General features: G+C 41.4%; 2 protein-coding genes across 3 annotated transcripts; both read right to left on the bottom strand.

The window, feature by feature from the left end:
* Positions 1-6646: 6646 nt before the first annotated feature.
* On the bottom strand, positions 6647-17693 carry LOC124255541 (early growth response protein 2-like). Its single transcript, XM_046689475.1, has 2 exons — positions 16704-17693; positions 6647-7370 (listed from the first exon to the last, which is right to left on the bottom strand). The coding sequence occupies exons 1-2, from the start codon at positions 17254-17256 to the stop codon at positions 7171-7173; spliced, it is 753 nt and encodes a 250-aa protein (XP_046545431.1). The 5' UTR covers positions 17257-17693; the 3' UTR covers positions 6647-7170.
* Positions 17694-20394: 2701 nt separating this feature from the next.
* Positions 20395-65992, bottom strand: LOC124255550. Of its 2 annotated transcripts, none has more exons than XM_046689492.1 (5): positions 65904-65992; positions 26922-27034; positions 25792-25937; positions 23326-23456; positions 20395-21313 (listed from the first exon to the last, which is right to left on the bottom strand). In XM_046689492.1, the coding sequence occupies exons 1-5, from the start codon at positions 65915-65917 to the stop codon at positions 21175-21177; spliced, it is 543 nt and encodes a 180-aa protein (XP_046545448.1). In that variant the 5' UTR covers positions 65918-65992; the 3' UTR covers positions 20395-21174. The 2 variants fall into 2 exon arrangements, with proteins under 2 accessions (XP_046545448.1, XP_046545449.1); XM_046689493.1 differs by lacking the exon at positions 65904-65992 and adding an exon at positions 29205-29332.
* Between the last annotated feature and the right edge of the window lie 6097 nt (positions 65993-72089).

The raw sequence follows: 72089 nt of genomic DNA, 5'->3' as shown, positions 1-72089 counted from the left end.
CAACAACATGAGCATGAGCACTCGATCCCGTTGGTCGCCTTTTACGACATGGCATGGGTTACTGAAGACCAATTCTAATCCGGATCTTCACGAGACACGAAAAGATCAAGAGTTACAAGGGGCGAAATCTGGGATTTGATTCCATCACGGATCACCACTGTGCCACTGTATGACCGTAACACTCAAACTATAAGACCCGTGAAGATCCGGGTTAGAATTGATCTTCAGTAACCCATGCTTGTCGTAAGAGGCGACTAACGGAATCCGGTGGTCAGGCTCGCTGACTTGGTTGACACATATCATCGTATCCCAGTTGCGTAGATCCATGCCCATATCTGTTGATCACTGGATTGTCTGGTCCAGGCTCGGTTATTTACAGACCGCCGCCATACAGCTGGACTATTGCTGAGTGCGGCGTAAAACTAAACTCACTCACTCAAACTATTAACACTCAAGTCAAAACACTGATTACACAACAGTCTCGTTTCCTGTTGACTGGGTTCCGTCCTATTGCGCACCTTAGTACAATAACAAGTCCAGAATTTTTAGACCAATTCATATAACTGAATGCATAAATATTAATCAGTATTATTTGATACATCTAAGCACTTGTATATTGCAACACAACGCTCCTTATCATCCTTGCAAACATGTTGTGCGGCGTGCTCTGTCGTACAGCGAGCTCTGACAAAAAGAAACCTTGAAATCGTGGAAATCTCAAAACGAGGCTCTGCCGCTAGAAACGTTTGGCGGTCTTGTACGGACTTGATATTATATCAACCACATTGTGCGTTACAAAACTACACTGAATAAGCGCAAAAAACCCATAACAGGTGTAACCAGTGAGCCAGATGCATTGTGAATCATTTTACGACCTCATCAAGCTGGGGCAGCCTGTGACGTCTTAGTTAAGGTCATGCTGCCTACACCTCGCCATAAAATATAGACATACGATGTTATTAAGGTTTAAAATTAAAATACATTTGTAAATACCATTTTCTTATGAAACAAGGAATTGGAATTCAGTGTAACCATAGTTGTTTGTGATGTCTATTTTCACTTTCACACGAGAAAATTTGGATCGGCTGAAAAGTAGGTCATTGTCTAAATAGGTTAATGAGACTCATGTTTCGGTTTGAATTACATTTACCAAGGCTGCACTGAATCCAGTTGAGGGACATAGTATTTCCTAGACATAGACTTACTTCACTACACGTGCTGCCACTGTAAGTGCCACCACAGACCATATAATGGTCTCTGGTGCCACCTATAGACCCTCTGTCAGCTATTCCCTGCACTTGCAGTACAGGGCAAGGCGACATGTTGACAATATCGCTTTGTTGTTCACGGTAAGGCATTTTTACTAGGGGTGGGTATTGCAGAGAATATTCATATTGCGATATATTGCGATGCGAAAGCATGTATTGCGAAATGCATTGCAATATATTGCATGAAGTATTTTTAAACAAAAAAACTACTTATAATCGAGTTTCTGCTTGATTTATAGAGCAAAAACACAACAAAATCACTAGGCTTGATTAAGCTTTAATAACAAATTTTAATCATGATAAAATAAAAATGTGAATAATATTTGGCACAAATGAAACAAGGAAATATCCGAAGATTTCAGAGTGTTACGAAGTTTTCCGAATGCATGTCAAAATACCGCTTTTCGATCAGCGTATCGCAATACGTATCGTTTTCATATCTGAACCGGTAAGTACCGGTAAACCGTTTATATTGCGCAGCCCTAATTTTTACACATTGAAAACTGTCGCGTTGTCGCATTGTAGCCCTTTTTGAAGGATAAACGATATTGTTCAAAGAGCGACAATTGAACATAGCGCGAATGCAACAAATGGCCATGATGTCGCGTTGTCACTTTGTCGTGTTGTCGCGCTTTGGTACATTTGGACACCTTTGTTTTTGTGACACTGTCCCTTCTAGGATTCCATGACATGAGTGAGTGAGTTAGTTTTACGCTGCACTCAGTAATATTCCAGCCATGTGGCGGCGGTCTGTCAATAATCGTGTCTGGACCAGACAATCCAGTGATCAACAGCATGAGCATCGATCTACGCAATTGGGATACGATGACATGTGTCAACCAAGTCAGCGAGCCTGACCACCCGATCTTGTTAGTCGCCTCTTACGACAAGCATGGGTTGTTGAAGATCAATTCTAACCTGATCTTCACGGACATGCCATGACATGAACAAAACCTTTACTAGCAAGGGAAACATTGCTGACCTAAGATCCCAAGTCAAACGTGATACCAGTACCAAGTACCCGTTTAATTTTAGGCACAACAAACATGGACGTGTGCTTTCATTTGCCCGACACTATATTTACGAGCGCAGTCTAACATGGACATTTTCAGCATGTTTGAATAACAGTTTCTGTGTCTTTTGTCATTAATGACATGTTGTGCATCTGTGTAACATTGGTATTGCATGTAATGCCTGTGACACCTGCATCAATCGATTGCACCATCGATTGGTTGATTGATTTGTTGTTGAATGCCGCACTTCCAGCTATATGGCGGTGGTCTGTTTATAATCGAGTCTCGACCAGACAATCAAGTGATCAATATCATGAGCATCGAGCTACAAAATTGGGGATCGATAACATGTGTCAACCAAGTCAGCGAGCCTGACCACCCCATCCCGTTAGTCGCCTCTTACGACAGGCATGGGTTACTGAAGATCAGTTGTCACGATGGTTTTCACAGGTTTCATCACCATCGAATAACATGGGTGAATACTTTCTCTTACCCAGCTGTGTATTTAAACACCAACAAACGCTGACGTGCGCGCACTCACCCAATAACACACTCAAGTATACACATCAACCTCAAAGTGGCAATGTCACATTCGCAGATAACAAAATGCAGATAAAAAGCATACTCAATAAAAAACCCGAAAAATGTGTGTAATAAAAATCAGGTTTTTATTCCCATACTTTGTCCCCAAACGTATCACAATTCAATGGAAGCATTAAATGTACTAAAAATATATGAGGCTAACAAACACAAAAGTCCAGTAGGTAGAACAGGGCCCCGTTTCACAAGGCGATGGTAACGCTGCAATTGACGTAAGCCAGCGTTATGGTTTATGACTTACGTCAGTCGTAGCGTTACGTTCGCTTCGTAAAATGGGACCCAGACCTGCACACGGAGAACAATGTGACGTGCAGCCCGACCACGGCAATCTGTTGAGCAAAGACTAGTGGTAAACATGCATAAATAGTGGCAAATAAATAACTAGTGTATACTATTGAAAACAATTAACGTTGCCTCCCGTTGCCTCGAACTGGGGATGCGGGTGTATACGAACTGGATTGGTTGGTTGGTTGTTGTTTAACGCCGCACTCAGCAGTGTTCCATCTATATGGCGGCGGTCTGTAAATAATCGAGTCTGGACCAGATAATCAAGGGCCCTAGGCCTAGATTTTCGAAGCTCTCTTAGCGCTATGATAGTCGTAAGTTAATGTTAATGTATGGCACCGACAATCTTAGCGCAGTTTCGAAAATCTACCCGACTGTTCCTCAAAGCGATCGTAGTGCTACGACTGTCCAAGTCTATGTTAAAGTATGGGAGTTACGATCATCTTAGGGTTACGATCGCTTTGAGGAACGAACCCTGTTCTACAAACCGATCGTAGCGCTACGACTGTCGTAAGTCTATGCTAAAGTATTGGAGTTACGGAGCGCTACGATTATCGTAAGTCTATGTAAAGTATTGGAGTCCATCATTATTAGTACTGTCGTAAGTCCATTATGACGGCCATCTTAGCACTACGATCACATCGTGGAACGGGACCCTGTGTTCAACATCATGAGCATCTGTCTACGCAACTGGGATACGATGACACGTGTCAACCGAGCCGAGTCAGCGAGCCTGACCACCCGATCCCGTTAGTCGTCTCTTACGACAAGCATGGGTTACTAAAGACCAATTCTAATCCAAATCTTCACGGGTCTTAGAAACCGGTAGTATTTGGGGGTCGGGATGAGGGTGGGAGGACGTGTGTTGGGGGATTGTGGTGGTAGGCTGGGTGTGGGCGACAAGATGTTCGGGAGGTGTGTAGCATGGGACTGGTGGGTAGTGGTTTGCAAGTGGACTGACGGTGGGTGTGGGTGATGATTAGGGTGTGCTGGAGGTGTGTGGAACCTTATGGGGATGACTGGGTGTCGGGGATCGGAATTAGGGTTCATGAGTGTTAGGGGCTCCCGACGGATGGGGGTGTGTGGGGTGTGGCAGCAACATTTGTGTTAGGTTATGAGGGTGAAGTTGCAGCTGAGTGCTTGAGTAGCATGAGTAGGGGGCAGCTAGGTAGGTGTTGTTGTTTTGTAAGGGGGTGACAATGTCTGGGAGCTTGAGTGACGCGGGTAGGTATATGTACTAGTGGGTTCTTGTTTCGTGAGGTGGTGACAATGTCTGGGAGCTTGAGTGACGCGGGTAGGTATATGTACTAGTGGGTTCTTGTTTCGTGATGGTTGAGGTTGCGAGTGGGAGATGGGAGTTGGGATGGCGAAGTCAGAGATAGGGGTCGCGGCTGGGGTAGCGATAGTTTGGACTTAGTTGGAGATGTAATTTACAAGGAGAGCACAACAGTTCAGACGTGCGCATATGTACACGTTATAAGGTATTCGAGACAACGAGAGTCAACCAACCCTTGAGCATTGCTGAACAGGTCCTGAAAACACGTGAGACGGTGGAGGCTTCGTGTCCTGGATGAATTAACCCTGACTCATATACCACCCGAATCTTCCTCCAAATGTATTTTCAGTATTTGTTAAAATATATATAAAATCGCCATAACAATCTATACACAAATGTAAAAATAAATAAATGGATTTCAATAGTCAACTTTTCACATACATGCATGTTATGTTTGGATAAAGCGCCAAGAAGATTTGACGCGGAAACTGATGAGGGGATTCAAACCCGGTCTTCGGCGTGGCGAACGAAGCTAGGGCGATCTCTATCCTACACAGTGCGCCTTGATCCCTATTCCACATACCGGATCGGTGGGGTAGCCTAGTGGTTAAAGCGTTCGCTCGTCACGCCGAAGACCCGGGTTCGATTCCCCACATGGGTACAATGTATGAAGCCTATTTCTGGTTTCCCCGCCGTGATATTGCTGGAATATTGCTAAAAGCGGCGTAAACTAAACTCACTCACTGATCCACATGCCAATTAGGACTCAGCAGTGCGGAAACAGCACTAACTATCATTAAGCGCAACTGTGTATTCATATTACAAACTCATACGCTATGTCCCATGTACCTGGTGAGGCGTCAATAAAGACACAATACATAACTGTTATGTATCATAAATGACATAAATTATTTCATAAATACTATGCTATAAATAATGTACGAGTATATATATGCCTTCTATGTACATGATATCATTATGCAGTCAGGCCTTTCATTCAAATACAATGCACCTCATCCCAAGAGAAGTTTTGTATTGCTGAGAAAAAAGTGATTTAATGAGGTTGCACAATGGAGGTAATTTCTGTTTACTGCAGTGAAATTTACCGTTTCAAGTGCGATCATTGGGGCGATAATTGTTTTCCAAAACAAAACTCAGATGCTTTGTGTCTTGTGACTCGGCAAGAGATGTTTCATTCTATGGGACAAGACTCTCAAGGACGGTCTGTTATTTGTTCGAAATTGGCCGGTTTACATATCTTTAAGAAATGTACCTCGATGAAAAAGTTTTCAAACACCTTAATATCACATTTGGTGTCGCGTTATGGGTGCGGAACATTTTGGATGGGATCTTCTTGACCTTTTCTGTACGAACGGAGAGACAGGTTAATCTTTCGTGATCATCACTGAACATGCCCAGCTCTGAGATGTGTTTGTATGTCTGAATTATGGGCTTAATTTTGCAAGAAGTAAGATATTTACTTGAGTTTGACATGTGAACAACTGATCATAGTGAACAAGTCATGTTGGTGTTAGTGACATACTCTCGTCAAAAGCATCACGTTGGAACTAACACACACATGCTGTAAAACCTCTGAAATACCCACACGGCGAGGAAGGTTAAGATGAAAGATGCTTTTTGATTAATTTCAGGGACATTTTGGGCAAAATAGCCATTAAAGCGCGTGAAATCTGAATGAGTGAGTGAGTTTATATATATATTACAAACTGATGCTATTCGTTAGACGGGTGCCTTTTACCGTAGGTGTAGTGGTTGAATATAGGGATGCAAACGGATTATGGCAAGAAAGCTCTACACAGTGAGATGTTCCTTAGACCACTTGCACACCGGGGGTACCCGTATCGATGTAAGCATATCGCATTATGTTACCAGTACTATGCCATGCACCAATACCCGGATAACATGTCTCCCAGTGTTACTCCTCTACCCGGATCTCCCAGTGTTACTCGTCTACCCTGATAACATGTCTCCCCGCGTTACTCCTCTTCACTGATAACATGTTTACCCGTGTTATTCGTCTTCCTGGATAACATATCTCCCCTTGTTACTCGTCTACCGTGATAACATGTCTCCCCTTGTTACTCGTCTTCCTGGATAACATGTCTCCCAGTGTAACTCGTCTACCCGGATAACATGTTTACCCACGTTACTTGTCTACCTGGATAACATGTCTCCCCTTGTTACTCGTCTACCCTGATAACATGTCTCCCCTTGTTACTCGTCTTCCTGGATAACATGTCTCCCCGTGTTACTCGTCTACCCGGATAACATGTTTACCCACGTTACTTGTCTACCTGGATAACATGTCTCCCCGCATTACTCGTCTACCCAGATAACAAGAATATCAAGATTACACGTCTCCCAGGAGAACAGGCCAACCTGGATAACACGTCACAAAAACGCCAACGAGGATGCTTCTTCACAGTCAGCGACTACCTGACTATCTGTTTACCTAACCAGCGTATTATGCACACTTTCACGTGCCAGCTAATTATAGTTTCTCACTCATGACGTCATCATCCACCAGCAACTGATAGGTTAATGGCTAACCCGATGGCAACGGTTTTCATGTACGCGTTGAGTTTCTACCATAAGATTATCTTCAATATTTTGATCACTGGCCAACCTCTGAGTTGTTCAGTTTGATATAAGCGTCTGTGAGCAACCACGACCAGACAGAGTATTCTCTCACGCCCTTGAAGTACAATCACACTGTGAATATGGCGTTCGTCGTGGAGTGTATCTTCACGTGTTTGTTCAGGTGGTCTTTTCTTGTGAAGGCTTTTTTGCACGAATCGCATACGTACGGACGTTCTCCAGTGTGGATACGTCGATGACGGGTCAGCTCTTCGTTACGGATGAACGATTTCTTACATCCGGGTTCTTGACATACGAATGGCCTCTCACCTGGAATTAAAGGAAACATTTAAGGTTGAGCTGAATGAATTAGAGTGATGGGTGAGTGAGTTAATGAGTGAGGTGTGTGAGTGAGTTAATGGGAATGATGGGTGAGTGAGTCTAACCTCTGACATGTGGGAGACGTATGGGGTAGTCCCGTAAGTTCGACCTTTGGGTCGAGGTAAAAATCCTTTGATGTTTCTGTTGTGACAACAGTGTTGCTTTAAGGGATTAAGACACTGGCATTCTACAAAATGTGAAATGTGTTCATTCAGGAAACGAAATATGGCATGTGTACCAAAGAGTGAATGACTGTCACTCAATGACTGTGATTATGGTGATTACTGGTGAGTTATTCTCTTTCTTACATAAAATTACTTGCTATAAGAATGTTGGAAATGACAGTTTTCATCGTCACCTCCACAGCATCACTTATGGCAAATGTACAAATAGACTTGTTAGGAAGTTTCTTCCTACGTCTCGTAGTGGAAGATATCTCTGTGTATTTATGAACAGAGTCAAAAATAGGCTGATTAATTCTGTTGCTTGAAGTTTGATTACCACATTTCAGATCTCTTATTGGCCCAGGGTCTGGGTGGATATCTCCGCAGCATAAAAGTAAAATGATTATGTAAATTGAAAAGGACGGATTGTACAAGCTGAGAGATGAAAATAGCATTTTCAAATGGCAGAATTTTCCTAAAGCATCAGCATGTAATTTCAAATCGAAAACACCAACCGCCCGTCTGTAAGTTACAAGATCAACTGGCATCGAACATTGTTGGAGAAGTAAGAACTACGATGGTACAGAGGGCGGTTAAAAGGTAAAATACATCACATAATCCTGTAAAAGGCTGCATGCCATTTGTGGAAAGAAAAGGGACGTGCTATGACAAGGGTATACGCATCTTCTTAAAATATTACTGAACAACAAAATAAAAATAAAAATTATAACATCTATCCACTTTATTTATATGTATTATTTATCATGTAGAGAATAGAAATTACTGCCCCAATGAATGGTCAAATAAAAATGACATTTTACAGCGTCCTTGTTCAGATTTTTTCCGGTGAACATTTTAGCATTAACTGTGCCGTTGTAACACATTGACTGCCCATTGAGTGGAACAAGTCGACCTAAACGACATACCACTCCAAACCGACCAGTTTGTTTTTACACCCATCCAAAGGTCGAACTTACGGGACCTAACCAGACGTATTACGGTGTGAAAAACAACAGCCCGGAATAGGTTTACCATTGCATGGGCGTTGCGGACAAGTGAAGATCCGGGTTAGAATTGGTCTTCAGTAACCTATCCTTGTCTTAAGAGGCGACTAACGGGAGAGGTTCATGTATATCCTCGTATCCCAAATATGCAAATCGATGTTCATGATGGCAGTCGAGGTACGACACACACACACACACCCGCACACGCGCGCGCCAATCAAATCAATTTCGTAGACTCTTTGGGTCATTGGGGTCTGCAGGAACAGAGATAAAATCACATGTATCTGGAATTCACTCATAGGGTGGCCTACGTTCTACATTCGAATTCGATACACTTTACTAATAGCTGAAGGTGTGATAAACTGTGAAGTATGACATGACTCAAACAGAGAATTCGACGTACTTTAGAGGCAAGTCTGAAAAAGATGTTGACAATTGCATATGTCAAGAAATCTATAAACGGGCATACAAGTGTTAGTATGAACCGTCACTCCAAATGGTTAGTTAAAGGATCCATTCAACCATGACGACAAGCACACTACTGCAATATATGTGTACATATATAATGTAAATGGATCGAATTTTGAGCCGGGGCTTTTGTAAAGTACAAACCCATAGTTTATTCACGATTTCATACAAAAGCCGCATTTTATGGGTCTAGTGAATTCTATGCATACACGCATAAAAGACAACGACTAAAAACACAACCCTGTCTAACCCCTGAATCATATTTACAAAACATCGGGACGAAGGCGTGGTTTTGTGTGTGTATTACATCTACTTTAAAGCAAGTTTAGCAGAGAGTGACCCTTAACTACAAAAAGCTTTGGACTCCAAAGCTACTTTGGCGGATATATATTGCGATTTTACAGCATAAATCAGTGAGGGGCATGTGTATCTCCCGGGAAGAAAACGACTTTAGGGTTTTCCTAACGCTACCAACAGTGAGCGCAGCATGACCCGGGGGCCAGTATGATCTGAACTAACCACACCCTCAATAAGACAACCTGCTTCTAATATATTTGCTATTCGTCACGTGTGGTTGATTCACTGAGAAGGGCGTGAACGGGTACACTGTATAAAGGCTTACTGTGAATACAGGTTCTTAGCTTATCGTATGTTGTATACGCGATCATAAAGGGAGTGAATACTGTAATAGTGTTTTTGTAGTTGACAAATATCATGTCTATCATGACATGTTAACTTGTACTGGGTCACGCTGATTATGACGTAATTTTGAATGAGAGCCTGGGTGAGGTTTCATGCACTATTGCAACACAAATCGGCGGTTCGTGAGACACCATCTTAGCTGCTTTCATGGCAAAATACTGGGGGCGTAATTCTTTCATCGGATCAAAATGACATATTGGTTATAAGTACAGGTAAAACTCTAGTTGTTCTGCAACAGGGGTTCAATCTGTTATGCCCAAACAGATGGTTGTACTAAAGTGAGGATGAGAGAGCGACTTTGAATAACTGATTTTAAGAAACGTTAAGGAATATTCCAACAATATTCAAATTTCACCAAAGGAGGGAACATATAATAGACAAATTCAAATGTAACAAACAAATGAAGACAAAACTGAATGAATGAATCTACGCAATTGGGATACGATGACATGTGTCAACTCAAGTCAGCAAGCCTGACCACCCGATCCCGTTAGTCTCCTCTTACGACAAGCATCGGTTACTGAAGACAATCACAGAAGAAGAGGGGCAGTAACATTCTCAGTTTCAATAAACATGTGCGACAGACTCACCACATAAGCATTCCATTTATCAACGAATGGGCTGCCCTGACATGACCAGCATACTTGTAATGAGAGTAAAGTTTACAATATATTGAAATTTACAGATATTTCCAGTAATAGAATGGCAAGTATATTTTCCTAACACAATACAAAGCAAGCAAATAATTAACCTTCTGTTGTAGAAGAATATATAGTTTTACATCATTCAATGCTATACTACCTATTAAAAGTTGAGACTCACTTAAAATACTCACTACATATGTATATGTTATGCATATATGTATGGTTACATCGAAGATAAATTTCTCCACTAACTTAAGGAAACCAACTGCAAACCTTAAGCAGATGAATTGCACGAGGATCATGCATGAAAATGCTGAAAGCAAGTACAAATATCGTGCATGTGAACAGCTGCGTTTTGGTGTAAAGGTTTGTTAAGAATTCGCCAATTTTTACTGAGTTTCATCATTTCTTGAACTCACGACAATAATCTTTTCAACGTTACGAATTTGTTTTACAATACATCAGTTCATGTGTTAACAGTACCTTTCAACAGTATGGAATATTTTGTAAAATCTAGATTAGGAAACTTGACTGAAGTTAGTGCCTACATTTACACTAGTGTGTGTAAACTTTTGATGGGTAGTAAGTTTGCAACTTCTTAAAGGCGGACTCTGGTGTCTCGGCTCATACTCATTTCCATTGTATGTCCAGACCTCCTACCAGAGACATGCGGGAAAACATTATCTGACAGAATGATATACATAAGTCATGTCGAAGTGAAGCCAATTTAACCAAAACCTAGTACACCTTTAAATAAAGGAAGATTTTCACTTATAAACATAAAAGAAACTTTTCTAAAATGTATTTTTCATGATATGTTATAGGTCGTGAGATTCTTTTTTCGCTTTTTCTCATCTTGACTTTCATTTGCATATACATAGTAAACAGAACTCTCGTGAAATATTATCAACAAAACATCCCATGGAGTGTCGATAACACGTCGAGTTATCCCTAATTCGAGACAAGCGGGAGCTTTCATTACACTGTGAGGTTAATATATATGTGGGTTCGGTCTTATGTAGCTGTGGGTGTCTATAAAATAGGGAAGCGCAATCACACCATGGTACGGATGTGGATTCTGTCACGATCGGCGAGTTTCATTGTATTACGTAATAGGTAGTTCTAGTTAAAAAAGGTTTCACTTTAATTCGCTTATGATAGTTTGTTAATTCAAAAACCATGATTCAAAATATCCATTTATTTATTTTTATTGATGAGAGAATGATGTTGATGAGTGTAAGCGAGAGTCTACTGCTACCAACATATGATGAGAGGAGATAACAACCAGATCATCCACGGGATAGCTATATAGAAGCTGGGAATATTCAAAACAATTACAGCTTCGTGCCTAAATACAAGTTGTTTCTCTCTTCTCTCTCGCGCGCGCGTGCGTGCGTGTGTGTGTGTGTGTGTGTGTGTGTGTGTGTGTGTGTGTTAGAGGGGGAGAGGCAGAGGGAAAAAAAGTCATGTTACAATCTCTGTACACAGTATTACAGGGTTCCAAGTTGTATTGTGTGTATTAGAGGTAGCGAGGCAAAAGAAAATAGAAGTCTATGTACAAATACTAATTGCATACAATTTGTACGAGGTACGGAATAACGAGAGAAAATGGTAATGACGAGATATTGCACCTGGCATCATCTCACATCCGTACCAATATATTTACGACAAATGGTTCGGGGTCTCGTAATTGTTTCTATTTGTGCCACAAGACAAAGGAAAAACGTTACTTAGACCTGTGAAAACCTGTTCTCGTTACATTTAGATGTGACTCAGGCTGTCACAGATTTTAGCATGAAAGGACAAAGATGTCTATCCCCAAGTCCTTATGTGGCGACGATCGACGCCAACAGCATCTCACAAACCAAGGACATAAAGAGTATAATGGTGATAACATTTGGCTATTGTGGCCCCCTGCGTACAATATACAGTAGGAGAACAGTTAACGTTAAGGAGCTTTGTCAACACGATCGTTTCATGCTAACTGTGTCACATGAAAATAACATTTCACCCATATGTACGAACATTACACTTAATAGGAAAATACATATATCAGTATATTATTCCTCAAACACATTATGCATTTCCTGTCAAAAGAGAATGGTGATAATATCGTTGTATTTACATCTAGACATATAGAATATATCCCTATGTGTTTATCTATGTGTATTTTACCGTGGGAACAATTCCTTGTTGAGAATGTGTGTTTATGGAAGGAAGTGCGGAGGGAAGTTTTTGTGTTTATATGAATATAAATATGGTAAAATACATATTGTATGTGAATTAATATTCATAGAATATGATAAGCCCCGACACGTCTTTAACAAAGTTATCGTGAGGATCTTGCACATGCACGAGCTTAAAATACACTTTTCATTATTTTATATTTATTTTATTGATAATCGTATTTAGTTACAAAAAGCAATACGATTTTTATTTCATCTCAAATTTTATTGTTTTTATGATGCATTTAGCAGTTGCAGATTATATTTACACAAACTGAAATATGTTATTGTAAAATTGTATAATATCTTCAGATAAATTGTGTGTTATTAATTGACACTCGTAACATAAATTTATAAATGAAGAGGTCCGAAAAGTTGTTTCTGCTGCATAACTAACATGCGTGAAGAATATTAACACAACCATATGACTGACATGTGTGATGAATATTAACACAACCATATGACTGACATGAGTGACGAATATTAACACAACCATATGACTGACATGTGTGAAGAATATTAACATAACCATATGACTGACATATGTGATCAATATTAACACAAACATATAAATGACATATGTGACGTATATTAACACAAACATATGACTGACATATGTGACGAATATTAACACAACCATATGACTGACATGTGTGACGAATATTAACACAACCATATGACTGACATATGTGACGAATATTAACACAACCATATGACTGACATGTGTGACGAATATTAACACAACCATATGACTGACATATGTGACGAATATTAACACAACCATATGACTGACATATGTGACGAATATTAACACAAACATATGACTGACATATGTGACGAATATTAACACAACCATATGACTGACATATGTGACGAATATTAACACAACCATATGACTGACATATGTGACGAATATTAACACAACCATATGACTGACATATGTGATGAATATTAACACAACCATATGACTGACATGTGTGATGAATATTAACACAACCATATGACTGACATGTGTGACGAATATTAACACAACCATATGACTGACATGTGCACATTTCAGACCCTCTTAAACCAAATGTAATTCGTCCACATTTTGACTTCAATCCCCCAAAAGTGTTCTATTTATTTTTCCTGGGTAAAATATTTCATGATGTCAGAAGGAATTTGATAGGAAATACATATCGATAACGCCGTTACTATATATAATTCGGATATCATACTTGTGTATCGACTACTGTTTTCAGCCAAGTAACGTTGTCATAGCATTTGGGGTTTAGTTTAGTTCAGATCGGTTCAGTTTAAATATATTTTATTCACAAAGTGAAAATGATTGGGGACAAGTTCTTACAACTTATAAAACCCCGTAAAACCATTTTTTGGACAATCTTGTTTTCAGTGCATCCTTTTTGCAGCTTAAACTGACGTAAAAGTCATTGTGATTATTTATTTACGTATGTTGTGTCTTTGAAGGTATATATTTTAATGTGCTTCTTAATTACACACAAAACAAGAAAAACTCTTTCTTGACTGAACACAATAAGTGTTTAACTGGGCAAGGTCAAAATTGAACCTCCGTCTTTTCTTTCATAATATTATGAAAATAATTTTACTTATGATTTGAGAGATTTGTGTTAAAATGTGAAATACTAACTGTTTCTTTTTAAAACCCCAGTACAACTAACTACACGTACATACGACAACTATATAAGATATCGCTGGTCTGCCATGACAAGGAACGTAGCTGTATGCTAAGATTAGTGATCAGTCTTTAAAGCCGTGTATCATACGGTCGATATCATAATATTGTTTTGTGGTAAATTAAGAAACACAACTTGTCATATGTTCCGTATGCATGTACATGTATTTACATGTCTTATAATACAACGTGTTCACCTTTACTTTCTTATTACAGAAACATAATAGCGATGTGTGGAATTTGTAAGAAGATTTAAAACTTATGTTACAAAATTATTATGTACGGGTCCTCTGATGGTTTGTTGACTAACGCCGTACTCAGCAATATTCCAGCTATATGGCGGCGGTGTGTGAATAATCGAGTCTGGACCAGACAAGCGAGTGATCAACATCATGAGCATCGTTATACGCAATTGGGAGCCGACTGACATGGCAATCAACATGTCTATCCAGTAGATGTCACTGACCCATATGGATTGCCAATAACGAAGAAGATAGTTGATCAATTTTGACGTTTCTTCATCAGAGCAGTGTGTGTATAGGAAGAAGTAGTGAGTGAGTTCGGTTTTACGCCGCTTATAGCAATATTCAAGCAACATCACGGCGGAGGACACCAGAAATGGGCTTCACACATTGTACCCATGTAGGGGAATCGAACCCAGGTCTTCGGCGTGACGAGCCAACACTTTAACCACTAGGCTACCCCACCGCCCATATAGCAAGAAGTAACTAACAGCAGTCAATATGTACGTATTGTACGTATCACAACACGCATATATCAAAGAGATATTTGACAGAGGCAGCAGATATACTATATTTTGCTATAAGTCAGGTGTCCTTTATTGTCGACAATAGCGTCAGTATATATCTGGGTTGTTGTTTTTTAACCAGGTAGACAAGCCATTGAAAACATTAGCGTCGATCACAGTATGAGTGTGTTTATTGTTAATTGTCTGAGAAACTGACACCAATCTGACACCAAAGTTTTTAATAGAATTCAATGAATAGACCACTGTTATAACTGTCTGGTTTCAACTTCATTTGCATTATTGTATTAAAATAGTAGTTATGAAATATAACTTTTTTATGGCACTAGTTATGCAAGTATTAAGTCTTATATTGAAATAAATGAAAAAAATTTTAAGGATAGATACACATACTACATGCTTGAATAATATTCCTTTAAAGAAACGTAAAGTTGATTTACATGCATATTTATAAACGTAAACACACATACAAGCTTGTGCTCCCCTTTACAGGAATATATGTCAAGCATGTTCAACTGTGGGAGTTTCCCGCTATTAATGTTAGAGTTAGATGGTTTGAATATTAAATATGCAGAAATACGCAATATTCGTCCCCATGATTGTAAAGATCATCATGCATACTTTATTAAGCATAGAATATTTCAGGTATAAAATTCTTATTTATACAGCCCAGAACTTCTCCGCGTTTCTAAGCGAACAAAAATGCTTATGCTTTAGACATGTGTTTCATCATTGTCATCAAAGTGTGAAGATGTATTCATCAACATGTATTCATTTGAACGAAGTTCTGTTCAGCATTATCAAGAACTATGTGAGGTGAGGTGAAATTGCGTTTAACGTCGTGCTTGAGAATATTTCGCTCATATGACGACGTCAAGAACTATGCATAAGCAGGTCTTTGAATTGCATTTAGAAGGGATACAGATAAGGAAGAGAGGATGAAGAACACTACGTTTCGGAGTATATCCTTAGTCCTTCATCATCCTAATAAAGAAGCTGACATCCATAAAAAGCTTCCTTATGTATAAGCAATAACATGTAAGGAAATGGGTAATGGCTCACTCGTGACTTGGATAAGTTGATGTCATTAATACAAACGTCTAAGACACAATCTTTAGTTTCAGAACGAGTGTGAGCCTCAACAGCTGGGTGTAAGAACCTATACACCAATGTTTGATGCTGCTAAGATTTAAGCAAACATAAAATGGATATTCTATGGTGATGCATGAGACACGGGTGTCTCACTTTTGGACTTTGAATTTGAGTGTTTCAGTAACTGTTTTTAGCAGAGTAAAGTTTTGATAAAGTTTGTAGATTTTGTTTAGTGTGTAGACATTTCCCACGGCAATTTCTCACTAAATCTGATTATTCTTTAAGCGCAATGGTCGGAGTAATAGTATCCATATTAAACAGATTTCGTTGTAGCTGGGGCCGTGGGTAGCCTAGTGGTTTAAGCGTTCGCTCGTCACGCTGAAGAACCAGTTTCGATTCCCCACAATTGCACAATGTGTGAAGCCCATTTCTGGTGTCCCCTGCCGTGATATTGCTGGAATATTGCTAAAAGCGGCGTAAAACCATACTCACTCACTCGTTGTAGCTAGTTGGAGTCCTACCTGTGTGTATCCTGATATGCCCAAGTAGCTGTCCCCGGTTACTGCAGCTAATTACACAATACGGGCACTTGAATATCTTCATCTTGGATTTGAACCGCCCGCCGGACTTTACACTATCTGGGGACATTCCCCGGGGGCTGTCGTCCAGGGAGGGGGAACTATCCGCGCCCCGACTGTCATAGAACCCCGACACAAAATGACGTGGACTGCCAGACATACTGAGATCTTGGGGTCTTTCTGATATCCACGGCCATGCTGGTCTTCTGGAGCCATGGTGCTCACGTTCCCGTACAGTACCCTCCCCAAGTCTTGGCGACGTTGTCACATAGTCTTGTTCATGAACAGGGTCCCTCGCTCTTTGGTCAAGTAAAGAACTGAACCTTGAACAACACGTCGGCGTGTACGGCTTCTCCCAACACTGCACCGAAAGTGTCAAACCTCTGGGTTCGACTCCGGGTGGCTTAGGGTCAAAATCGTTCACCCTGCTCGAGTCTCTGATTAGAACTCTCGGAGAAAATATTTTCGGAAATCGAACAGCTGATACCACCTCCATTATAACTTGGACACAAATTAATGAGATGAGTGAGTCATTTCTCCACTTCGCGAGAATTCGTTCCAAATGCAGTCACGTGGTTGGGTGGATATTTCCCGATTTCTTTACATATGTTTTCAAACCCCATCTTCGCATACATAACATTAGGAATATGGGACAATGGCCGGGACCAACCTCCACTTCCCATAAGACCGCATGTTTGCAGAACAGGGTTCGGCGTGTTCCTCTTCAAATAACCGTCCTTTGAGACCGTCCATATCAAGTCCTTCACCAGCGCAATTGCAGCTCTCATTCAAAGCTTAAATAGTACGCAGTGAATTAACCAGAATCGCGCCCACTATTATTCAGTATCTCACCACCCCAACCGAAACTAGTGTTTCCGCCCGTAAATACGGATCCCCTGTTTAAATACATGTGACCATCTCGCTGACACTTCCACTGTGATTGGACAAGCGAGCGAGGTAAATACATCTCGATGTACATAACGCAATGTGCGCTCATAAATCATATACTTTCACGGATGAGAGGCTTGGGAAAAGGGCGTTTCACTCCGTTAGATAAAAAAATAGAGTATTGTACTGACTCTCACTTAACGTTAAAGACGCCAAGCACATGTGGGTATTCTCCGTTTTGTATTGAGATCTATGTATAGAGGGCGCTCCTGTTGGCATTGTACAGTGTATTATTTGATAACATTGACTTACTGTTAAGAACTGAACGAGTCGTAACGTAATTGCATACACTTGGGTGTGTGTTTATCCAAACTTGCTTGCAACAATGTAACATTGTATATTGTCAAGTTGACGAAGGGTTATATTTTTTCACGGCTATAGACGTATATATATATATATCTCAAGGACACATTGTCATATAGTGGGGACTCTTATCACAGTGGAAATATCGTACTTATTTTTTACCTGTAATCTTGAAAGTATGAAAGTCCAAACTTTTCAATGTTTATGATAGTGTCCCGTGAGGTTTACGTATTTGTAGTATCTCAACGAAGTGTTAAGCAGTATATGCCAATTCCTTGAGTAATACAGTAGTGAGGAGGTGAGTGAGTGAGTTTAGTTTTACGCCGCACTCAACAATATTCCAGCTATATGGCGGCGGTCTGTAAATAATCGAGTCTGGACCAGACAATCCAGTGATCAACAGCATGAGCATCGATTTGCGCAATCGGGAACGATGACATGTGTCAACCAAGCCAGCGAGCCTGACCTCCCGATCCCGTTAGTCGCCTCTTACGACAAGCATGGGTTACTGAAGGTTCATTCTAACCCGGACCTTCATGGGTCCTATTCTATTTGTAGTATCTGAACGAAGTGTTAAGTAGTATATGCCAATTCCTTGAGTAATACAGTGGCGAGGAGGTACAACACTGTTTACAAATATAACTTGTTGAAGAGAAAGTAGTGTTTTGTTTGTAATGTCAGTGGATATAATTAATGCAACTGCTTTTCTCAATATGAAGATAGTGTCTCCCTTGATTATCCATCTTCTCTCCACACCGACCAATCCGTCCAACTTCCCTTCCCATCCGTTGATCTACCGATCCACATCTCTTACTCATCCACCCACCTTCCCTTCCTATCCGTCGACTAACCCATCCGCCCACCTTCCAATCCCATCTGTCGACTAACCCATCCACATCACCACCCATCCACCATCCTTCCCTTCCCATCCGTCTACCTACCCATCCGACCCACCTTCAATTCCCGTCCGTCGACCTATCCATCCACATCACCACCCATCCACCCACCTTCCCTTCCCATCCGTCTACCTACCCATCCGACCCACCTTCAATTCCCGTCCGTCGACCTATCCATCCACATCACCACCCATCCACCCACCTTCCCTTCCCATCCGTCTACCTACCCATCCGACCCACCTTCCATTCCCGTCCGTCGACCTATCCATCCACATCACCACCCATCCACCCACCTTCCCTTCCCATCCGTCTACCTACCCATCCGACCCACCTTCCATTTCCGTCCGTCGACTAACCCATCCATCACCACCCATCCACCCACCATCCGTCTACCATCCATCCGACCCACCTTCCCTTCCCATCCGTCGACCTACCATCCACATCACCACCCATCCACCCACCTTCCCTTCCATTCCCACCCGCCCATCTGCCATTCCAATCCATCGACTAACCCATCCACATCACTCACCCATCCACCCACCTTCCCTTCCTATCCATCGACTTACCCATCCACCCACCTTCCCTCCCCATATGTCTACCTACGCATCCACCCACCTTCCCTTCGAATCCGTCGACTCATACCTTCCCGCCCACCTTCCCTTCCCATCCTAGCCTGTCGATGCATTTTAGTAATTGGATTCCAGTTACATCCTTGGATCTGATCAGTGAGTTAACACTGGGATAACTGGTGAGTTTCGAGACTCATATGTTGAGCGAGTGAGTGGGAAAAGATTTACGCCTCTCAGCAATATTCCAGCAAAATCACTGCAAGGTACAACAGAAATTGTCTTCACGCATGGTACCCATGTGGGGAATCGAACACGGTCTTCGGCGTGACGAGGCTAGCTACCACTAGGCAACCCCACAGTCACGACACTCGATGAGAATGACTTGCGAAACAATGAAATAATTTAATGTGGACATTCCTTGGTATCATGGAGGTACATCCACAAAAACTTGAGACCACTACGTACTTGTCCCCAAAAGGGCCACTCCTGAGTTAATTTAGTTTTACGCCGCGTTTAGCAATATTCCAGCAATATAACGGCGGGGGACACCAGAAATGGACTTCACACACTGTACCCATGTGGGGAATCGAACCCGGGTCTTCGGCGTGACGAGCAAACGCTTTAACCACTAGGCTACCCCACCGCCCCTTACCTCAAGAAGCAGCACTAGAGCAGGTTCTCTCTTTGGCATGGGAGCGGTGTGGCCTTGAGGATGACCTCCAGTGCTGGAAAACCTGAGGTCAAGGACGCTGCTGTCTGATTGGCTAATATCGACTTCCCATCAACATCTCCGTTGTTATAACACGATTCATTACTTGAAAGGAGACTTGTATATGTGAATCATATAATTGTCATTGCCACTCTACATGTGTCCATCTCATGCCGCCCGAAGGCTATGATATTAATACAAAAACGTACATCTTTTAATAATTTTATTGAACGAAACGCAGATTGTAAGAATTTTTGAAATTGGTGGAATGTGTGAACAACTAAACACATGGAAAAGAAGCTGAATTTAAGTATTTAACCATTACAGGTTTGAAACAGTCAAGGTAACGCTCGTAATATGACATTGAAATGTCTTCTGCTTCGTTTCGGACATCTCTAGTTTCAGCTTAATGGTATAGTATCCCAAACTATGGCTGTCACAGACACCCGAAACCTTATTTAAAAATATGGAAAGTATATGATAAATAGGGATGACACGGTATATCGCGGTATCAGTAGAACCGCGGCGTTTTGCCTTCGGTTCGGTATACCGTAATGCAATTCAAAATGTCGGTATTTTCGGTTTTCGTACCGTCATTTCTATCTAGTCATAAAATGACTCACCGTGGTAGCGTACCGTTTCACCCCTAATGATACAGACTCGGTATTCCCTGATGTATTGTATTAATACCACTGAACCTTTAAAGAGGTACTCTTGTCAATTATATGCGATCTTCTGAAATAATAACTTATACTTCAAATATTTTTAGAAATAGGACCCCGGATGTCACAAATGGTGGTAAGAATGATCTCTTTGATGAACCCTATGCTTATCCCCAGCTGGCCGTAATCAACATAATTCGAACCTCGGATGTTTCGAACTGTTTTGAGGTCCCTTCGAGTTCGTCACATCCGCTGTGCATACATTTTGAACAAAGTGAGTTTTATTGCGAGAGGACGAGCTTCTTTATTTATACACTTAGCGTTCTCCTAGAACATGTTAAATCCTTCCCTATCCCACGTGCCCATGTCAAATCGCCTTTGAGACATCATGTTCATCCAGTTGGTGACAGGTTTGGGAGCGGCGAGGGTTCCTTGCATGGGGGATTTCCTGGTGGGTACCGGAGATCTGAAATAACAACAGTGAGTGAGTATGGTTTTACGCCGCTTTTAGCAATATTCCAGCAATATCGCGACGTGAAACACCGGAAATGTACCCATGTGGGGAATCGATCCCGGGTCTTCAGCGTGACGAGCGAACGCTTTTACCACTTGGCTACCCCACCGCCGGAAATAACAGCAGCAATGTAGAGATTCTCTAAACCCTAGGCGTCAAGCAGCCCGATGTTAAACCTCGTTATTGATGATGAACCCGTAGTGAAATCACAAACATTGTATAGGTATGTTTATACAATAATCAGACCACTCATATGGACTCCACGCAGCATGGGACTGCTCCATGCGCAGTGAGAGAGTGAGTATAGTTTTACGCCGCTTTTAGCAATATTCCAGCAATATCACAGCGGGGGACACCAGAAATGGGCTTCACACATTGTACCCATGTGGGGAATCGAACCCGGGTAAAACATGCAATAGGTGATATGACCTGTCCGGATGCATTATAGACATTTTATATGTACATTTTCACGTACGTACTTCTATAGCATGCCCACAGAATTTCGTGTAATTTCATTGCAAAGCATTTGCTATGCCCCTAATGTTATAGCTATGCAGTTTACATATGAGACTCGTTCTCCAAGTCGTTGAGACCGGTTTCTGCTAATTTTGACAATTATTTGTACAGAACACTATGTTAAGAACATGTAAATGAAATCTGGTGTGAAAATGTTTACACGGTCATGGTCAACGCGCATGCGTACTGGTACAGGTAAACATACGCTCTTCCCAACAACGACTCGTGTTTACATACCCAAATACACCCGTATCTTCACGCCCATGGTGGGTGACAGGGTAGGCGCGTTTTGTTTACTCATTAATAAAAGCAAATATCCAGGCACGCGAGATCTCGCGATCCTATCTGTTGCTAATCACGTGACACGGGACACGCTATCCATACAAAATGGCCTCTTTGCAAAAACAGACCCGACTTGCCTTCATTGTTGGCACTGCGTGCGAATCGGGGGATTTGGACTTCTAAAAATACGTATACGTATATAAATATCTAAGTCACTCGAAGATGAGTTTGACGGTGACTATTTTGTCCGTTTAGTGTGGCCGTTGTCACGTGATGGACAGGCCTCATGAATGAGTCAAACAACACTAAGAACACCATTTAAGCTGCGCCAAAACGTATCAATTCCTACAAATACTAATAATATATTTTCAAGGGATGGAGAAACTATTTTGGTATTTAGCTTATTATTTTATCGACCCCGCTGTTTGAAAAAACAGTATCGGTAGTGAAAAACTTGTGAGCTGACGCATTTTACGTAGAGGGTAATGTCCGAGTAACTCTCCATTCCTTCAAAATAATGGACAATGTGTGAAGCCCATTTCTGGTGTCCCCCGCCGTGATGTTGCTGGAATATTGCTAAAAGCGGCGTAAAACCAAACTCAGTCAGTCAGTCAAAATAATGGAGCCTAGGCCCCGGAGCGGCCGACGCCCATTATTTTTAAGGAATGGAGAGTTACAAGGATATTACCCTACTTAAATTACATTCAAAGTATTGGGAATATTTCTGTAATCAAAATTAAATGTCAAAATGACAAAATGAAGGTTTTATTTCGAAAACGGTAGTTAATGTTAATGTTAAAAGAGAGAAAATACGTTATTTCAAAATACACCAAGCTATTAACTCCATTCCTAAAAAGTAATGGAGCCAACAGACAATGGAATGACGTCACAAATGTAATTTAATTACGTAGAGTCGTTTGTCACGACCTCGCACATCGGTAGTAAACTACTTGTTAGCTGACGCATTTTACCTCAGTAAAGTTGGTTGTCACGACCTCGCACATCGGAAGTAAAATACTTGTTAGCTGACGCATTTTACCTCAGTAAAGTTGGTTGTCACGACCTCACACATCGGTAGTAAAATACTTGTTAGCTGACGGATTTTACCCACGTGGTTGTCACGACCTCTCATTCACTTTCGAAACGTCCCCACTACGGCAACGTACCCTGCGTTTCTGACGTCCTTTGTGTTACACTCCTCGACGACGAACGTGCCAGAACACCCCTTCTCCACCCACCAGTGGGTGGCGTTGTAGTCGTAGTGCCTCCAGTGTTTAATGCCGTCCTCTTCATCAAGCTGAAACCCAGTCAAGTTACAATTGTATTTATATGCAGTATAATTGTATTTATATGCAGCATATTGTACTGATATTGCATTTATATATAAGAGACGCTACCGACTTTCGGTTACCGACAGTTACTGCTTGAACAAGGGCAGTGGGGTAGCCTAGAGGTTAAAGCGTTCGCTCGTCACACCGAAGACCCGGGTTCGATTCCCAAAATGGGTACAACGTGTGAAGCCCATTCCTGGTGTCCCCCGCCATGGTATTGCTGGTATATTGCTAAAAGTGTGTAAAACCCAACTCACTTGCTCACTCATCCAAATTTACGGGGGTTCATCGTAGTGTCAATTTGATGAGCGGCGTGTGGAAAACTGCTTAAGCTGAAAACTTTACAAATAGACTGATATCTCCGTACAGGCCTGACGTAACGTCAATATTTAGTGACGTTACAGAACTATAGATAGCGCTAAAGGGCGTTGTTTAGAACAAAATAGGTACCTCATCAGAACATACAAGCACGCAAGAAGCTAGTGACGTCGACAAAGATGTCTCGAGTGAAGATGCACCAACGTGTGACGTATATGGAGACTCCAGACATATATGGACCGAGGTAGCTGCAGTAAACACATACGTGGGGACCGCCTCCGTGGTGTAGTGGTTAGAGCGTCCGCCTGGAGAGCGGAAGGTCGCGGGTTCGATCCCCGACCGCGTCATACGTTAAAATATGGTACTTGTTGGTCCCTGCCTGGCGCTCGGCATTAATGGGTACAAGGACTGGTCGGCTCGGAATCAGTATACTGTGTCTGAGTGGGGTATTCATGCTTCACTGCGGCATGGTATCTCAGTGGGCTAGCACTATAAAATCAGCTTCAGTCTGGGCTAGTACAAGCAGCCGCACCATACACATACACACGCATGCACGTCGTCATATGAGCGAAATATTCTCAAGCACGACGTTAAACCCATTTCACCTCACCTCACATCCGTGGGCCCTATACAAACACTATACAATCAGTACGCAAACTTTGTTGCCAAATGTTAAAAGAGAGAAAATACGTTATTTCAAAATACACCAAGCTATTAACTCCATTAACTCGTGTTATACATCTTTTGGTGAATAAATTACAACAAGGTTTTGTCCGTGTCAACTGTAGAGGCGACTCAATTAATAGCTTCATGTGATGTAGTTTCGCTTCGCCAGGTCTACAGCCTAGCTGTTTATTACACATGATATGATCACACGACATATTGATGTGTTCTGTGACATCTGTTTTGGAGAGGTCACAGATGAAGTCGACTGTTTCGCAAGTGCAGAGTTAATATCAAACGTTATTAAATTCTCCTGTATTCTCAATGTATGGATGTTATTGTAAACGAGAGCAAACGGTTTTTTGTTTGTTTGGTCTTTTTTAGGCAGGCAAAGCTATGTTTAAAGTACATAATGTCACAGTTCGTTGAAACACAAGATATATTTTGATGCCATAGATGAATGACCTTGAGGTGTTTAGAAATATGAACAATGGATTCAATTGCTCGCCGTTCGTCAAGATTGTTTGGCAGTCGTGTCAAAAGAGTCAGCTGTACATGTTTGTAACAGTCAGCTGTAGTTATTGCCTAGACTAACGCTTAGTCTCTGAATATATATAATTTTGAGTGTAACAAATAAACCCATTTAAATTTAAAAGGAGCCCCAGGGAAACCAGAGTTCAGAACCTGTCGAAATCTAGACTTGCTTCATTTAGGGCTTTAGTATTGCAGGGAGGGCTATGATGTAGGGAAAATAATGTAGTTCAGGGACTGTTAGACAGACTAGTTATAACCGGAGGGGAACAGCAAGGATCACTAGGTCACGTGACCATGGTCACTTGAACGTATGAACTCCATTATTCACAGGCCGTGATGGTATTGTTGGAAATTGCAAAGAGCCACGTATGCTGTCATGACCAGTATATCCGAATATTGGGGAAACCGAACGAATGAACGGTCGAAGGAACGAAAGAATGAATGAACGAACGAACGAACGAACGAACGAACGAGCGAACGAATGAATGAATCCAATCTGCAGCCTGGAGCAGTTTGCTACATTGAGACCTGTTCTATCATCAACAATTGCTGTTGGTTGTCTGTCCTCAAAGCGAGTAGATGATTTCAGTGTTTAAGTTATATCACCAGCCTATCAGCCTATCAGCAGAGACAACGCAGGTCTCAGACGTTTATCAACTTGGGGTAACAGTGCTGGCAAACCTATCCTTACAGTAAGACTCCCCGAAGTATTTGAAGTGCTGCCTGGTCTGTTTATCTGCCCCTAAATATTAAGGCAAAGTTCGAGAAAACGAAAGATTTACTCACACTGAAGTCGCACCAGTAGACGGTGTCAGGGTCTCTCCAGACGTTGTGGACGGAGATAATCTCGAAGGTATTGTTTCTTCTCTGGAATCTCTTAGGTCTGTTGTTTGGTCTGGTCGTCACGTTCTGGCGGTACTGGTTGCACAGTTCTGTGGAAAATAGTATTGTACGCTACTGGTCGAGCGGAATTGTAAATTGTGCAGACAGGAAAACATGGTCGCGATCCACAAAGCTTTCGTAGCACTACGACTCATCGTAACTCTACCACAGGCGTACGATTGGTATGGTGCTACGAACGCTTTGTGGACATTGTCACTCCGTTAACGGTGACTGAAATATGAAAGTATTGTGTGAATATAGTTTGAATATTGTTCTGTGGAAAACAGTTTTTTATAGCGATGGTTGAGCGGAGACAGATGTGAATGTATTCTGTGAATACAGTTCTGTTCTCTGAACAATACATCTTATTCGCGTTCAAGTTGAGAGACAATAATATGCCTGTATTATGTGACCATAGTTCGGAGGAAAACAGTATATTACACAAATGGTCATACTGAAACTAAAATCTGCCTGCTTTCTGCATCCAGTTTTGTGGAAGACAGTATTTATTTTACAAAGTTGACCACATCACAGAAAAGAACCTTTCTCCATTGCTCGTCGAGGTTATTTGATGGTAAATGAGGAATTAAACAATAATATACTTTGTGCTATTACCATAGCCTTAAAGCTTACTCCTCATAAATTGAGGGGCGGTGGGGTAGCCTAATGGTTAAAGCGTTCGCTCGTCACGCTCGTCACGCTGAAGACCCCGGTTCGAATCCCTACATGGGTACAATGTGTGAAGCCAATTTCTGGTGTCCCCCGCCGTGATATTGCTGGAATATTGCTAAAAGCGGCGTAAAACCATGCTCACTCACTATTAACTGTATAGCGTGTCAGCGAGACCCAACGGCGTTGATATTTGATCATAATATCAATCACTAATTTGTCTGCGTCCGACTCGGTTATTTTCATTATCGTGGAATATTGATGAGTGCGGCGTAAAACAACAAACATTTCCAGATCCTCCCACTTCAGGCGAAAGCGACGATAAACATACACACAAACCGGTTAACAATTATGTGTATGCTTACCCGGTCTGGCATCTTCCTCGTCGTCAGCTGCGGCTGCGTTGACGAGGAGAACAGCGGCTGTGACGGCCAGAGACAGGTAGAAGAGCTTCATCCAGGCCATCGTTGATCGGTTCCTAAACAGGAAATGGGGTTAAGATTTGACCCTAGGGAGGCTACATACAAGTAAGCATAACGATTTCATAAATGGTTCTGGGTACAATGTGTTAAGCCCATTTCTGGTGTCCCCCGCCGTGATATTGCTGGAATATTGCTAAAAGTGGCGTAAAACCAAACTCACTCACTCACTCACTAAATGGTTAATTCTTTTTATATATGTGTGTGTTCCAACGGGAGATACACAATGTATGTGCAACGCAAATGTTGCTTGCTGCGTCGTAAAACAACATTAACTGACAGACTTATTTCAGAGCAATATTTTAATTGTACGCTCAGACTACTGAACTCTCCCGTAGTTCAAACCATACCTGAGTCAAAAGCTTTGTTTTTCAAGTTTATTTTTTTATGCTGACAAATACCCTTTACCCTTTCAGTGCCATATCTTTTGCGTGGAACAGTGGTCCTTATTCCCATTTCCAACTTAGCACAACAATTTTCCCGCTTATGAAAGTTAATTCATTATGCGGTTAAATTGGCGATATGATATGCTATTTCATGAAAGGGGGCAGGGTGTTTATCCGTATAGAATACTGTTCTTCAATACATCTGATTGTCTAGATATCAATGGCAGAAGATTGTTGTTCTTTTTAGTCAGTTGTTATAGCCGAGATTTTACAATCCATGTCAACGAAACCGTTAATCATAGTAGTACGGGATTGACCTGAGTTCGTTAAAATCGATATTTCGTTATATCCGTAGTTATTGCTGTTGCTTTTCCACACCTATCATTATTTAGGTATCATTACTTAGGTATCATTATTTAGGTATTATTATTTAGGTATAATAGCGCAGGAAAGTGTCACCATATAGACTAAGTGAGCGACTGTTGTTTTACACAACATCTCGGTAACAACACCAGGTAACTCTGGGCTTCACGTATGTTACCCATGATGGGAATTGAACACCGACCGTCGGTGTGACAAGCGAACACCTTCCCACTCTCCTCTCCCCCATCCATTTTTATTAAAACACTTTAGTTTATACACATACCAAATGTCATATACAAAAAAACACACGTTTTATGGGCACATTTCCTGTCGAAAAGCACAGTAATATAAGAATGATCTCAACATTTCGGCTTGTGGGGATTTGAGAGAACAATCAGTTTATTCAAGATGAAACATTATACATATACAATGTACAATCTTAACTTCTTTCACAGAATTAATTCAAAGCCAATAGCCCATTAACATTCCTCTAGATCACTTTCATCGACAATATTCACATGGGGCCATACAAGTGAAATGTCTATTTTAATTTGCCTTTCACATTAATCTGCGAATAATATTTAATATTAAAAGAAAATGTTTGAATACCACATGCATGTCGGTGACACAGGTATTTCCACGTGTGTACACACATCACCTGCCTTGGGCTAATCTCTATGACAGTTTTATCACCGCAAGCAGCAACGGCTGCATGACTTTAATTAACGGACAGGGCGACAATCTAAACATATTTCTCACTGCGACACATGAACTGCAAATAGCAGATATAGAAAATTTAATTTGAAACATTAATATTATTTTATATATAAATGAACATGTTCAGTTGTGTAGATAATAGGTTAAACATAAATTCACGTATTCACAAGGAGTTTTGAACCTGTTAGTCCGCGAAGACTGGCTTAAGGAAGATACTTAATCCTAACAATGTAGATACTTAAATCTGTGCAAAGGTTTCCGTGACAGATAACACACCATAAACACATATTATGACGTCACACATGTTGGGTAAACGGCTTGAATATATAAAAACTGTATGCTTATATTTATGTTTAATATACTTAGTTATATCAATATTTGTTGACAGATTTTCACGAACACTTCCAACAAACAAACATACATACATACATACATACATACATACATACATACATACATACATACATACATACATACATACATACATACATACATACATACATACATACATACATACATACATACATACATACATTTGAGGCAACTGATATTTTTACTTCAATAAGCAATCAACCATATAATAAAAATGAGACACATTTAAAAAAAAATGTTCACACAAGCCAGCGATGAACATTTTCTTAATCAACAGATTTTACTAATCATTAAAATGAGAGTCACAATATGTATTGAAACAAAGCCTTACCTTCTCGTGTTAGTTTCTGAATATCCAGAAAATTGGAAAATGGAACGAGTGAAGGAGTTCAGAGATAGTTATACGCATGCGCTGTATGGGAACTCATCAATCACTGCTCACTTCCTGCCTCACCCTGGACAAACCAGAAGAGCCTCAAGGCATTGTGGGTAATTAAATCTCAACCAGACATTCGTTTATATCAATAACATAACACCTGAATGGATATTTAATTTAATTATTTCATATTTTATACTTGAAATATTCTGAAATATTTTTCCTGGAGTACCACGACAGCGTTTTTCTAGATCTATTGATGTGAATTCATGAAATAAATATTTCGCTACATTTTTGAGAGCTGCAAGTTATGGATTTAGGGTGTAATTAATGGCTGCTCATCATACTTATGATGTAACCACTATGATAGACGCTGGGGATTGTCAGCTAAAATCTATGTGAAATCAATTAGGTGGGGTTATTGCTGAGGCCCCGGACATTACCTCAAACCTAATTAGAGGCGATGGAGTAACCTAGTGATTAAAACGTTGCTCGTCACAACGAAGGCCCGGGTTCGAATGGGTACAATGCGTGAAATCCATTTCTGGTGTCCCCCGACGTGATATTGCTGGAATGTTGCTAAAAGCGGCGTAAAACCATACCCACTCACTCACTCACTCAAACGTAATTACAGGGTTAGATTTGGTCTTCAGTAACCCATGCTTGTCGTAAGAGGCGACTAACGGGATCGGGTGGTCAGGCTCGATGACTTGGTTGACACATGTCATCATATCCCAATTGCGTAGATCGATGCTCATGATGCTGATCACTGGATTGTTTGGTCCAGACTCGTGTTTTTACAGATCGCCTCCGTATAGCTGGAATATTGCGGCGCGGCGTTAACCAAACAAACAACATCAAACGCAATTCCCGATCATAACGCTTTAGCGGCAGATCATGTTACCCCTTTTCAAAATCTTAACACGTGTTATAAAAAATATGGACAGTTCTCCACAGCGTGCATTTATAAGTCTGCAGCTAGTTATATATTAACCCTTCATTGGCCGATGGTGTGTAGTAGATTTTACCTCTCATCAGCCTATCAACTTGTTGTTTTACCGTTTGTCTACTTGGGGCGGTGGGGTAGCCTAGTGGTCGAATCCCCACATGGGTGAATCATTGGCTCGTCACGCCGAGGACCCTAGTGGTCGAATCCCCACATGGGTACAACGTGTGAAGCCCATTTCTGGTGTCCCCCGCCGTGATGTTGCTGGAATATTGCTAAAAGCGGCGTAAAACCAGAACTCAGTCAGTCAGCCAGTTTGTCTACTTAATCCCGCCTCCTTTTTGTGCCTCTTGTAATCATGTAAATGCTGGAGTTGATGTTAATCTGATGTTTGTCACAACATATTATGTACACATACATACTTCTCATCACTTGGTTGTAGTCACATTTAGCTTAATAACGTTGTAAGAATCTGCACCGAAAAATCGCTTTATGCAATAAACAAGAAGTTGTTACCCATAAGTCTGTTGCTTCATTATTGTAAAGGTGTACGGTTTAAAACCGACAAATAACCAAAAAAGGTATAAATTAATTGCACTATACAATTAATGGGCATCATGTTACATGCCATTTTACATGCCATTAATTAGTACCTCGAGCCCCTCTCCTGGCTGTTCTGTTAGCTGTACTCACTCCCCTGTAACTGGATTTACTGCTGCTAAGCTCGTTAACTGTGTTGGGGGTGAGGCTTTGTGGTTTAAACATATTTTATTCTATTCAAGAAGAAAGAAAAGGATTGGCAAACAAGCCTAAATGGCTTATATTAATGCCGCTCCATGATACATGTGAAGGTTCACATTTGTGCATAATGTTGTACATATTTATAGTGGTTATATCAAGTTATCTTTGAATAATAACAATCATGGATATCAACAATTTATCTTGGTTTTGTTTCGTGGCCAGTTGATACAAATAAAAAATAAGAGAAGCTACAAAACTTTATGAATCAAAACGTTTTGATGTAATAATGAATTGATGGACTGACCGTAGAATATCCATATTCGTCTGATGAGATACTGAGTTATTGCCACTTAGCACATCCCGCAGGGAGAAACCTTTCACATAGAAATACGATTCGTATCGAATGATATTATATTTAGGACACATGAAAAAATAGTGGAATACATCCTCATAATCTTGTGAGCAGGAACAAGAAGCATTATCAGAAATGAAACGATTATACTTATCACTGTTTAAGTCACTGCATCCCAATCTAAGGCGGCAGTGTATTATTTGACAAAATCGACTACCAAAATTTAAATCGAACATTGTGTCGGTATTATCTTGTGGTGTGATTGAATTCTTAAACTGTCCAACAGAGGAAGCGTTTGTAGCATTTGTAGGTAGGTCATTCCACAGTTTAATTGTATCGGGCAAAAACGATTTGGCATAATTAGTAGATTTGCATCTTATAGTCTGATAATTTTCATTATTCCTAAGATTGTAGTTACTGTTATCAGAAACATTCCCTGGAGCAAGATCACAAAGATAGTCAGGAACCATATGGTTTACCATTTTGTAAAATAATGTTAATTTAGAAGTTTCTCTCCGTTTCGATAAGGAAGTCAGGTTTGTCTCATGATATAGTTTCGCATGGCTTGTACCTCTAACTGCACCGCATATTGTGCGTAAGGCATCTAAGTGAAGGTTTTCTAGTGGCAAGGACTGTTCCTTTGTACAATTGTCCCAGAGATGACAGCAATAGTCAAACAGAGGTAAGATAAAGGATTTATACATTGTTTCGAGAGTTTTGCGTGATAGTCTATATTTAAAACTACGAAGGCAGTTAATCATAGGGCTAATTTTCCTTATCATTTCATTAATGTGGGAATGCCAGAGGAGGTTTTCCTGAAAAATAATGCCTAGGTGTTTATGAGTCTGCACTTCATTTATAGGGGTACCATTCATCTAGAGGGGAGGTTTCGTAGAAGGTTTCGTTTTGTGTGAAAACTGGATAGTTTCAGTTTTGTTTGGATTAAATTTTACTTGCCAGGTTTCCGCCCATTTAGATATTCTGTCTAAATCTGAGTTAAGAATAAATGCACTCGTATGGGGGTCGTCGATTATTACACAGAGTGATGTGTCGTCTGCGAAAAGGCGTATATTACTATGTCGTTTATGTATATTAAGAATAAAAGAGGTCCAAGGACTGATCCTTGGGGCACTCCGGCTATTATCGGTTTTAATTCTGATTTGTAACCTTGGATAACTACTCTTTGCATTCTATTTTGCAAATAACTTCCAAACCATTTCGACCGCCTCCGTGGTGTAGTGGTTAGAGCGTCCGCCCGGGAGAGCGGAAGGTCGCGGGTTCGATCCCCGACCGCGTCATACCAAAAGACGTTAAAATATGTACTTGTTGGTCCCTGCTTGGCTCTCGGCATTAATGGCTACAACAAGGACTGGTCGACTCGGAGTCAGTATAATGTGTCTGAGTGGGGTATTCATGCTTCACTGCGGCATGATATCTCAGTGGGCTAGCACTATAAAACGAGCTTCAGTCTGGGCTAGTACAAGCAGCCGCACATACACATACACACGCATGCACGTCGTTATATGAGCGAAATATTCCCAAGCACGACGTTAAACCCAATTTCACCTCACCTCACCTCCAAACCATTTCAATAACTTCCCATCTATCCCACATGATTTTAGTTTATGGATAATCCCTTTGTGCCAAACTTTATCAAATGCCTTGCTTATATCGCAGAATACAGCTCTTACTTCTTTTCCGTTGTCTATAGTTTTAGCAATAAAATTATACAAATGCGTGAGTTTGTAAGCTGTTGAATCTCCTGGCATGAATCCAGATTGTAAATTTGAGAGGCAATTGTTATCTCTCATGAAGTTAAAGACATATTTAAATATACATTTTTCAAAGACCTTAGATACACAAGATGTTAAGGCAACGGGTCTACAGTTCGAACAGTCGTTAATATTACCTTTCTTGTCGATTGGTATGACTGATGATTCTTTCCATATGTCTGGGAAAACTGATGTTTGAAGTGACTTGTTAAAGAGGTAGTTAATGCTAGTGACGGAGGGGGATACCAAACGTAGGAAGCGGTTTCCAATACCATCTGGTCCACTCGCTTTGGTAGTGTTTAACGATGATAGAACATCTTCAACATCCTGCTTTGTAAGATATAAATTCCTCATATATTTACTATTATTGTTTAAGGTCATATTTGGAAGATCCTTATTAGGGTCAGCGATTGATGCCTGGTCAATAAAGTAATTATTTAAAACGTTTGCTATTGATTCTGGTTCTTGATAGACTTCGTTATTGTGGGAAATAGGAGGAAAGGAGGTACTTTCAGATTTTCTGTTCATATAGTTTTTAACTAAACGCCACCATAGTTTAGTGCTATGATTATTGTTTATTTGAGTGTCTAATTTTGTTGTATAATCTTTCTTGGCTTTTCTAACTGCAGAAGTCACTTGATTTCTTAATGATCTAAAAGTAGCCCAGTCATTTTCACCATTGTTTTGTTTCGCTATTTTATGTTAGTGAGTAGGTGACTACCAGTACTTAGGGAGATATGAATGCAGTACATTGGGGAGATATGAATGCTGTGCATTTGATGTTCCCCGCCCAATAATTTCATGGACATAACCTGGAAAATAGTTGAACAATGGAACCATGGGTTGTTTGAAATTTCAACTGCCTGTTATTGAGAAATATAACCGACTGTATGAAATGACAAGAGTCATAAATATTGCAACAATGAACTAATGTCAAAAGACACAAACACTGATAGTCGTATCAGAGGGTGTATTGTTGACATTAATAGTTGGCTACAGATACATATGTATGTAATTATTATGAAAAAGAACATAAATCTTGGCCTCAAGTAGTTGCAACCATGACAATGCCATCAGAATGTTTACAGTTTGTGAGATTTTCATGCACCGGTAACTGAGTGAGCAATAGTGATAGAAATGCTATTTTAACACGTTGACTGCCTACCACGAGTATCAATGTAACAGAATGTGCTACTACGAGTTATCTCATAGCTACATCAGAGGTACTTTAAAACAAATGTTGGCAAAATAGTCATAATGAACGAATGGTTTATTCTCATGAAGATCACAATACATGTAGTCACATAGAGACAAAATACAAATGTACAGATTTGTTTGTGGGAGCATACGTAGACCGGATTTTACATAATTGCTTATTTTCAACAGTAGTGCTTTACGCGTACAAGACATGAGGGATATAAATTTATCTAATGATGGATAATTACAGTAATAGTTTGGTAGAAATGAATTTCTTACTTTTCTTAAATTTGGACAATATAACATGAAGTGAAATTCATCTCCCATTGTATTCTGACATAATGTACATACTCTATCTTCTTACTAATATTATACCATCTACCTGTTTCTATTGAAAGTTTATGGTTACAAGTTCTAATATAGGTAAGCCAAATGCGTACATTTAATGGCAAGTGGAATAAATAACTTTATAGGTATGGAGATAACTTAAACACATTATAATAATGGCCTTTAGAAGATTTTGATTTACATTCGTTCCAGTGTAGATAAAACTGGCTACATAATATAGCCTCAAGGTTACTTTTAAGCCAAATCTTACTTGTACAAGTTTGAGATATCCATACATAGTTTAAGCCAGAACATTCCAAAATGGTTTTATCTACATTGATAAGAGGTAAATATATGTTTGGGTCATTCGTTTTCATTGTAAACATGATCCTATATAAAATACTAGCGCCAGTTGATGAAATTAGTTTGCACCAATATGAAATGATTCTAACCTTTATAAGTATGTCTGTTGGATATCTTACCAATTCACTATATATCATAAATTTATAATCTGGTGTTTATTGCTTAACTGTTAATATATATTTACAAAGGTTTAAATGAACCCTTTCTAAAATAGTACTCTTCTCGAAGCCCCAGACATCTGAGAGGTATAACAAAATCGGCTGCACAAGGTTATCGAAGAGTTTAAGTTGACAGTCAATGGAAATGTCTAACAAACGTAATTTTCTAAAAACAGCGTACATTGCTCTTGAGGCTTGCTCGACAATTCTCATTTGAGCTTTACAAAATCTACCCGTGCGAGTAAATAAAATACCAAGATATACATATTCTGAGACCAATTCAATATTTTGCTGTTGTAACTTGAACACATGGTGTTTTTTATCAGGCCTCCTTCCAAAAATAAATATTTTTGTTTTAGAGACATTTACAGTTAATTTCCATTTTTTACAATACTCATCAACTAAAAATAAAGATTTGCTTAGATCAGTAGGGCTTTCTGCGAATAAAACTATGTCATCTGCATAGAGTAACAAGAGAAGTTTTTAAATAGATACTGATATCATGATATCATATTTAAATGTTCAAGGCCATTAAAATTATTGGTTAATAAAATACTTTTCCAGATCATTTAGGTACAATGCAAAGATAAACGTGGAGAGATTTTCGCCTTGTCTAACACCAGAACAACAATGATCATAATCACTGGTATTACCATTGTATGAGACACATGACTTAATACATTTGTACATGTTACGTATGACCATCTTGCTACATAAACCGGAGCGCCACACAGTATCAAAAGCTTTACTAACATCAACAAAACAACAATACAATTTTTTATTTTGGCTAAGAAGCAATGGTCTCCTGGCGGGAGGAAAGAACAAAAAGAGGAAGCCAAATGTATGTGAGCGGAACTCACAATTCTGTTGACGCGTGTGATTGTTTGTTTTGTGTTTGATGCAAGATTAGCCTAGATTTTAACTACAATAACCAAAATACGCCGTTGGTGTACCACCAGCTTCTTCCCAATTTAGGCACACGTGACTGAGGACCTATTCTCACGGAGTGCTACATACACCTTGTCAGATCACCAGCTTCTTCCCAATTTAGGCACACGTGACTGAGGACCTATTGTCACCCGGGTGCTACATACACCTTGTCAGATCACCAGATTCTTCCCAATTGAGGCACAGGTTACTGAGGACCTATTGTCACCCGGGTGCTACATACACCATGTCAGATCACCAGATTCTTCCCAATTGAGGCACAGGTTACTGAGGACCTATTGTCACCCGGGTGCTACATACACCTTGTCAGATCACCAGCTTCTTCCCAATTTAGGCACAGGTGACTGAGGACCTATTGTCACCCGGGTGCTACATACACCTTGTCAGATCACCAGCTTCTTCCCAATTTAGGCACAGGTGACTGAGGACCTATTTTCACCCGGGTGCTACATACACCTTGTCAGATCACCAGCTTCTTCCCAATTTAGGCACAGGCTACTGAGGACATATTCTCACCCGAGTGCTACATACACCTTGTCAGATCACCAGCTTCTTACCAATTGAGGCACAGGTTACTGAGGACCTATTGTCACCCGGGTGCTACATACACCATGTCAGATCACCAGATTCTTCCCAATTGAGGCACAGGCTACTGAGGACATATTCTCACCCGAGTGCTACATACACCTTGTCAGATCACCAGATTCTTCCCAATTTAGGCACACGTGACTGAGGACCTATTCGCACCGACTGCTACATACACCTTGTCAGATCACCAGCTTCTTCCCAATTTAGGCACACGTGACTGAGGACCTATTGTCTCCCCGGGTGCTACATACACCATGTCAGAACACCAGATTCTTCCCAATTTAGGCACATGTTACTGAGGACCTATTGTCACCCGGGTGCTACATACACCTTGTCAGATCACCAGATTCTTCCCAATTGAGGCACAGGTTACTGAGGACCTATTGTCACCCGGGTGCTACATACACCATGTCAGATCACCAGATTCTTCCCAATTGAGGCACAGGTTACTGAGGACCTATTGTCACCCGGGTGCTACATACACCTTGTCAGATCACCAGATTCTTCCCAATTTAGGCACAGGTTACTGAGGACCTATTCTCACCCGGGTGCTACATACACCTTGTCAGATCACCAGCTTCTTCCCAATTTAGGCACAGGTTACTGAGGACCTATTGTCACCCGGGTGCTACATACACCTTGTCAGATCACCAGCTTCTTCCCAATTTAGGCACAGGTTACTGAGGACCTATTCTCACCCGAGTGCTACATACACCTTGTCAGATCACCAGCTTCTTACCAATTGAGGCACAGGTTACTGAGGACCTATTGTCACCCGGGTGCTACATACACCATGTCAGATCACCAGATTCTTCCCAATTGAGGCACAGGCTACTGAGGGACATATTCTCACCCGAGTGCTACATACACCTTGTCAGATCACCAGATTCTTCCCAATTTAGGCACACGTGACTGAGGACCTATTCGCACCGACTGCTACATACACCTTGTCAGATCACCAGCTTCTTCCCAATTTAGGCACACGTGACTGAGGACCTATTGTCTCCCGGGTGCTACATACACCATGTCAGAACACCAGATTCTTCCCAATTTAGGCACAGGTTACTGGGGACCCTATTGTCACCCGGGTGCTACATACACCATGTCAGAACACCAGATTCTTCCCAATTTAGGCACAGGTTACTGGGGACCTATTGTCACCCGGGTGCTACATACACCTTGTCAGAACACCAGCTTCTTCCCAATTTAGGCACACGTGACTGAGGACCTATTGTCTCCCGGGTGCTACATACACCTTGTCAGATCACCAGATTCTTCCCAATTGAGGCACAGGTTACTGAGGACCTATTCGCACCGACTGCTACATACACCTTGTCAGAACACCAGATTCTTCCCAATTTAGGCACACGTGACTGAGGACATATTCTCACCCGGGTGCTACATACACCATGTCAGATCACCAGCTTCTTCCCAATTTAGGCACGTGACTGAGGACCTATTCGCACCGACTGCTACATACACCTTGTCAGAACACCAGATTCTTCCCAATTTAGGCACAGGTTACTGAGGACTTATTCTCACCCGAGTGCTACATACACCTTGTCAGATCACCAGATTTTTCCCAATTTAGGGGCACACGTTACTGGGGACCTATTCGCACCGGGTGCTACATACACCTTGTCAGAACACCAGATTCTTCCCAATTTAGGCACAGGTTACTGAGGGGCCCTATTCGCACCGAGTGCTACAAACACCTTTGTCAGATCACCAGATTCTTCCCAATTTAGGCACACGTTACTGAGGACCTATTCGCACCGGGTGCTACATACACCTTGTCAGATCACCAGCTTCTTCCCAATTTAGGGCACAGGTTACTGAGGGCCCTGTTCGCACCGAGTGCTACATACACCTTGTCAGATCACCAGATTCTTCCCAATTTAGGCACACGTTACTGGGGACCTATTCGCACCGAGTGCTACATACACCTTGTCAGATCACCAGCTTCTTCCCAATTTAGGCACAGGTTACTGAGGACCTATTGTCACCCGAGTGCTACATACACCTTGTCAGATCACCAGCTTCTTCCCAATTTAGGCACAGGTTACTGAGGACCTATTCTCACCCGGGTGCTACATACACCTTGTCAGAACACCAGCTTCTTCCCAATTTAGGCAAATGTTACTGAGGACCTATTCGCACCGAGTGCTACATACAGCTTGTCAGACCACCAGCTTCTTACCAATTTAGACACAGGCTACTGAGGACATATTCTCACCCGAGTGCTACATACACCTTGTCAGATCACCAGCTTCTTCCCAATTTAGGCACACGTTACTGAGGACCTATTCGCACCGAGTGCTACATACACCTTGTCAGATCACCAGCTTCTTCCCAATTTAGGCACAGGTTACTGAGGACCTATTGTCACCCGGGTGCTACATACACCTTGTCAGATCACCAGCTTCTTCCCAATTTAGGCACACGTGACTGAGGACCTATTGTCTCCCGGGTGCTACATACACCATGTCAGAACACCAGATTCTTCCCAATTTAGGCACAGGTTACTGGGGACCTATTGTCACCTGGGTGCTACATACACCATGTCAGAACACCAGATTCTTCCCAATTTAGGCACAGGTTACTGGGGACCTATTGTCACCCGGGTGCTACATACACCTTGTCAGAACACCAGCTTCTTCCCAATTTAGGCACACGTGACTGAGGACCTATTGTCTCCCGGGTGCTACATACACCTTGTCAGATCACCAGATTCTTCCCAATTGAGGCACAGGTTACTGAGGACCTATTCGCACCGAGTGCTACATACACCTTGTCAGAACACCAGATTCTTCCCAATTTAGGCACAGGTTACTGAGGACATATTCGCACCGAGTGCTACATACACCTTGTCAGAACACCAGATTCTTCCCAATTTAGGCACAGGTTACTGAGGACTTATTCTCACCCGAGTGCTACATACACCTTGTCAGATCACCAGCTTCTTCCCAATTTAGGCACAGGTTACTGAGGACCTATTCGCACCGGGTGCTACATACACCTTGTCAGAACACCAGCTTCTTCCCAATTTAGGCACAGGTTACTGAGGACCTATTCGCACCGAGTGCTACATACACCTTGTCAGATCACCAGCTTCTTCCCAATTTAGGCACACGTTACTGAGGACCTATTCGCACCGGGTGCTACATACACCTTGTCAGATCACCAGCTTCTTCCCAATTTAGGCACAGGTTACTGAGGCCCTGTTCGCACCTCGAGTGCTACATACACCTTGTCAGATCACCAGATTCTTCCCAATTTAGGGCACACGTTACTGGGGACCTATTCGCACCGGGTGCTACATACACCATGTCAGATCACCAGATTCTTCCCAATTTAGGCACAGGTTACTGAGGACCTATTCTCACCCGGGTGCTACATACACCTTGTCAGATCACCAGCTTCTTCCCAATTTAGGCACAGGTGACTGAGGACCTATTTTCACCCGGGTGCTACATACACCTTGTCAGAACACCAGCTTCTTCCCAATTTAGGCAATGTTACTGAGGACCTATTCGCACCGAGTGCTTCATACAGCTTGTCAGACCCCCAGCTTCTTACCAATTTAGACACAGGCTACTGAGGACATATTCTCACCCGAATGCTACATACACCTTGTCAGATCACCAGCTTCTTCCCAATTTAGGCACACGTTACTGGGGACCTATTCGCACCGGGTGCTACATACACCTTCTCAGATCACCAGCTTCTTCCCAATTTAGGCACACGTGACTGAGGACCTATTGTCACCCGGGTGCTACATACACCATGTCAGAACACCAGATTCTTCCCAATTTAGGCACAGGTTACTGGGGACCTATTCGCACCGAGTGCTTCATACAGCTTGTCAGACCCCCAGCTTCTTACCAATTTAGACACAGGCTACTGAGGACATATTCTCACCCGAGTGCTACATACACCTTGTCAGATCACCAGCTTCTTCCCAATTTAGGCACAGGTTACTGAGGACCTATTCGCACCGAGTGCTACATACACCTTGTCAGATCACCAGCTTCTTCCCAATTTAGGCACACGTGACTGAGGACCTATTGTCACCCGGGTGCTACATACACCTTGTCAGATCACCAGCTTCTTCCCAATTTAGACACAGGTTACTGAGGACCTATTCTCACCCGGGTGCTACATACACCTTGTCAGATCACCAGATTCTTCCCAATTTAGGCACACGTTACTGAGGACCTATTGTCACCCGGGTGCTACATACACCTTGTCAGATCACCAGCTTCTTCCCAATTTAGACACAGGTTACTGAGGACCTATTCTCACCCGAGTGCTACATACACCTTGTCAGATCACCAGCTTCTTCCCAATTTAGGCACAGGTTACTGAGGACCTATTCGCACCGGGTGCTACATACACCTTGTCAGATCACCAGCTTCTTCCCAATTTAGGCACAGGTTACTGAAGGACCTATTCGCACCGAGTGCTACATACACCTTGTCAGATCACCAGCTTCTTCCCAATTTAGGCACATGTTACTGAGGACCTATTCGCACCGGGTGCTACATACACCATGTCAGATCACCAGATTCTTCCCTAATTTAGGCACAGGTGACTGAGGACCTATTTTCACCCGGGTGCTACATACACCTTGTCAGATCACCAGCTTCTTCCCCAATTTAGGCACAGGTTACTGAGGACCTATTCTCACCCGAGTGCTACATACACCTTTGTCAGAACACCAGCTTCTTCCCAATTTAGGCACAGGTTACTGAGGACCTATTCTCACCCGGGTGCTACATACACCTTGTCAGATCACCAGCTTCTTCCCAATTTAGACACAGGTTACTGAGGACTTATTCTCACCCGAGTGCTACATACACCTTGTCAGATCACCAGATTCTTCCCAATTTAGACACAGGTTACTGAGGACCTATTCGCACCGGGTGCTACATACACCTTGTCAGATCACCAGATTCTTCCCAATTTAGGCACAGGTTACTGAGGACCTATTCGCACCGGGTGCTACATACACCTTGTCAGATCACCAGCTTCTTCCCAATTTAGACACAGGTTACTGAGGACCTATTCTCACCCGGGTGCTACATACACCTTGTCAGAACACCAGCTTCTTCCCAATTTAGGCACAGGTTACTGAGGACTTATTCTCACCCGAGTGCTGCATACACCTTGTCAGATCACCAGCTTCTTCCCAATTTAGACACAGGTTACTGAGGACCTATTCGCACCGGGTGCTACATACACCTATGTCAGAACACCAGCTTCTTCCCAATTTAGGCACAGGTTACTGAGGACTTATTCGCTAATGCTTATGTATGTAACTGTATAAATATAACCTCACGGTCCGTTAGGCATCAGTTGCTGCTCTTGAAGACGTTCCGAGTCAGGGCCCCCATCGTCCAATCCTACATCCCCACAGCTTGCTCGTCGTCTCGGAGACCCCAACCCTCACTTTGGTGACCACGTTGTCAATAGTTCGTCTTTTCAGTCGGATTTAAGTATTCAGGAACATAACAAAATATAGACTATTACCAACTAGCGCCCAAACTGAATTCTATACACTGAACTAGCAATACCACTTGAAGGCTAAATCAACAAGCAAACATATGTTTAGTTGACATAGTGGGAAAGACGGTTATAATGTACCTTTATAAGGTTGAAAGAAATGCTTTCTATAAGGGACAGATGTACTTGGTTACTCGTTTGTTCAGAGATTCGGCTACATTGTTGTTTATTAAAAATGAAATTATGAAATGAATAGTGATGGCGGGATGATGAGTGTGTTTTCAGTTAAAATCAGGTTGACTGAGTCGGTTTGTTGTTCCATATTTTATAGTTCAACCTATCTGCACACTAAGCTGTAGTCTGTCTGGTTTAAACATATATATTTTCAGAAACCTGGGTTGGTAAACAAGTATTTTATGCCTATATAAATACCTCGCCCCGGCAACATAGCAATTACAGTGAGTGAGTGAGTTTAGTTTTACGCAGCACTCAGCGATATTCCAGCTATATGGTGGCGGTCTGTAAATTATCCCGTTACTGGGCCGTTAGTCGCCTCCTACGACAAGCATGGGTTACTGTACCAGTCAATTCTACACCGGATCTTCACGGGTCCTCTGTTGACGAGCGAGCGCTTAACAGGCATGGCTGCCTAACAGACGTTTAATCATTCCATTTTACAAGTGATATTTCCAGTCATCAACAGCATGAGCATCGATCTGCGCAATTGGTAACCGATGACATGTGTCAACCAAGTCAGCGAGACTGACCACCCGATCCCGTTAGTCGCCTCTTACGATAAGCATGGGTTACTGAAGATCAATATTCTAACCCGGACCTTTACGGGTCTAACAATTACAAAATTGTGATGGTTTCAAATAAACGAAAACAGTTGAGATCTCATTTTGTACACGTATTCATAAGTAAATGAAGCAAGGATGCAATTAACAATAAAATGATAAGTGCTGCGACGAAAACAAGAAAAGGTACAAACATACAAAAGTTCTAGATTTATAGGTTTTACGGTCATCTATCTTATGAAAGTTGCCTAAACATTTTCAAATCGATTGCTGAGGAATATATTATCAGTCTCAGGCAATATCGTTCGCGTCTTTGCTAACGATAGGTTGGGATAATATTGAATGTAGTTTTAGGAATATATAATCAGGCTGTTGCAATATCGTAGGAGGCTTGGCTAACATGATGTAAGGTTGGGGTTATATCGCATGTAGTTTAGGTAATATCTTATGAGGCTAGGGCAATATCATGCGTGTCTTTGCTGAGACGATGTAAGGTTGGGGTAATATCGCATGTAGTTTAGGTAATATCTTATGAGGCTAGGGCATATCATCATGCGTGTCTTGGCTGAGACGATGTAAGGTTGGGGTAATATCGCATGTAGTTTAGGTAATATCTTATGAGGCTAGGGCAATATCATGCGTGTCTTGGCTGAGATGATGTAAGCTTTGGGTAATATCGCATGTAGTTTAGGTAATATCTTATGAGGCTAGGGCAATATCATGCGTGTCTTGGCTGAGACGATGTAAGCTTTGGGTAATATCGCATGTAGTTTAGGTAATATCTTATGAGGCTAGGGCAATATCATGCGTGTCTTGGCTGAGACGATGTAAGCTTTGGGTAATATCGCATGTAGTTTAGGTAATATCTTATGAGGCTAGGGCAATATCATGCGTGTCTTGGCTGAGACGATGTAAGATTGGGGTAATATCGCATGTAGTTTAGGTAATATCTTATGAGGCTAGGGCAATATCATGCGTGTCTTGGCTGAGACGATGTAAGATTGGGGTAATATCGCATGTAGTTTAGGTAATATCTTATGAGGCTAGGGCAATATCATGCGTGTCTTGGCTGAGTCGATGTAATATTGGGTCAATATCGCATGTAGTTTCAGGAATATGTTTCCCAGGCTCCCCCTTTATCGTGCGTGTCTTGGCTAAGGTCCACCTGGTCTGGGATAATATCTGGTGAGCACTGGGTAATATTGTTCATACATTAACTCTGAATGTCATACATTTTCCACAAGACTAATACCTGTCTCCTAAGACAAAAGACTAAAACCAATTAAAGCTAAGATGCAACAAAACAATAAACATAATTAAAACACAATTATCATTTATTTATGACATATAATATGCATCGCTGATTATGAAAAAACAAATAGACAAAATTATTAGCGTACAATCGCAAATCAAAAGTGCAATATTTGTTGTGAGCGCAGCGCAACACAGCTGTTGAAACCACTGTTCACCCCAGCTGGGGTGATTTTAGTGAATCGTTTGAACTCCGATTTCGCGGGGATTTTTTCATCGCGTTATTTTTCAACTTTATAATTTGAATTGCATTTTGATAATTTGTTACAGTAAGTCCAGGTGTCAGAATCTGAAAAGTTGTTTGCAGTGTTTTTGCGTTGCATGTAAGTTTTAATGTAAACTGATATCAACACATTTACGTATTGTGTTGTAGCAAACGGTACACTATGAGAAACGGAAACTAGCTTTACGTCAAGTGTAACAAAACACGGCCAAGTTAATTTAGTAAACCAGTAACGATGGACGTATAGTATGACCAGACATTATTGAGAATTTTAGGAATATGTTTAATTGGATTTCTAGTATAAACAACTTTGACCAGCTTATCAAGTGTTTGGGTTCATTCAAGAGACAACAACCCGTTAGTCCTTTTCATTAGTTTGTGAAGAGTTGTCCCCTTTGTTTACTTGCTAGCAGACGACATTTTCAGTGATTCTCAGTATGGATGATTTAGAGAAGAGGAAGTTGATTTTAGAGTATTATAACAAGGACATCAGATCAGCTAAAGTGATTTCAAGTAGAACAGGCATCCCTTTGTCCACTGTTTATCGTGTTTTGAAAAATATTGCAAATGGATATGGCATTGAGCACCAGGGAGGCGCAGGTGGGCCCAGGAAATTGACTGTCGGTGACAGCTTAGGAAGGCTGCATATGATTGATAGAGGAACTGTGGCTGTCTGTAAGGAGACAATTAGAACTGAGCTGCATGCAATGGGTTGGCAGAAAAGTCGAGGAATTCCATCACCGATCATGAAACCTGAACAAAAGGAGCGAAGGTTGAACTGGTGCTTACAGCATAGAAATTTTAACTGGGACAATGTGATTTTCGCAGATGAAAGTTCTGTGTGGCTGTTTCCTAATACACTGAAATTCTGGACCAAACAAACTGAGAAACCTTTGTATCAGCGCCCAAAGTACAGTCCGAAATTTAACGTGTGGGGTGGCATATCTGTGTTAGGGGCAACGCCCCTCTGTGTATTTGAAGGGAATATGAACAGTGAGCGGTACACAGATATCCTCGAGGGACATTTACTTCCATCTGCTCACATGTTCTATGGAAATGTTTGGATTTTCCAGCAGGACAACGACCCAAAACATCGTTCAAAGCATTCACAGGCCTGGTTTCGGACCCAAAATATGACATTATTAGATTGGCCAAGCTATACCCCTGACCTAAATCCAATAGAAAATGTTTGGGGACTTATGAAGGAAAGTGTCAATAAGAAAAATCTGACAAATATTGCTGAAATGAAAGAAGAGGTGGTCCGATATTGGGACAGCATGGACCACGACTTACTAACTTCTTTGATCAGTAGTATGCCCCGCCGCATTGAAGCCTGCATTGCTGCCCATGGTGACTTGACAAAATACTAACTGTTCACCTGTCTTTGAATCTGGAGTTATGTTCTGCTAATATTCACATTTAATACGTGAGTAATGAGTGAAAATATAAATTTTTACACTCTTTAAATTCTCAATAATTTCTGGTTGTACTGTAACAAAGGCTGACATCTAGTCTCTGAAATGAACATATTTTACCCAAAAATACTCTTCATAAAGCATAATCATAAATATAATGAAAAAGAAGCTGAGAGACTTTCTTCCTTTTCAGAAACTGTGGAATTCTAGACTCTCCACATATTCTAGACTTGCATGGTCTTTCTTGGATATATTTGCTTCAGGGCCTGTATGGCAGACAAGCGTCACGCTCAATCGCTATGTGAATCGGGGCAGCATGTACTTTACCAGCCAGAACCCATCTCTGTCTTCTTTAGGTTTCCACTTGGTGCAGTGAACTAAACGTTAGTGACCCGTTACAGAGAAGTGCTCATTAAACAGAGCAAAGTACATATAAGTGAACATTTGCTTAGACGACTGCTTTAGTCCAGATGATATCCTTATAACCTCGTCTCACTGGGCTTGAGCAACAGCAATATGTGTTCATGATTCACTGATTTCAATCATGGTGTATCGTGCCTTTGAAAAGATAATATTGAATGAAAATTTGTACCACGTGCATGTGTTTTGAGCGTTAACTATGAGCAAAAGGTTATGAGAATCACGATCCTACATATTATCAATTGTATGTCGAGCAGCCATGTTTTGAGCAACTGTTTACAGTAGATTACGGCTATAACAAACTAATTTTACTTCGCTATAAGCGTAAGTCGTCACACGCATCTCAACTGAAATATGCAGCAAGTGGCCAGCAGTTCGTTATATCCGTCTGTTCGTTATATCCGTCTGTTCGTTATATCCGTCTGTTCGTTATATCCGCCTGTTCGCTATATCCGCCTGTTCGTTATATCCGTCTGTTCGTTATATCCGTCTGTTCGTTATATCCGTCTGTTTGTTATATCCGTCTGTTCGTTATATCCGTCTGTTCGTTATATGTCTGTTCATTATATCCGTCTGTTCGTTATATCCGCCTGTTCGTTATATCCGCCTTTTCGTTAGATCTCGTCTGTTCGTTATATCCGCCTGTTCGTTATATCCGCCTGTTCGTTATAACCGTCTGTTCGTTATATCCGTCTGTTTGTTATAAACGTATTTTACAGTATATAGTAAACACAGATGGATATGATAGGTCGCTTTTACTCTGTTTATACTTTGTGTGTTGTTCAACGCCACATTGAGCAGTGTTTAGGCTATACACGGCCGTCTGTAAATACTAAAGTCTTGAAAGAACAGACCAGCGATTTACGTCATGAGCATCGATCTACTCAAGTGGGATATGATGACATGCAACAATAACGTCAGCAAGCCTAAAACTTGATCCCATTGGTCTAACATGTCAACAATGTATACTATTGATATTACCTTAAGGCGTGGGTGTAAATAATGAATTGTTGACGTTATATCAAGGCGTAGATGTCAATAATGTGTACTATTGAAGTTATGTCAAGGCGTGGCAATGAGTTCAAACAGTGTGTATCATTGAAGTTACCTCACGGCGTAGGTGTCGCCAGTGTCCATTATTGACGTTATCTCACGGCGTACGTGTCACCAGTGTGTTCTATTGACGTTATCGGAGGTGTCAGTAATGTGTCTTATTGACGTTATATAATGGCAATGAGTTCCAACAGTGTGTATTATTGACGTTATCTCGCGGCATAAGTGTCACCACTGTGTTCTATTGACGTTATCTCACGGCGGAGGTGTCACCAGTGTGCTCTACTGACGTTACCTGAAGGCGTAGGGTCACCAGTGTGTACTGGTAACGTTATTTCGAGCCATGAGTGCCAACTGTGTGTATTATTGACATTACCTCACGGTGTGGATGTTACCAGTGTGTACTATTAACGTTCTCTCGAGCTATAGGTGTCAACAGTGTGTATTATTGACGCTATCTCAAGGCTTAGATATCAGTAATGTGTACTATTGCCGTTATGTCAAGGCGAGGTCATGATTGTCAACTGCGTGTATGATTGACGTTGTGTCAAGGCGTGGTCATGAGTGTCTACAGTGTGTATTATTGACGTTATCTCACGTCGTGGCCGTGAGTATCAACAGTGTCTATTATTGACGTTATTTCACGGCGTGGCCATGAGAATCAACTGTGTGTATTATTGACGTCATCACATGGCGCAGGTGTCAGTAACGTATTATTGACGTTATGTCAAGGCATGGGCATGAGTGTCAACTGTGTGTATTATTGACATTATCACACGACGTACATGTAGGTGTCAGTGAGGTGTATTATTGACGTTATATCAAAGCGCGTCCGTGAGTGTCAACAGTGTGTATTATTGACGTTATATCAAGGCAAGGGCATGAGTGTCAACTGTGTGTATTATTGACGTTATCTCACGGCGTAGATGTCAACTGCCTGTATTAATGACGTTATATCAAGGCATGGGCACGAGTGTCAACTGTGTGTATTATTGACGTTATCTCACGGCGTAGGTGTCAACTGTGTGTATTATTGACGTTATCTCACGGCGTACGTGTCACCAGTGTGTTCTATTGACGTTATCGGAGGTGTCAGTAATGTGTCTTATTGTCGTTATATCATGGCGTGGCAATGAGTTCAGACAGTGTGTATTATTGAAGTTATCTCACGGTATAAGTGTCACCACTGTTTTCTATTGACGTTATCTCACGGCGGAGGTGTCACCAGTGTGCTCTACTGACGTTATTTGAAGGCGTAGGGTCACCAGTGTGTACTGGTAACGTTATTTCGAGCCATCAGTGCCAACTGTGTGTATTATTGACATTACCACACGGCGTGGATGTTACCAGTGTGTACTATTAACGTTCTCAAGGCTTAGATATCAGTAATGTGAACTATTGACGTTATGTCAAGGCGTGGTCATGATTGTCAACTGCGTGTATTATTGACGTTATCTCACGTCGTGGCCGTGAGAATCAACAGTGTGTATTATTGACGTTATTTCACGGCTTGGCCATGAGTGTCAACTAGGTGTATTATTGACGTCATCACATGGCGTAGGTGTCAGTAACGTGTATTATTATAACGTTATGTCAAAGCATGGGCATGAGTGTCAACTGTGTGTAATATTGACGTTATCACACGGCGTACATGTAGGTACTATTGACGTTATGGCAAAGGCGTGGTCATGAATGTCAAATGTGTGTATTATTGACGTTATCACACGGCGTACATGTAGGTGCCAGTAACGTGTGTTATTGACGTTATTATATCAAAGCGTGGCCGTGAGTGTCAACAGTGTGTATTATTGACGTTATCACACGGCGTACATGTAGGTGTCAGTAACGTGTATCATTGACGTTATTATATCAAAGCGTGGTCGTGAGTGTCAACAGTGTGTATTATTGACGTTATCACACGGGCGTACATGTAGGTGCGTCAGTAACGTGTATTATTGACGTTATTATATCAAAGCGTGGCCTTGAGTGTCAACAGTGTGTATTATTGACGTTATCACACGGCGTACATGTAGGTGTCAGTAACGTGTATTATTGACGTTATTATATCAAAGCGTGGCCGTGAGTGTCAACAGTGTGTATTATTGACGTTATCACACGGCGTACATGTAGTTAGTTGACATAGTGGGAAAGACGGTTATAATGTACCTTTATAAGGTTGAAAGAAATGCTTTCTATAAGGGAAAGATGTACTTGGTTACTCGTTTGTTCAGAGATTCGGCTACATTGTTGTTTATTAAAAATGAAATTATGAAATGAATAGTGATGGCGGGATGATGAGTGTGTTTTCAGTTAAAATCAGGTTGACTGAGTCGGTTTGTTGTTCCATATTTTATAGTTCAACCTATCTGCACACTAAGCTGTAGTCTGTCTGGTTTAAACATATATATTTTCAGAAACCTGGGTTGGTAAACAAGTATTTTATGCCTATATAAATACCGCTCCAGCAACATAGCAATTACAGTGAGTGAGTGAGTTTAGTTTTACGCAGCACTTAGCGATATTCCAGCTATATGGCGGCGGTCTGTGTAAATAATCCCGTTACTGGGCCGTTAGTCGCCTCCTACGACAAGCATGGGTTACTGTACCAATCAATTCTACACTGGATCTTCACGGGTCCTCTGTTGACGAGCGAGCGCTTAACAAGGCTGGCTGCCCAACAGACGTTTAATCATTCCATTTTTACAAGTGATATTTCCAGTGATCAACATCGATCCACGCAATTGGTAACCGATCACATGTGTCAACCAAGTCAGCGAGACTGACCACCCGATGCCGTTAGTCGCCTCTTACGACAAGCATGGGTTACTGAAGATCAATATTCTAACCCGGACCTTTACGGGTCTAACAATTACAAAATTGTGATGGTTTCAAATAAACGAAAACAGTTGAGATCTCATTTTGTACATGTATTCATAAGTAAATGAAGCAAGGATGCAATAAACAATAAATTGATAAGTGCTGCAATGAAAACAAGAAAAGGTACAAACATACAAGAGTTCTAGATTTATAGGTTTTACGGTCATCAATCTGATGAAACTTGCCTAAACATTTTCAAATCGATTGTGGCAATCTGTGGCAATATCGTTCGCGTCTTTGCTAACGATAGGTTGGGATAATATTGAATGTAGTTTTAGGAATCAGGCTGTTGCAATATCGCAGGAGGCTTGGCTAACATGATGTAAGGTTGGGGTTATATCGCATGTAGTTTAGGTAAGATCTTATGAGGCTAGGACAATATCATGCGTGTCTTTGCTGAGACGTTGTTAGGTTGGGGTAATATCGCATGTAGTTTAGGTAATATCTTATGAGGCTAGGGCAATATCATGCGTGTCTTGGTTGAGACGATGTAAGGTTGGGGTAATATCGCATGTAGTTTCAGGAATATGTTCTCAGGCTACAGCAATATCGTGCGTGGCTTGGCTAAGGTCCACCTGGTCTGGGATAATATCTGGTGAGCATTGGGTAATGTTCATACATTAACTCTGAATGTCATACATTTTCCACAAGTCAAATACCTGTCTCCTAAGACACAAGACTTAAACCAATTAAGGCTTAGATGCAAGCAAAACAATAAACATAATAAAAATACAATTATCATTTATTCATGACATATAATATGCATTGCTGATTATGAAAAAACAAATAATCAAAATTATAAGCGTACAATCGCAAATCAAAAGTGCAATATTTTGTACTTGGGTTTACTTCCCTCGAAACGAAGCACCAGGGATACCGAACCCAGTCAGAGCGGGTGGGCGTGCAAAGTGTAACGAAAACTTTCATTGGCTAGTGCATTTGCCGATACACTCAGGGCTCTTTGTGTGTGTATAGATATGTTGGGTTTTGTAGATACGTGCTCATTTTATGTGTATTTTGCAGTCAACAGACATCACAACATGTCATGTGTACAAGTATCACACCTGCCTGTCTGTGTAATTACATAATGTGACAGAGATCGAACTCGGGCCATAAATCAATGCGTTTTGTTTATGGTGTACAGCCTGATAGGTGTTAAGTTCAAATTGCATGTGGTCAGTGATCGAAGTTGTGTATTGCATATTGTCATTAGCAGACAGGCAGGCAGACACATAGGTGTCAATAAAACAGACATTGAGTTTTGTCTGTGATAGAGGCATATCTGTGTCACAGTTAGAAATTCTGACAATGCTAAATAATGACGTTGCTTTTAAGTATCGAACTGAGAAAGTGACTCGGTAAGAAGAGCGTGTGGTGAAATAGTTAAATGAAATTATATAAACAGTTAAAGCGGTTATCCACTGTCATAAGATATAAAAAAGCTCGCGCCTGTGAAATATCAACAAAACATTAGAAAAATAGCTCACATCAAAGCCAACTCCGAGTACTCACCGCCAGAGGGTTTTCCGTCTTAAAATGTCGAACGCCTCACTGAGCTGAGTAGATCTAGATCCTTAACAAGGTTCTTGTATGTAACGAGTAGAATATTTACTATTTGTTGTTTGTGTACACAACCAAGATTAGACTACTCCTGCTCACGACCTTATAATCCGGACATTCCGCTTCAAGCTGCGCGAACCTATTCACTGCGCGTGCGTTGTGAGCGCAGCGCAACACAGCTGTTGAAACCACTTTTCACCCCATTTGGGGTGATTTTAGTGAATCGTTTGAACTCCGATTTCGCGGGGTTTTTTTTCATCGCGTTATTTTTCAACTTTATAAGTTGAATTTGCATTTGTGATAATTTGTTACAGTAAGTCCAGGTGTCAGAATCTGCAAGTTGTTTGCAGTGTTTTGCGTTGCATGTAAGTTTTAATGTAAACTGATATCAACACATTAACGTATTGTGTTGTAGCTAACGGTACACTATGAGAAACGGAAACTAGCTTTACGTCAAGTGTAACACAACACGACCCAGTAACGATGGACGTAACATAGGCTGACATCTAGTCTCTGAAATGAACATATTTTACCCAAAATACTGTTCATAAAACATAATCATAAATATAATGAAAAGAAGCTGAGAGACTTTCTTCATTTTCAGAAACTGTGGAATTCTAGACTTGCCACATATTCTAGACTTGCATGGTCTTTCTTGGATATATTTGTTTCAGGGCCTGTATGGCAGACAAGCGTCACGCTCAATCGCTATGTGAATCGGAGCAGCATGTACTTTATAAGCCAGAACCCATCTCTGTCTTCTTTAGGTTTCCACTTGGTGCAGTGAACTAAACGTTAGTGACCCGTTACAGAGAAGTGCTCATTAAACAGAGCAACGTACATATAAGTGAACATTTGCTTAGACGACTGCTTTAGTCCAGATGCTATCCTTATAACCTCGTCTCACTGGGCTTGAGCAACAGCGATATGTGTTCATGATTCACTGATTTCAATCTTGGTGCATCTTGCCTTTGAATAGATAATATTGAATAAAAATTTGTACCACGTGCATGTGTTTTGAGCGTTAACTATAAGCAAAAAAGTTATGAGAATCACGATCCTACATATTATCTATTGTATGTCGAGCAGCCATGTTTTGAGCAACTGTTTACAGTAGACTACGGCTATAACAAACTAATTTTACTTCGCTATAAGCGTAAGTCGTCACACACATTTCAACTGAAATATGCAGCAAGTGGCCAGCAGTTCGTTATATCCGTCTGTTCGCTATATCCTTATGTTCGTTATATCCGTCTGTTCGTTATATCCGTCTGTTTGTTATATCCGTCTGTTCGTTATATCCGTATGTTCGTTATATCCGCCTGTTTCTATATATCCGTCTGTTCGTTATATCCGTCTGTTCGTTATATCCGTCTGTTCGTTATATCCGCCCGTTCGTTATATCCGCCTGTTTGTTATATCCGTCTGTTCGTTATACCCGTCTGTTCGTTAAATCCGTCTGTTCGTTATATCCGTCTGTTCGCTATATCCGTCTGTTCGTTATATCCGTCTGTTCGTTATATCCGTCTGTTCGTTATATCCGTCTGTTTGTTATACGAGTTTGTTATCAACGTATTTTACAGTATATAGTAAACACAGATGGATATGATAGGTCGCTTTTACTCTGTTTATACTTTGTGTGTTGTTCAACGCCACATTGAGCAGTGTTTAGGCTATACACGGCCGTCTGTAAATACTAAAGTCTTGAAAGAACAGACCAGCGATTTACGTCATGAGCATCGATCTACTCAAGTGGGATATGATGACATGCAACAATAACGTCAGCAAGCCTAAAACTTGATCCCACATGTCAACAATTATCTATTGATGTCAACAATGTATGTAAATATTGATATTACGTTATTCAAGGCGTAGATGTCAATAAATGTATTGAAGTTGACGTTATATCAAAGCGTGTATCATGTCAATACGTTATCTCACGGCGTAGGTGTGTACTATTGAAGTTATTTATGTCAAGTGGCGTGGCAATGAGTTCTATTGACAACAGTGTCCATTATTGACGTTATCGCATGGCGTAGGTGTCACCAGTGTCCATTATTGACGTTATATGGCGTAGGTGTCACCAGTGTCAGAGTGTTCTATTGACGTTACGGCGTAGGTGTCATTGACGTTATCGCATGGCGTAGGTGTCACCAGTGTCCATTATTGACGTTATCGCATGGCGTAGGTGTCACCAGTGTCCATTATTGACGTTATCTCATGGCGTAGGTGTCACCAGAGTGTTCTATTGACGTTATCGCATGGCGTAGGTGTCACCAGTGTCCATTGTTCAGTGTCCATTATTGACGTTATCGCATGGCGTAGGTGTCACCAGTGTCCATTCTTGACGTTGTCTCATGGCGTAGGTGTCACCAGAGTGTTCTATTGACGTTATCGCATGGCGTAGGTGTCACCAGTGTCCATTATTGACGTTATCGCATGGCGTAGGTGTCACCAGTGCCCATTATTGATGTTATATCATGGCGTAGGTATCACCAGAGTGTTCTATTGACGTTATCTCACGGCGTAGGTGTCACCAGTGTACTGACGTTATTCACGGCGTACGTATATCAGTGGCGTGGCAATCGGAGGTTCCAAATGTGTGTTATTGACGTTATATATCTCCAACAGTGTGTATTATTGACGTTATCTCACGTCATAAGTGTCACCAGTGTGTTCTATTGACGTTATCTCACGGCTTAGGTGTCACCAGTGTATTCTATTGACGTTATCTCACAGCGTAGGGGATACCACTGTGTTCTATTGACGTTATCTCACGGCGGAGGTGTCACCAGTGTGCTCTACTGACGTTACCTGAAGGCGTAGGGTCACCAGTGTGTACTGGTAACGTTATTTCGAGTCATGAGTGCCAACTGTGTGTATTATTGACATTACCTCACGGCGTGGATGTTACCAGTGTGTACTATTAACGTTCTCTCGAGCTATAGGTGTCAACAGTGTGTGTTATTGACGCTATCTCAAGGCTTAGATATCAGTAATGTGTACTATTGCCGTTATGTCAAGGCGTGGTCATGATTGTCAACTGCGTGTAGTATTGACGATATTTCACGGCGTGGCCATGAGTGTCAACTGTGTGTACTATTGACGTCATCACATGGCGAAGGTGTCAGTAACGTGTATTATTGACGTTATGTCAAGGCATGGGCATGAGTGCCAACTGTGTGTATTATTGACGTTATCACACGGCGTACATGTAGGTGTCAGTAACGTGTATTATTGACGTTATATCAAAGCGTGGCCGTGAGTGTCAACCGTGTGTATTATTGACGTTATATCAAGGCGTGGCCGTGAGTGTCAACTGTGTGTATTATTGACGTTATCACACGACGTAGGTGTCAGTAACGTGTGCTATTGACGTTATGTCATTATGTCTGACTGACTGACTGAGTTTGGTTTTACGCCGCTTTTAGCAATATTCCAGCAACATCACGGTGGGGGACACCAGAAATGGGCTTCACATATTGTACCCATGTGGGGATTCGAACCCGGGTCTTCGGCGTGACGAGCCAACGCTTTAACCACTAGGCTACCCCACCGCCCTATGTCATTATGTGGCCATGAGTATCAACAGTGTGTATTATTGACGTTATGTCACTATGTGGTCATGAGTGTCATCTATGTGTATTTGACGTTATCACACAGCCTGCATGTAGGTGTCAATAACCTGTCCTATTGACGTTATATCAAGGAATGGGGGTGGTGGGGTAGCCCAGTGGTTAAATCGTTCGCTCGTCACACCGAAGGTCCGGGTTGGATTCACCACAATGTGTGAAGCCCATTTCTGGTATCCCCCGCCGTGATATTGCTGGAATATTGCTAAAAGCGGTGTAAAACTATACTCACCCATTATATCAAGTCGTGGTCGTGGGTGTCAACAGTGTGTATTATTGACGTTATCACACGGCGTAGGTGTCAGTAGTGTGTACCATGGACGTCATCACCCGTCTTTAATGAGTACCAGAGTAAACTACGGTTATATCTCAAGGAGACAACGGGTTTTGATCGTTATAACCGCAATTCATAATATGCATATCGATAAAAATATACAGCAGTTAGTCTGGACAAAAATAAGTTCGTTATATCCGTGCGTTCGTTGTAAGAGTGTTCGTTATAAACGTAGCCAACTGTATTCTGGTCAACACACGTCAGATTAAACAGCGTGTTGTTTAAACACGCCATGAGTATCAATAATTTGCAATGCATTACAACATATAGTGACAACGGTTAACAGTCGAACTCGTTGTGTCAAAACAGTGGCGTTCAGGGAAAAGATGCGAGAGAAACGGGAATTCGACACATTCCAGTTCGACACAACGGTTTTTGACCGTATTAAACTTCAACATCAAGTACCGGTGAGGGTCCGGGTTAGAATTGATCTTCAGTAACTCATGCATGTCGTAAGAGACGAGTAACGGGATCGGGTGGTCAGGCTCACTGGCTTGGTTGACACGTGTTATGGCATTCCAATTCTGTAGACTGATGCTCATGCTGTTGATCACTGAATTGCCTGGTCCAGACTCTATAATTTACAGATCGCCGCCATATTGCTGTAATATTGCTGAGTGCGGTGTAAAACTAAACTCAGTCAGTCAACAATAAGTTATCACTACACATCTTCACTACTACTGTTAACAAACACATCACTATAGAACGCGAGGACTTTCTTCCCGGTTCCCTTCCCACATCTTCTCACGAGGCAGTTGGTGTGAACCTTAACCACGTTCACATGACACCGGCGACATTGTTGACATGCACGGTCTGCTGCGTCGACTCAACAGCAAGTATTTTCGTTCGCCTGAGCCTTCACTGGTGATCACAAAACCTATTGATACATAACAATAATAAACTTGAGAAGTGATGTGACAATGTGTCTTTAGAGGTAAAGGAGGTTGCACAGAAGACCATAATTCATTGAAATATAGCGAGTTCAATAAGGTGGATTTCACACTGGTGAACTTCACATGCATTTACACATGCATTTATAACCGTATTTCCTCGCATAGACTGAATTCATTTTTAACTTTGACCTGACCTGTGAATTGGGTGACGCAGAGTTGCGTCCCTTTGGTGTGCAAGAAACCTAAATGTTCCGATGTTTGTCAGCCTAATACATGTCCTGAAAGATTTTGTTTTGTAAATCCAGTAATATCAGCGTGTCATCTTGATGTGGAAGCAAAGCCTGAAGTGAAATTGTTCTTAGATGGTCACCATTTTGGTTAAACCAACAAACGCGGTTCTGGTGCTAACAAAACTAGAAATGGGGTCAGGGCGAACTTGGGATTCGAACCCACAAGCATAAGTATTTTTCAGCCACAGATGAACATACCGCTTTTCTGTGGTCACAGAGGAGACACGTCAACCTTCACTTTAATTGAATTATATTTGTATTTCAAAACTACACGGTAAACAGCGAGCCATGTAGAAACACACTCTCGCCTTTGTCTGCTGACAGCTTAATGCTATCAGATGGGATAAAGTTACATGTGCACATATCAACGTGAAGCCGATCTAAGCTCTGTGCTGTGACCGGGTGTCGTGGGAACGTGGTAATGCGTCGACGTCGACAGTGATCAGACAGGCTTCATAATTCATGATTTTTTACGTGGTTGTATTTCAGTATCTCATTTTTATGACATTGATGAAACGTCGAGGTTTTATGGAGGAAATACGGCATCTACAGACTATACATACAGAGTCAGGGATCGGTCTGCACGTCAGGATGTATACAGTATTAAACAGCTGAGGTATGAATGTAAACTTCGGTTAAAATACCGGACACAAACTCCCAGAGCTGGCAGTTAACCCATCGAGACACTTATTCCAATATGAAGTTATCATTCAAAAATTTGTAGTTAAATTTGTAGTTGTCATTCAACAATTTGTAGTTATCACCAGAACAATTTGTAGTTATCACCGCAACAATTTGTAGTTATCATCACAATATGTAGTTATCATCACCGCAACAATTTGTAGTTATCATCACAATATGTAGTTATCACCAGAACAATTTGTAGTTATCATCACAATATGTAGTTATCACCGCAACAATTTGTTGTTATCATCACAATATGTAGTTATCACCGCAACAATTTGTAGTTATCATCACAACAATATGTAGTTATCATCACAGTATGTAGTTATCACCTCAACAATTTGTAGTTATCATCACAATATGTAGTTATCACCAGAACAATTTGTAGTTATCACTACACTAATATGTAGTTATCATCACAATATGTAGTTATCACCGCAACAATTTGTAGTTATCACCTCAACAATTTGTAGTTATCGTCACAATATGTAGTTATCACCACAACAATTTGTAGTTATCACCACAACAATTTGTAGTTATGTCACAATATGTAGTTATTGTAGTTATCAATATGTAGTTATCACCACAACAATTTGTAGTTATCACCACAACAATATGTAGTTATCATCACAATATGTAGTTATCACCACAACAATTTGTAGTTATCATCACAACAATATGTAGTTATCATCACAATATGTAGTTATCACCACAACAATTTGTAGTTATCACCACAACAATATGTAGTTATCATCACAATATGTAGTTATCACCGCAACAATTTGTAGTTATCATCACAACAATATGTAGTTATCACCGCAACAATTTGTAGTTATCATCACAATATGTAGTTATCATCACCGCAACAATTTGTAGTTATCACCGCAACAATTTGTAGTTATCACCGCAACAATATGTAGTTATCACCGCAACAATTTGTAGTTATCATCACCGCAACAATGTGTAGTTATCACCGCAACAATATGTAGTTATCATCACCGCAACAATTTGTAGTTATCACCACAACAATTTGTAGTTATCATCACAATATGTAGTTATCACCACAACAATTTGTTGTTATCATCACAATATGTAGTTATCATCACAACAATATGTAGTTATCATCACAATATGTAGTTATCACCACAACAATTTGTAGTTATCATCACAATTTGTAGTTATCATCACAATATGTAGTTATCACCACACCAATATGTAGTTATCATCACAACAATATGTAGTTATCATCACAATATGTAGTTATCATCAACAATATGTAGTTATCATCACAATATGTAGTCATCACCGCAACAATTTGTAGTTATCATCACAATATGTAGTTATCATCACAATATGTAGTTATCATCACAACAATTTGTAGTTATCATCACAACAATATGTAGTTATCATCACCGCAACAATTTGTAGTTATCATCACAATATGTAGTTATCATCACAATTTGTAGTTATCATCACAATATGTAGTTATCACCACAACAATTTGTAGTTATCATCACAATATGTAGTTATCATCACAAAATGTAGTTATCATCACAACAATGTGTAGTTATCATCACAATATGTAGTTATCATCACAACAATGTGTAGTTATCACCGCAACAATGTGTAGTTATCATCACAAAATGTAGTTATCATCACAATGTGTTATCATCAACAATTTGTAGTTATCATCACAATATGTAGTTATCACCAGAACAATTTGTAGTTATCATCACAATATGTAGTTATAGTTATCCGCAACAATTTGTAGTTATCATCACAATATGTAGTTATCATCACAATATGTAGTTATCATCCGCAACAATGTAGTTATCATCACAATATGTAGTTATCACCACAACAATTTGTAGTTATCACCACAACAATATGTAGTTATCATCACAATATGTAGTTATCATCACACCAATATGTAGTTATCATGTAGTTATCATCACAACAATATGTAGTTATCATCACAACAGTAGTTCACAATATGTAGCATCTGATATGTAATTCACAACAATGTTATCATCACAACAATATGTGGTCATCACCACAACAATATGTAGTTATCACCACACCAATATGTAGTTATCATCACAACAATATGTAGTTATCATCACAATATGTAGTTATCACCACAACAGTTTGTAGTTATCATCACAACAATATGTAGTTATCATCACAATATGTAGTTATCATCACAACAATTTGTAGTTATCACCACAACAATATGTAGTTATTATCACAACAGTAGTTATCACCGTAACAATTTGTTGTTATCATCACAACAATATGTAGTCATCACCGCAACAATTTGTAGTTATCATCACAATATGTAGTTATCATCACCGCAACAATTTGTAGTTATCACCACAACAATTTGTAGTTATCATCACAATATGTAGTTATCACCACAACAATTTGTAGTTATCATCACAATAAGTAGTTATCATCACAACAATGTGTAGTTATCATCACAATATGTAGTTATCACCGCAACAATTTGAAATATTCATCACAATTTGTAGTTATCATCACAATATGTAGTTATCACCACACCAATATGTAGTTATCACCACAACAATATGTAGCTATTATCACAACAGTAGTTATCACCGCAACAATTTGTTGTTATCATCACAACAATATGTAGTCATCACCGCAACAATTTGTAGTTATCATCACAATATGTAGTTATCATCACCGCAACAATTTGTAGTTATCATCCCCGCAACAATATGTAGTTATCATCACCGCAACAATTTGTAGTTATCACCGCAACAATATGTAGTTATCATCACCGCAACAATTTGTAGTTATCACCTCAACAATTTGTAGTTATCATCACAATATGTAGTTATCACCACAACAATTTGTAGTTATCATCACAACAGTAGTTATCACCGCAACAATTTGTTGTTATCATCACAACAATATGTAGTCATCACGACAACAATTTGTAGTTATCATCACAATATGTAGTTATCATCACCGCAACAATTTGTAGTTATCACCGCAACAATATGTAGTTATCATCACCGCAACAATTTGTAGTTATCACCGCAACAATTTGTAGTTATCATCACAATATGTAGTTATCACCACAACAATTTGTAGTTATCATCACAATAAGTAGTTATCATCACAACAATGTGTAGTTATCATCACAATATGTAGTTATCATCGCAACAATTTGTAATTATCATCACAATATGTAGTTATCACCGCAACAATTTGTAATTATCATCACAATTTGTAGTTATCATCGCAACAATTTGTAGTTATCATCACAATATGTTGTTATCACAACACTAATATGTAGTTATCATCACAACAATTTGTAGTTTTCACCACAGCAATAAATGGTTATCACTAAAAAGGTAAACCATATCATCACAACAGTTTGCATTGATCATCACAACAAGAAGTGGTCCTATGACAACAAGAAGTGGTCCTATGACAACAAGAAGTGGTCCTATGACAACAAGAAGTGGTCCTATGACAACAAGAAGTGGTCCTATGACAACAAGAGGTGGTCCTATCACAAAAACATTCATCACTTCCTTGTGGCCTCGAACGTTGAAATCACCTGTAGTTAGTACATTTCTCATCACATAAAGGAGTCAATATCTCTCCGGTCCATGAAAACACTTTGTTATCTCATTATTTGCTGTTTTATACCTGGAAACATTCCAGCTATATTACTGGAGCCTGGAAGGCCAGTGGTTGATATCTTGAGCAAACATAAATGCCGTCGGAAGGAGGGTAGCCTTGTGGTTGAAGCGTTCGCGTTATATTGATGTTTAAAAATCCGACACACTGGTTACAGAAGAGCGTATATTCCCTATGCTATGGGGGCGGCGGGGTGACCTAGTGGTTTAAGCGTTTGCTCGTCATGTCGAAGACCGGGTTCGATTCCCCTCATTTCTGGTGTTCCCAGCCTTGATATTGCTGGAATATTGCTAAAAGTGGCGTAAAACTAGATTCTCTCACTCCCTATCCTATGAACACACCAAAACAAGGTCATCGTTTAGATGAAATACAAATCAGATAGATAATAACACAGTTAAATACAAGGACGATGAATCCTTGGTTCACTTCACACCTCATAAATACAACATATATGATACAGATACAAACGTCTTGATACAATACATAGGAGACCCGTAAAGATCGATATCCGGGCTAGAATGCAGTTAAGCACGCTTGTCCTAAGAGGCGACTAAGAGGGCAAAAACCCACAAGGACAAACAACGCAAATGAGGACCTTTGGACAAAACCCCCAAAAATGTTTTAACTACTGAGTGATTGACTTAAGTGACATGTTTTGATTGAATCAGTGACAGGGATTTGCTGGCTTTATTAATTAATTAACTTATTATTTCGTTCGTAAACATTATTAAGGATGAAGCTTCATTATTGATGAGGATTTATCATTAACTGACTTCAAGAGTATTGAAAGTTTAATTAATCAACTTAGAATTTAGATATGTACACATTATTAAGTATTTCAAGTCACAGTCATTTTAGAACTGGTATAAATATATGCTCCATAAACTAAGCAGGCAGTAGCATTCCAGCATGGAGATATTGAAGAATATTACGGGTGACACTGTATCATTCGTAATTACTCTTCCCTTTCCGAAACCTGAAAGAAGACCCGTGCCCCTCTCGTAGCCATTTTATTGAACTTGACTCTGTCTGAGCGCAAAAGCGAATAGAGACAGAAATAGTCTAGTCGCCGAACTATTTTCAAGGGCATGTAACTCTAGTTTACTTGGAAAACTAACATGGCTTCCACGACAAGGAAATTACCTCATAGTATTTGAATTATTATTCATTATTCATTTGGATCTTTTGCTTTTTTGGTCCTACATGGTGGGTTGTTTTGGTCCTAGGGGCTTTTGTCAACAGGGATTTTTGTCCGCACACTATTCTCATTTTCCATATATGACCGTAAATAGGCCGAATTTTGAGGACTTAAAAAAACTTTCTGTAGAAAGGGGTTGGATTATCAACATGTTACAATTTCGTTTTACGCCGCACTCAGCAATATTTCAGCTATATGGCGGCGGTCTGTAAATAATCGAGTCTGGACCAGACAATCCAGTGATCAACAGCATAAGCATCGATCTACGCAATTGGGAGCCGATGACATGTGTCAACCAAGTTAGCGAGCCTGACCACCCGATCCCGTTAGTCGCCTCTTAAAGCAACAAGCATTGGTTACTGAAGGCCAGTATTCTAACCCGGACCTTCACCGGTTGAACATATTAAGAGATAAAGGAGGATATGATGTCATCTTTATGTATTCGGATGAACACGACTTTTATAAGCACACAACGCTGATAGAACGATTCAGTCTGTTCAGGAACTTGTTGGTTAAACCACAGTAAACAGACTGATGATGGTCTTTGTACCGTCCGAACCGATGCAAAGCAACCAACAAATTTGAATTTGACTATGCGTCTTAGTTAATGAGATTAACTGACTATAAATCTGCAGTTTCTACCCTAACCTGATCAGGATGGAATCAGGTTGCTTAGTCCTGACTCTTCCACCGGTCACTACGTCCTTTTTCTACCCCTCTTATTGACCATTCAGAGTCTACGATTATATCACTATCTACAAGAAACTAGTGGGGATATCATATATAATCCACATGTACATCGTAAATGGTTCTTATCGTGCGGAGTGCACTTGAGCACTTGTATACAGTGAAGCCTCGTTAATCCGGACGGTTGCGTTTCTCAGTAAATTCGTCCGGATTGCGAATAGTCCGGACTACTGAATCAAGACCCAAGTTGCTTCCCCTAACTATTACAAAAATGACACGAATCTGGATAAAACAAATAAGCATTTAATGTAAAGCTTAATTCATCACATCAATAATTTTACCGAGTGACACCCGCATGTTGATCCGACGTGTCTGATCACGTCCTTCCTCAGCACAGGTGAGGTAATGTCTAACAAGCGATCTATTGTAGTATGCCTTGAATGTCCGAATTATTCCTGCATCCATCGGTTGAATATGAGACGTGGTATTTGGTCACATTTCGCAAAGTTAGCGAAGCACACTTGTGACTTGCAGCATTGTCGTAAAGCAAAATCACTTTAAGTCCACTTGACCGCATCTGTCTGTCAAAGTACATTAACCAATCACAAAACAGCTCACTTGTCATCCACGCCTTTGTATTGTGGTGTCAATCAAAGTGCAAATGTACAGCATCTTCAGTCGGGAGCTTTTAATGTCTAATTAAAACAACAACCCAGTTGGCCAGTTAATTAAGTAAACATCGCCGGGAGGTGTTGTTACGGTTCGTGAAAACGACTTACAGCGTCCGGACTGTGAAAAGATCTACACAACAACAACATCAATCTTTCCTCATTTAACAGGATGCATGATTTGCTAATCCCGTAAGCAGTCGCTATGTTGTTTACCAACCGCATGTCGATTAGACCGGAACCTCAACGTTTGCAGGGAACACGCTGTTGAAGCAGGACCGGAACCTCAACGTTTGCAGGGAACACGCTGTTGGAGCAGGACCGGAACCTCAACGCTGTTGGAGCAGGACCGGAACCTCAACGTTTGCTGAGAACACGTTGTTGGAGCAGGACCGGAACCTCAACGTTTGCTGAGAACACGTTGTTGGAGTGGGACCGGAACCTCAACGTTTGCAGGGAACACGTTGTTGGAGCAGGACCGGAACCTCAACGTTTGCAGGGAACACGTTGTTGGAGCAGGATCGGAACCTCAACGTTTGCAGGGAACACGTTGTTGGAGCAGGATTGGAACCTCAACGTTTGCAGGGAACACGCTGTTGGAGCAGGAACGGAACCTCAACGTTTGCAGGGGAACACGCTGTTGGAGCAGGACCGGAACCTCAACGTTTGCAGGAACACGCTGTTGGAGCAGGATTGGAACCTCAACGTTTGCAGGAACACGTTGTTGGAGCAGGACCGGGAACCTCAACGTTTGCAGGGAACACGCTGTTGGAGCAGGACCGGAACTTCAACGTTTGCAGGGAACACGCTGTTGGAGCAGGACCGGAACCTCAACGTTTGCAGGGAACACGCTGTTGGAGCAGGACCGGAACCTCAACGTTTGCAGGAAACACGCTGTTGGAGCAGGACCGGAACCTCAACGTTTGCAGGGAACACGCTGTTGGAGCAGGACCGGAACCTCAACGTTTGCAGGGAACACGCTGTTGAAGCAGGACCGGAACCTCAACGTTTGCAGGGAACACGCTGTTGGAGCAGGACCGGAACCTCAACGTTTGCAGGGAACACGCTGTTGGAGCAGGACCGGAACCTCAACGTTTGCAGGGAACACGCTGTTGGAGCAGGACCGGAACCTCAACGTTTGCAGGGAACACGCTGTTGGAGCAGGACCGGAACCTCAACGTTTGCAGGGAACACGCTGTTGGAGCAGGACCGGAACCTCAACGTTTGCAGGGAACACGCTTTTGGAGCAGGACCAGAACCTCAACGTTTGCAGGGAACACGCTGTTGAAGCAGGACCGGAACCTCAGTGTTTGCAGGGAACACGCTGATGGAGCAGGATTGGAACCTCAACGTTTGCAGTGAACACCCTGTTGGAGCAGGACCGGAACCTCAACGTTTGCAGGGAACACGCTGATGGAGCAGGACCGGAACCTCAACGTTTGCAGGGAACACGCTGTTGGAGCAGGACCGGAACCTCATCGTTTGCAGGGAACACGCTGTTGAGCAGGACCGGAACTTCAACGTCGCTGTTGGAGGAGGACCGGAACAACGTTTGCAGGGAACACGCTGTTGGAGCAGGACCGGAACCTCAACGTTTGCAGGGAACACGTTTTTGAAGCAGAACCAGAACCTCAACGTTTGAAGGGAACACGCTGTTGAAGCAGGACCGGAACCTCAGTGTTTGCAGGGAACACGCTGATGGAGCAGGATTGGAACCTCAACGTTTGCAGTGAACACGCTGTTGGAGCAGGACCGGAACCTCAACGTTTGCAGGGAACACGCTGATGGAGCGGGACCGGAACCTCAACGTTTGCAGGGAACACGCTGTTGGAGCAGGACCGGAACCTCAGCGTTAGCGGGGAACACGCTGATGGAGCGGGACCGGAACCTCAACGTTTGCAGGGAACACGTTGTTTGAGCAGGACCGGAACCTCAACGTTTGCGGGGAACACGCTGATGAAGTGCGACGGATGAATGGATGGACCGATACAGTAAACATTAAACAGACATGTTTTAGTTCTTTACATTACACCCACTTACACAACCATCCACATGCTGTTTGAAACGAAACGGGCGTGACCGTGTCTATATATCCATTGGGCCGGACATACACGAACACGGGAATCTATAGCATCTGTATACACTCCCTGATGTGTCGATGTAACACGCCCATGACTCAGACATGTGACATAGTCATATTTCAGTGTTTGTACTTTTCTATTTCCGGCATGTGTGAATCGGCTGATCCTAAATTTGGATTCCCGGATCCGGAAAAAATTATCTGTCACACCCAAATTGTAGTCATTCAACACCACTGCGGGATTGCTTTATTCGGCTAAAGGAAGTTTCCCATAATTAACAAAGTCATGTTTGACAGGTTGTATTACATACTCAACGTTGATCCGACCTTTACAGGTGGTCACAGGTGTATACACATTTCTGATATACGTTGTCATCTTATACAAATATGTTATATATTCATTCATCCTCCAGTTCGTAAATAAAATGGAAGAACCTTTTGTTTATGGCCATACGTTTATTGATACTTAAATTGGAATTGTGATAACCATATGTAAATTAAATTTCAACTGAACATTTCAGAATAATGTTTGTTTTCAAATGAGTGAGAGAGTGAATTTCATTTTACGCCGCTTTAAACAATATTCCAGCAATATCATGGCGGGGGATACCAGAAATGGGTTTCACACATTGTACCCATGTGGGGAATCGAGCTCGCGTGTTCGGCCCCCGCCTCTTATTTTCAAATGAGTGGTGAAGATTTTACTAGAGATAACGTTCGCTCGTCATGCACTACATGGTTACAATCATATGTGAAGCCCATCGAGTTCTGGAATGTTTCTAAAAGCGATATATAAAAAATTTGCTAGTTAACTGGGGGCGGTGAGGTAGCTTAGTGGTTAAAGCGGTGGCTCGTCACGCTGAAGACCCGGGTTCGATTCCCCAAATGGGTACAATTTGTGAAGCCCATTTGTGGTGTCCCCCGCCGTGATATTGCTGGAATATTGCTAAAAGCGGCGTCAAACTAAACTCACTCACTTAAAATTGTTGTAGGCAAAAACGATCTAGCCCCATTATTGTAAACATTATGACCAGAACAGAACAGAACTTGTGTGTGTTTCAGGACGGCATATGAAGTACATATTGATATTGTTGGAATATATATTGCTAAAAACGGCGTAAAACTAAACTCACTCACTGGTGGAACAGCGCCGCCATGAACTTCAGGTGCAACTGAGCACAGCCAGGTGACATGACCCCTACTAGCCAGAAAACATTCGTAACTACTCGCCTCTTTCCGTGACCTTAAAGAAGACGCCATCCGGCTTGCGAATGGTCAGAAAACAGCCGGTGCTGTTCCACCAGCCGTTTGCCACCCCTCGGTGTGAAGCGTGAAAATAGAACAATATTACATGATAGTTTGTTACACAACTTTTTCTATGATCGATCATAAAACGTCGGATTTCAGATCCTTTGGATACAGAGGTTTCAGGACCATATGTCTTATTTGTTTTGAGCACTCATCCCTATTTTGAGTTACTTAATCATTCATCGTTCTCATTTGAACCCAACCCGTGAAGGTCCGGGTTAGAATGAACCTTTATTAACCCATGCTTGTCGTAAGAGGCGACTGACCGCCTCCGTGGTGTAGTGGTTAGAGCGTCCGCCCGGAGAGCGGAAGGTCGCGGGTTCGATCCCCGACCGCGTCATTCCAAAAGACGTTAAAATATGGTACTTGTTGGTCCCTGCCTGGCGCTCGGCATTAATGGGTACAACAAGGACTGGTCGGCTCGGAGTCAGTATACTGTGTCTGAGTGGGGTATTCATGCTTCACTGTGGCATGGTATCTCAGTGGGCTAGCACTATAAAACCAGCTTCAGTCTGGGCTAGTACAAGCAGCCACACATACACATACACACGCATGCACGTCGTCATATGAGCGAAATATTCTCAAGCACGACGTTAAACCCAATTTCACCTCACCTCATCTAAGAGGCGACTAACGGGATCGGGCCAGGCTCGCTGGCTTGGTTGACACATGTCATCGGTTCCCAATTGCGCAGATCGATGCTCATGCTGTTGATCACTGGATAGTCTGGTCCAGACTCGATTAGTTACAGACCGCCGCCATATAACTTGAATATTGCTGAGTGCGGCGTAAAACTAAACTCACTCACTCATTTGAACCCCAACGGACCGTATACCGGGTGTAGTTTTCACTATATTCATTAGAGTTGTTCTGTTTGTATTCGAATGTTACATTCATGAAGCATAACAGTGACATGTGTCATTATCATAAACACTGTTCTTCAGTCGTTTGGAGTTGTATCATGTGGTTGATTATGTGGCAAACTAACCACAACGACAGTGTCATTCGCTTCCCACAGAGGTTACTCCTGTCATATCTTCCTGCGTAACCTCTGTTCTAATACGGCCTTTTCATGGTGTGAGCGTTCAAGACTCGTGATTGGAGACAATCAGATTTAGTTGTGCAATCAGCGACGTTGTTTTAAAAGTGATCATTCGCAAGGCCTCGGTAATTTCCGTATGCTTCGAGAAAACTTAACTTCTTCCCCTGCGCGATGCGCAAACGTTTCTTCTAGACAGAACTCAGTCATGTTATGGCGGATCAGTGGCGTCTCCATCGCCCTCGTTGACAACGGACAAGCTAGCCATTAAACGTCGTGTGTGTAACATCAACACAAGTCCCCGGCAGATGGGGGATATTTGTGGCCCCACATTTGCTTGTGTTAGTCAAGTTGAATCTAAGTCGATGTATCACGTGTTCTGATTGGATAGAAAGAAGGGAGATAATTCGTGTTGCGATCTTTTGCCGCTAGGGGATTTTACGAGAACCGGGAAATATGGCCGCATTAGAACAGAGGTTCGTAGGAAGATATGACAAGTAACCTCTGTGGGAAGAGAATCCGACAGTGCATACACAGGCTAAATATTTCCTCTTCGCAGAAAGCAAGACTCCAGCGGTATGATCCAGTGGAGAATCTGGGGCAGAAATGTTCCTGATATCTCCTGGTCGTTAAAAGACACCACTAAAATTGATCAAGTGTTCAGGATGAGTAACAGATTTCACGGCATTGTACCGGCGGTTGGGGCCTTTAACATACCTTCTGTCGCTAGTTTCCATGGGTCACACGCTACATTGTACCTTTCCGCATGATATATGTTGCAGATGGAACAATGCTGCCTTCGGCGTTAGATAGAAACCATTAATTCACACGTCAGTTGTCACGTACAATGCACTAGTGAGTGAGTTTAGTTTTACGCCGCACTCAGCAATATTCCAGCTATATGGCGGAGGTCTGTAAATCATCGAGTCTGGACCACACAATCAAGTGATCAACAGCATGAGCAATGATCTGCGCACTTGGGAACCAAGTCAGCGAGCCTGACCACCCGATCCCGTTAGTCGCCTCTTACGATGGGTTACTGAAGATCAATATTCTAACCCGGACCTTGACGGGTATACAATACACTAAGTACTGAGGAATAATTACAATGTTTATTTTTGCTGTACACCAGTGGCGCTGAGGTAGTCTAGTGGTTAAAGCGTCTGCTAGTCATGCCGAAGACCCGGGTTCAAGTCCCCACATAGGAACACTGTGTGAAGCCCGTTTCTGTTATCCCCCGTAGTAATATTGCTGGAATATTGCGGCGTAAAACCATACTCACTCACTCACCATTAATGGGGCCGTGGGATAGCCTAGTGGTTAAAGCGTTCGTTCGTCACGCCGCGGAGCCGGGTTCGATTCTCCACATGGGTGTCCCACTAAGGGAAATTGCTGGAATATTGTTAAAGAGGTGTAAACCCCAACACACTCGACGTCGACATTACAGATTGTTCCTGTCGTTTCCTTCAAACTTTGCTCCTCCATTGTTCTTTTGATTACTTCTGTATTTTCCAGGGCGGTGAGGTAGCTTAGTGGTTAAAGCGTTCGCTCGTCACGCCGAAGACCCGGGTTCTATTCCCCTCATGGGTACAATGTGTGAAGCCCATTTGTGGTGTCCCCCGCCGTGATATTGCTGGGACATTGCTAAAACTAAACTCACTCACTCACTCTGTACGTTCCATCAGGGGTTGACCCATTTAATACATCATTTGACACAATTCTTCCGGTCTCGCGATACATGACTAATTTATGACATTTTCAAACAAAACTAAAAATAAACGCAGCTTTTGTTCCGGCATCCTATAACACTTCCGATAGTTATTCACTTCTGTACCACATATTCGCTGTTGGAGATATTAGAGATCGACGTAGAAACAAGCGAATGAAATACATGACGGTGAATGCTGATGAAAGAGAGACAGGTAGGTGTGTTTTCCTTTGAGGAGACAGAAAAAAGGAAGGGAACAACGGAGAGTATGGTTGATTAGGGTTTGGGAATGGGGTGTCGGAGGATGGAGGGTTAATGTTGTCGGGAAATTGGTTAAGGCTTTGTGTCGGTCCGATCCATCGTTTTTTATTTATTTACAAGTGCTCTCGTTGGGATTCTTTACCATATATGAGCATAAGATTATTACTGTGAATTGTGAAATGAGATTTATCTTAGCGTTTCAGCTTTCTTTCTTTGTTGGTTAACGCTGCACTCAGCAACATCCCAGCTATATGTAAATAACCTGGACCTGACAATCCAGTGATCAACAGCATGAGCATGGATCTACGCAATTGGGAACCGCTGACATGTGTCAACCAAGTCAGGAAGCCTGACCACTCGATCCCGTTAGTCGCCTCTTACAACAAGCATGGGTTACTGAAGGCTCATTCTAACCCGGATCTTTACGGTCCCTTACCCAAGAAACCACTCGCAATGAAACATACAAAATCATCTATAATTTATAACAGTATATACTCGGTTTTCAAGTTCAAGTTGCCGTTAAATTCATCTCTCTGTAACTACTTTCAGTATTCACTGTCTAACAAATGAAACGCAACCAGACGCATCCCACCAGATCGCCTCATTCCGTACTGAACCGATGAGTGCCGCCTGACGTTGCTATGCCAACACACGTGACTGAGCAGTGCCTCTTGTTAAACTTGCGCTACTTTAATTGGCAATGTTAATGCTGCTTTCTTTACAACTGTATTATACTCTGTATGTATACAGGGCGTAACTATAATTACTCTACACAAATATTTACCATGATGGACTTGTCTGATGGGTGAAGTTATTGCTCGTGTTTGTTCACACACACACCGCTTGTTGTCAGTTTTCTATATTCATTCAAAAAAGTATATTTGAGTTCCCTAACTTTCAAAGATTAACATGCAGGGGCATTATTAATTTGATATATTCATACTTTGATATGCAGGGGCGTTATTTAATTCATATATTCATGAAACCTTCCGAATATCATGAATTGTGTAAAACGCGGCCGGCCATTTCGACCGCCAACATGTTTAAAGCTTGTACAAAAGTTGGGGTCCGTTTTCTTGCGTCACAATGTTGAAACCACGTCTTGGTGAAAAAAACTGAATTACGCGTTCAATAGAGCTATAATTAAAACTAATTCAACGGTATTCTCGCCTATAGATCTGAGGAATGGGGATTAAAATATAAACTGCAGTAGGCGTACCCCTGTGCAGGTCCCAATAAAGAGGTTTAATATCTATTTGCTATAGGCTTCCATGCTGTTGTCCTTGCATATTCCCTAATACCAGGGAGACTATATAACGTTGTAGAGTATCCCTGCTAAAATACTTAATAAAAGGATATGGACTTCCACTGATTGTTTTAACTCGATAAGTAAATGTAGGGTTGCACAATTTCAAATATAAGTACTCGGATTTGATGACAAGTGTCTCAGGAAGGAAATCATGTGACATCTGTAGTTAAATCAGGACATGCACTTTGCCTTTAGATCAGGGAATCGCGAGGGAAACATGGTACAGCAGCTCTGTGTAACGAGCAGCACAAAGAAGCGGTTACTGTACCCAGCGGAAGAAAAGCTCGAAAGCAAGTTAAGTGAGTGAGTAAGTTTTACGCTGCATTCAGCGATAGTCCAGCAATATGGCAGCCTCGTTAAGTGATAGTCCATATTATGATTTTAAGGAGGGGGTGGGGTGGGGGATGTCGCTCGTTTTGTTCAGGAGGGTAGGGGTCATTGTATGACTGTAGGTTTCATCGTTATCGCTATCAAGTAAATGCGATGGGCTCAGATTACATAAACAAACATAAAGGGTACGT

This window comes from Haliotis rubra, unplaced genomic scaffold (assembly GCF_003918875.1).
Source record: "Haliotis rubra isolate DU_JTF1 unplaced genomic scaffold, ASM391887v1 Scf602, whole genome shotgun sequence".
Classification (NCBI taxonomy): Eukaryota; Metazoa; Mollusca; class Gastropoda; order Lepetellida; family Haliotidae; genus Haliotis; species Haliotis rubra.
This window is presented reverse-complemented; position numbering and strand designations above follow the sequence as displayed.

What these genes read in the sequence shown, in the direction of transcription:
- LOC124255541 (XM_046689475.1), bottom strand. Translation starts at nt 17,256, where the DNA reads ATGGAGGTGGTATCAGCTGTTCGATTTCCGAAAATATTTTCTCCGAGA. An exon ending in GCATATCAGGATACACACAG is followed by an intron (nt 7,371 to 16,703) that starts GTAGGACTCCAA and finishes CTTTAATTCCAG; the next exon opens with GTGAGAGGCCATTCGTATGT.
- LOC124255550 (XM_046689492.1), bottom strand. An exon ending in CGAGGAAGATGCCAGACCGG is followed by an intron (nt 25,938 to 26,921) that starts GTAAGCATACAC and finishes TATTTTCCACAG; the next exon opens with AACTGTGCAACCAGTACCGC. An exon ending in AAGGACGTCAGAAACGCAGG is followed by an intron (nt 21,314 to 23,325) that starts GTACGTTGCCGT and finishes TTGTTATTTCAG; the next exon opens with ATCTCCGGTACCCACCAGGA.